The sequence below is a fragment of the Lampris incognitus genome, chromosome 20 (genome assembly GCF_029633865.1).
Source record: "Lampris incognitus isolate fLamInc1 chromosome 20, fLamInc1.hap2, whole genome shotgun sequence".
NCBI lineage: Eukaryota > Metazoa > Chordata > Actinopteri > Lampriformes > Lampridae > Lampris > Lampris incognitus.
Window position 1 is genome coordinate 23063043 of NC_079230.1, and position 68999 is coordinate 23132041.

Sequence of the window (68999 nt, forward strand, 5' to 3'; positions counted from 1 at the left end):
CTCAATCTCCTCAAAGGAAGGTCAGTTTTGTAGCTTCTGTAACGAGCTAAACTGTTTTCGGATGTGTGAACATGATTGCACAAGGGTTTTCTAATCATCAATTAGCCTTCTGAGCCAATGAGCAAACACATTGTACCATTAGAACACTGGAGTGATAGTTGCTTGAAATGGGCCTCTATACACCTATGTAGATATTGCACCAAAAACCAGACATTTGCAGCTAGAATAGTCATTTACCACATTAGCAATGTATAGTGTATTTCTTTAAAGTTAAGACTAGTTTAAAGTTATCTTCATTGAAAAGTACAGTGCTTTTCCTTCAAAAATATGGACATTTCAATGTGATCCCAAACTTTTGAACAGTAGTGTATATATATAAAAAAAAAGAAAATGTGATGAGGGGGATGCCAAGGTGGCAACCACCATCACCATGGAAACTTGGGAGGAGGACAGACTGCACGTGCACACAAGGGAGACACATTACACCATTCACATACACAGAAGAGAAAGAAGAAGACATAACTCAGAGAGAGAGAAAAGACATGTGAGAGGAGAGAACAGTTTGCAATAGTCAATCATCTATACTCCGTAATCTCATCGGCAGAACAATGCTTGGCAAATTCATTGGGACCGAAAGTGACCCGCCATGCAGCACAGGTTGTGAAGCACTCAACTTAAAGGGAACGAATTGTAGACTAAGGCAAAAAGTTGAGTTTAAAGGTTGGATTTAAAGGACTCAACAGACTCAACGTGTGGTGAGTATGAACTGGGAACATGTGGCAGAGGCCACTGTCTGTGAGGTCTTCAACTCCCACCTCCGGAAGAATTTCTCTTGTATACCAAGGGAGGCTGAGGACATGAAGTCTGAGTGGGCCATGTTCAAAGCCTCTATTGCAGATGCGGCAGGTATGAGCTGTGGTCATAAGGTCATTGGTGCCTGTCAAGGTGGCAACCTAAGAACCCGCTGGTGGACACTGGTGGTGAGGGAAACTGTTAGGCTGAAGAAGGAGGTCTTTCAGGCTTGGTTGGCCCAGGGGTCCCTTGAAGCAGCAGACAGGTACCGGGGGCCAGAAGGGCTGTGGCTTCAGCGGTCTCGGAAGCAAAAACTCAACAATAATAATTATATACATAGATGTAAACTTATACAGTATATATGTACTTAATATTAACATATACACATACCCTGTAAACACACACATACACACACACACACACACACACACACAGACTTATAAAACTAGTTAATACTGAATGCAGGCTCGCATCTGGTCTGTGTGGTGTTTCCAGTGTAGCGCTGAGCCCATATCAACCGTATAAGACACAAAGCCAGCATCTACCTCCATGTGATCGGTGGGTTCATTTTAAAAAAAGGGAAAAAAACTGATTTAAAAAAAAAATCAACAAACAATTATCTCTCCACTTCTAATTCCTGTTTCCATGATCTATGCATCTTTAAAGAATAACTGAACACGAGGCCATATTTTAGTCAGTTTGTAGACATCTACAGGTTAAAAACCATGTAAAGGTTGGATGTAGATGTCACAGCACATTTATTGGCATTGACAGACAGAATGACAAAGCCAGCACTAACATTTGTCAGTAGTACTTTCAACGCTGGTTCTTTGGTACACCTACATCCAAAAGAAGCATTATTAACGTTATTATCTGCAGTTGTGTTTATCCTGCTATGCTTACATCACAGAGTATCAAGACAATCCTGCCATGTTTTTAACCATTAAATGGTTTTTAACCTATAGATATCAGCAAACTCGCTGAAATGGTCTAGGGTTTACTCTTTAAATATCTCTCTTATCACTGTTCTTTCTTTGGCAGAGATTGGCAGCTATCCTCTGCTGTCCGTCGAGTTGACGGGAGATAATTCTGTCAACGTCAGCTGTGAGTCTGATGGTTGGTATCCAAGGCCCCAGCTGCAGTGGTCAGACCAGAAACAGACTCTGGCGCCCAAAAACCTTTCCTACAACCAAAATGCCAATGGTAAGATGAGTGTAAAAGGCTGGCTGCTCCTCTCCAGCACCTCTTGGGTCGCTTGATCTGTAGGCTTATTTGAAGAGGAAGACAGGACGGGAAGGTTGAGCCTGGAAAACCTTACATTACCAGGTAAACCGAGAGACGTCAAAGTTGTATTTTCTGTGTATGTGTCTTTGAAATAGTGCTGGGCAATTTGGAAAATATTATTATCACCATAATCTGAAGAAATAATACATATTAGATATATATTACACGACATCCATGTTTAAGAAACCAGCCGAGGTTCATCGCAATGACCTGTTTGGTATGTAGTATAATACCAAATCAAAGCTAGTTTACAAATAGCACTCCCTCAAATATTTCAGACCTAATTTTGTGAGAAATTTTGAATAGATTCTCATTATCATTAATTTAAAAAAATTAATGATACACAAAATTGTGTATCACAATATGACAACATCCCAATTTCATCCCGATACAAGACCACTGAAAGACGTTAGTTGATAACATTGAATTATTGCCTGGCCCTACTGTGAATGTATGCAGCTCTGCAATTAAACAAGGTTCCGATGTGTCATGGAAAACATGGAAATTTATAGACTTGTTATCCAGTCGTGGAAAACACCAGGAAAAGCAGAATCATGTTTATTGGCCATGTAGATTTACACTACATGGAATTTGACTCCGGTTTTGTGACTCTCTCTGTGTACTTAACATAGAATAACAACACTACAACACAACAATCTGCAGATATATACACAAGGATTGACTCATACAGATGAAATAAGAGTTGATAAGGTGCAATGGTGCAGAGAATATATCAGAGATGCTGAAATAGATGTTAGTAGGTGTTGTGTTGCTAAGGGACCACTCGAAGACACACATCTGTTAGTATACGCTTCTTTACTTCAACAACCCACGTAACACTCCTTCTCCCCTCTTACAGTCACTTACATCCTATCTTGTCCTCTAGCTCCCCTTACTGTCCTCCAACTGCATCAACTCAAGACATCACATATCCCCTTTGCAAAAGATAACATTTCCATCACCAACTATACAATCACTGCGGTGCTTATGCTGAACTGTATAAGCTATGAACAGTCTTACAATAACAACAGAATACCTTGACCATAAAACAAATAACAGTTTCAACATAACTGTTTCATACAGACAATACTAGGTCTATAAGAAATAACAGTCTCGAAATAAAAGTTTCATACCAACAATAGGCTACTCTTGTTTTAGTTTACCGTCCTCACATAACATAGTCCTGTGCCCAAGCGGGCGGCCTCCTAACCCTGACCTCTCGCATAGGGGGCTGAGCATGTAGTGGGTCCGGCTGGACTCGGCTACAGTCTATGTCAGGCCCCTCGGGAGGAAGGGCCCGCCCAGGGTCTGCGTGACCTTGAAGGAGTAGGGCTGACGTGAGATAGGATGCATTCCAGGTGCGCCCATCAGACAGTAGTAAGTGTACTGGCCTCTTTGCTCATGTACCTGAAGAGGGCGAGAGTACTTTGACTGTCTCTTGCGTAGTATACCTGGTCTCCTAACTCTGACCCAGGACCCAGGAGGAAAGTGCACTGCTTTTGCCCTTCTCTTCTTGTCTGCATACTCCATCTTCCTCTGCTTTTCTTTCGCTGTTTGTGCTGTGTTTTGTGCTTGTAGGGATGTGACAGGCTGTGGTTTGTGGAGGCCTGTCACATGGAGTTTGGTGTGCATGTGATGTCCGTGCAACAGCTCTGCAGGGGAGCATTGAGTGGTGGCATGCCTGGTTGCCCTGTAGACCTGGAGAAAGTCTCTGGTTGATGCTGTCCACTCGTTTCCTTCTATTTTCGCAGTCAGTAGACTATCCTTCAGACATCGATTAAATCTCTCAATTTCCCCATTGGCCTGGGGGTAGTAGAGTGAGGAGCGTTTGTGTGCAATTCCCCTGACCTTGAGAAAATATTCCATTTCCTGTGAAATCAGTTGACTACCATTGTCTGAGATTAACTCTTTTGGGTTTCCTTCCCTGCTGAACACTGCAGACAGGAAGTGGATCACTGATGCAGAAGTAACTTGGGACATGAATGCAACCTCAGGCCACTTGCTTAAGTAATCTATGAGGGTAATAGCAAAACGGCAACCAGGGGCTGTGGACTCAAAAGGGCCTACAATGTCTATTGCCACTTTTTCCCATGCAGCATCTGGGAATGGAACAGGTTGCATAGGCATAGTATGTGCAACAGCTGACTTGTCATGCTGCTGACATGTGAGGCAAGATTTGATTGTGGCTTCGACTTGTGCATCCATCCCAGGCCACCAGTAGAGGTCCCTGAGACGTTGTTTCGTTCTGACGATGCCCTGATGTGTCTCATGAACCAGTCGTATCAGTTGTGGCTGCAGTTGCTATGGCACCAGTAGACGGTGGTCTCCCCGCAGGACACATCCATTCACTACGGACAGTTCTGCTCTCAGTCTGTAGTAGTCTGTAGTAGTGTCAGTGTTGGATCCAGACCTGAGAGTGGCCATCTTCTGGCGATGAACTAGCGCAGCTGTGACTGAACAGGGCATGCTTAACAGGCCTCCTTGAATTCATATGCAGACACAGCTGAGAAGCTGCCGATGAGTGCCACCACCTCCAGCTCGTCCTCCTGTCCCTGATCAGCAGTTACCAATGGGAGCCTGGACAGACAGTCAGCTGTGACATTTTCTGTGCCAGGTCTGTACTGCATGTCATAATTAAACGATAGCAACCTAGCCGACCACCTAGCTATACGCATACCAGCTCTGGGGCTGTGGTCTGTACGTAACATGAAGCGTCTGCCCCACAGGTAGGTCCTCAATTTCTCTGTAGCCCAGACACACCCCAAAGCTTCTTTCTCCACCGTGGAGTACTTCCGCTCTGCTGATGAAAGCGTGCGTGACATGAACGCCACTGTTCTCTCGGGGTTGTCTGGGTGTATTTGAGTCAGCACAGCCCCAACCCCATAATCTGAAGCGTCAGTAGTTACGATGGTGGGCAGATCAGGGTCAAACAAGGTCAGCGCGGGACTGTGAACAATCAACTGTTTCACTGTTTCAAAGCTCTGCTGTGCACTTGCGGTCCAGACATATGCAGCATCTCCTTGCAACAGGCTGCGCATAGGCTCCACCACTGGGGAGTAGTTGGGAATGAACTTTGCATACCATGAAGTGAGCCCCAAAAAGGAGCGGAGGCCAGAGGCATCCTTGGGGGCAGGTGCCTGCAACACTGCTTCCACATGACAGGGGTCTGGCTGTATCCCCTGGGCTGACACCCTGTGGCCCAGGAAGCCAAGCTCTTCCTGCCTGAATTTGCACTTTGCCATGTCCAGTTTTCAGTCCAGATGCATTGATGGCCTGGAGTACTGCTCGGAGATGGGCATCATGTTGTTCCCTGGTTTTCCCATGGATGATCACATCATCCAAGTAGCATTGGCACCCGGGTAAGTCTTTCAGTATGGTCGTCATCATCTGCTGGAAGCAGCTAGGCCCTGAAGCCAGTCCATATGGGACACATTTAAACCTGAAGAGACCCTTGTGTGTGATGAAAGCTGTGAGATTTCTGCTGTCCTCATGGAGCAGTACCTGATGATATGCACTCACAGGTCCAGTGTGGAGAGAACAGTTCGCCCTCTGAGCTCTGAAAACATTTCCTCCATGTGTGGGAGAGGGTAACTGTCCACCACTATAGGCTTATTAGGCTCCCTTAAGTCCACACATAACCTAATAGCTCCCTCTTTCTTTGCGGTCACTACAATAGGAGAAACCCACTCTGATGACTCGATAGGCTCTATAATGTCCTGTCTTTGAAGCTTCTCAGGCTCGTGCGTAACTGCACCTCTCACTGCAAAAGGTAGGCGGCGCAGTCTTTGCTGAATTGGGGTCACATCTGTGCGCACTTTGATTTTGTGAACAAATCCTTTTGCATAGCTCAGTGTCTCCCCATTGCCCTGTTCTGAAATGGATGAAACAGCATCTGGGTGACGTGTGACTGGGGAGCAGGTCGGACTTGCCACCTGACCATTCACTAACTGCATATCAAGTCCAGCAATCAAGTCTCTGCCTAGAATGGCCGTGCCCAAGCGTGTAACATATATCTCACTCCTCATACTTTTACTGGCGTATGACACAGTGGCATGTAGAGTTCCACTCACAGGAATAGGATTGCCTCCGTAACGCACAAGTTTCAGTGTCGGTGTACTCAGTGGGGCGTTTGGGAAAAGTTGCATTAACTTTACATTGGGAAGGATTGAAACGGCAGAGCCCGTGTACAGCATAAGTTCCACATTTTGTGTTGTCTGCCCCTCAACAGCCATCTGTACTGTGCACATTATTTTATTCCCAGTACGAGCTACAGTATCTACATTTAATATAGTCACTTCAGGCACAGTGCTCTCTACTTGTTCCACATCATCTATAATTTCACTTACTCTCTTTGGCCCCCTACAGACCTTTGCAAAATGTCCCTGTTTCCTGCAGTTATTACAGCGGGCCGTCCTGGCGGGGCAAGATGGGTAGGAAGCTTTATGGTCGCGCACTCCACATCTGAAGCATGTTAGGCCTTGTCTCGTGGTGTTGTCTCTCGTGGACGCTGGCGGTACCCTGGTTGTGTCCACCGGCTGCACACCCACAGCTGCCGCGGGCGGCGCTGCAGCCACAGTTCCCCGGTCCATGATTTTAGCATTAGATGTGACTGATTCAATTAGTCCAGCAATAGTCACAGCCTTTTCCAGAGTTAGGGGCACCTCCAGCAGCAAACGCTCTCTTATCCGATTGGAGTTAGTCTTTTCCACCAACTGGTCCCGTAGCACGTCATCCTCAAACCTTTTAAAGTCGCACGTAGCTGCGAGTTCTCTCAGCGCGGACACGTACTGTGCCACTGATTCTCCATGATACTGACTCCGTTGTCTAAACTTGTATCTTTCAGCCACCACGTTAACAGCAGGAACGAAAAACCTCATCAGTGCAGCTACCGTTGCATCATAAGATTCATCTTCGCAAGTCAGTGTGTAAAATAGTCTCTGCCCCTCAGCACCGAGGCTATGGATGAGAAGCGCGCGCATTCTAGCTTCCGACATTTTCTCTGCCGAAGCTAGCAGATAATTTTCAAAAGCACGTAGCCAGCTTATCGAAGGCTCACTGGGAGACATGAGGAAAGGTGGCACTGGGTTCACATTCACAGCCATCATCGCCAATATGTTGTGTTGCTAAGCGACCACTCGAAGACACACGTCTGTTAGCAGCGGCTTCTTTACTTCAACAACCCACGTCACCCTCCTTCTCCCCTCTTACAGTCACTTACATCCTATCTTGTCCTCTAGCTCCCCCTACTGTCCTCCAACTGCATCAACTCAAGACATCACAGTAGGTTACTTACATACATGCTTGAGGTAGATGGACATGACAGAGTGTACCAATATGCGTACAATGTACAGTACAGTATATACAAAAGGGCTGGATTACTTGACAGTGTTTAGCATTCATTTGAATGACAGCCCATGGAAAGAAACTGTTTTTATGGGTGTCCGGGTAATGTGGCGGTCTATTCAGTTGCCTACCAACACGGGGATCGCCGGTTTGAATCGTCGTGTTACCTCCGGCTTGGTCAGGCGTCCGTACAGACACAAATGGCCGTGTCTGCAGGTGGGAAGCTGGATGTGGGTATGTGTCCTAGTTGCTGCACTAGCGCCTCCTCTGGTTGGTCGGGGCACCTGTTCGGGGGGAGGGGACTGGGGGGAATAGCATGATCCACCCACGTGCTACGTCCCCCTGGTGAAACTCCTCACTGTCAGGTGAAAAGAAGTGGCTGGCGACTCCACATGTATCGGAAGAGGCATGTGGTAGTCTGTAGCCCTTCCCGGATCGGCAGAGGGGGTGAAGCAGTGACCAAGACGACTCGGAAGAGTGGGGTAATTGGCCGGATACAATTAGGGAGAAAAAGTCCCCCCCCCACTCCTAAAATTAACTTTTTATATCTAGTTGTTTTGGTGTACAGTGTTCTGTAGTGCCACCCAGAGTGGAGGAGTTGGAGCAGGTTGTGACCAGGGTGTGGTGGGTCCACAGTAATGTTGCCTGCCCATTTCCTGACTCTAGACATCCATCCATTCCATCCATTATCCAAGCCACTTATCCCAATCGGGGTCACGGGGATGCTGGAGCCTATCCCAGCAGTCACTGGGCGGCAGGCGGGTAGACACTCTGGACAGACTGCCATCACAGGGCCGACACATTCACACCTAGGGACAATTTAGTACGGCCGAGTCACCTGACCTACATGTGGGAGGAAACCAGAGCACCCACAGAAAACCCACGCAGACACGGGGAGGACATGCAAACTCCAGACAGAGGACGACCTGGGATGACCCCAAAAGTAGGACAACTCTGGGGTTCAAACCCAGGACTTTCTTGCTGAGGCGACCGTGCTAACCACTGCGCCACCGTGCCACCACTCATTGAAGTCATGTGATCAAATCTACCGAGGCCAATTCCTTCCTAATTCTTCAAGTAGCAGTCTGATTCTGAATTTAATCCTGACAAAGGGGTGGATGGGGGGTATTTAGCACAAACTGTTCCTTCTGGTTGAGATGTCTTGATGATGAAACATCAACTTGCTGTAGGGCACATGGACCAGTCAAAGCAGCTCTCTGGAACGAGCCCATCTTGACTGTGGGCTAAACTCTTGACTTTGGACAATTGATCAAATTTCCCGGAAATACTTATGAGGTCATGAAAATGTAAAGTTGGTTTGCAGAATTATGCTAAAAAATTGTATTTTAGGTGTAATTTTTGGCTCACTCAGTCCATCCATCTACAGGGGTCATAGTGAGGCTTACACTGATAGCCAATATTGAATAACATGACCTTCCATGAGCAACAGCTGTTTTTGTAAAAACGAGCTGTTTATGTAAAAAGCAAAAGTCATGAAAAACGTCTTTGAAAAGTCCTGGAAAATGATTTCCTAAAAAGAGTGGGGAATCCTGTTAAACCTTCATTTGATTTCTATACATTTTAGACAAACTAATTCTTCTTATTTCAGACTCTCCGGTGGCTGGATGGGTGGCCTTCGCTGTCACTCTTATAGCTCTGGCTACTGTGGTCCTTCTCGTTGAGCTTCACCTCAGAAAATCAGGTAATTGTCCCTCGAGTTTTGATGGCAATGCTGAACTGTCTGAAGCCATGGAAATACTAATGTGATTTGATGCCACGTGTTTGTTTTAATATTTCAGGGGACAAATCAGAATCAAATCCTAAAGACGGTAAGGAGCTTTTTCGTTTTTTAATGTGTTTCTCTCCCAACTCAATAGTCCAAAACTACACTGAGAGTTCAGTAAACTGGAGTTTTCACTGAATTCACCAGGTAGACATTTGAACAACAGATAGAAAAACATTCACAGACAGCCATTTTAAAGCGTCTCCAGGAAACATTTTGGCTTTCGGCAACATCTTTTACGTCGATTGTCGCAAAGACAACCGAGGCGCCTTTTTTTTCCTTCCTCCTTTATAGCGTAGGGCAGTGGTTTTCTGACTTTTTCTGCCCGAGGCACACCAAGCCACAATCTCAAGGCACACCTGTATTCATATCCATGCTAAATAGCTGTTATCACTCTTATCACTCTGTAAACGTTTAGTTTTATTTACTAATGCCAGAAAAAATTTGACAAGCAACTACATTACCCATGAAATATTTATTAACAAAATAATTCAAATATTCATTTTAAACTTTGTAAAATTTCATCAAAAAGAGCAGCAACACAACCATTTAAACCAGACAGGTCACACTATTAAAACTGAAGAGGGAGAAAGAAAAGTGTGTGAGAGAGAGCGAGAGAGACGGGGGGGGGGGGGGGGGGGGGCTGGCCTAAGACAGCGGCATCCCTGGTCCTGGTCGAGCAAGATGCGATCACTTTACAGACCAAGCTAAGCGAGATGCACTCAGAACGGAAACTAATTTGCATATAAAGAGTAAATTCATATCAACAGTGGATGCAGTGATCTGAAAACAGAACTTTAGTCTAAAATTGTAAAGAAAAGAGACGCACTGAGAATGAAAAGTAATTGGCATGCAAAATGTGAATTCAACCATAGGGTCAATGCACTTGACATTGAGTTGAAAAGAAAACTTTTAATTGGAAATTGTAAATGTAACATAAATTTGCAGCATTTTTGCCTACTCCCAAACTAGTGAGGCACACGTGCCTGTCGGTGTTCGTAGATCTTTTTAATCCTTGGTGGTACTGAACAGAGAGCCGTGAGCTTCTGTGTTCTTCATGTGAACCAGAGCAGAGAATGCCAAATCACACAGGTTGGTAGTGGGGAAGAGAACACGTTGCTCAATAGCGTGGGTGGAGGTGGTTGGGTACTCTTGATGCAGAAGCCAACCAAAACTGATCCAGTGGGAGCTCAATACATTTGAGCTTCAATGTGCGGTCCATACGGAGCTTTGCGCATTCCTCTCTCTCTCTCTCTCTCTCTCTCTCTCTCTCTCTCTCTCTCTCTCTCTCTCTCTCTCTCTCTCTCTCTCTCTCTCCAAAAAAGGAGCTTTTCTGTTGAGGATTCCTGATTGAATGGGTCTCGAATCCGGTCACAGTCATCGATGTCAGCCACACGTGGAAAATAGCGCTCAAACCTCTCTTTTAATATCTGGAGGTGTTTGGCAAATACAGCGCATGCTCCCTGGCTGCCTGTGGCACAGCAGATGCCAGTGGGTACATGCCCATGGACCCGACCGACCAGAGGAGGCGCTAGTGCAGCAACCAGGACACATAGCCACATCAGGCATCCCACCCGCAGGCATGGGCAATTGTGTCTGTAGGGATGCCCGACCAAGCCGGAGGTAACACGGGGATTCGAACCGGCAATCCCCATGTTGGTAGGCAACAGAATAGACCGCCACGCCACACGGATGCCCCACCAATATCTAATTTTGATGGCTACCACTGGATACGTGTGAATATCCCCATGTACACACCAAATTTCCACCCATGACATCTATACCAATGCCCCCGTTCAAACCAGGGTTTGATGGATCAGCACCTGCGTGCAGCCTGTGTCCACCAAAGCCTAATATACTTAGCACAAAAAGTAAGGAAATTTGTGTTTGGTAGATTATTTCTTTGTTGTAACAATGCTTCTTGGCAATAAATCTTATACCGTTGGAAAGCCTGTTTATTTCCCTTTTAAATGGGGCCACATTTGCAAGGAACATGCATTTGTGGGATGAGCAGCAGAGCTGAGTATGTGGGTTGCGCCCATGAAAAGTTTGCCAAATCTTCTCTGCCAATGCCAAACAGCTTGTTTTGCTGTTGCTATTGACTCTTGTTTTGAGCTTCTGGTACCCCAGGTGCTGACAATCAGCTGCCTGATACAAGATTTATTGCCAAGAAGCATTGTTACAACAGAGAAACAATCTACCAAACACAAATTTCCTTACTTTTTGTGCTAAGTTTATATACCTCATTGAATATGTACTGATATGCTGTACCTCCCATCTGGACCGGGCGAGGGGGCTGACAAGCCAAGAACCCGCACCACCTGGCCCAAGTCCATTAGCGGACACTCCTTTCGCCCGCCCAGGAGAGGCCTGTGATGGTGATAGTCATTGGGACAGGTAACCACGGTTTTTTTTGGAAATGGGCATGATGGTGCTGGATTTGAGGCGTGCGGGGACTGTGCATAAGGATGAGGTTGAGAATGTATGTGAATACCTCTGCTAGTTGGTCAACACAGGCCTGGAGTACACGCCCTTCTACACCATCAGGCCCCACTGCTTTCCATGTGTTGATGCTACGGAGGGTCTGCCACACCTCAGGAGTGTGTATGTAGCGCCTCTCTAGCGGGTTTGGCTATGGTGAGAGGTGGCTATCCTGAGTTCTTTAAAACATCTATCCAATCAATCAAATAAGTGGGGTTTCACTAATAAACATATCAGTGTTTAACTTGTATGTGTGTAATTACTACTTATTAGGCTATATGCAATACTCTTTCATTCAAAATCACAATTTAAGCATTAATTCGTAGACTTTAGAATTAACTTAAAATGTCTAGAATTACTTGTAACCCTTAAACACTCTTCCACTTTTAAACAGAAAATACTTTTTTTCTTAATTAACTTAAAATATCAAAAGTAGTCATTCACCACAACTGTGTTATAAAAAAGTATAAAATATTTACTTAGAAAATATTGTTCAGTATTTAAATGCTTCGTTTTCAAATATCTTTTGAAATCTCCCTGTCAAATGCATTCACATATACATTGAAAACATAAGGGCCCAAGAAAAGAAATAGCCGGCAATAACCCTAGCCTAATTTCAAATACGCAGTTCAAATGATGCAGGCCTGAGTGTAGCTTGTGAACGTTGTAGCCTTAAACAAAATGGCTGCTTCACCACGCAGGCAAAAAACAAAAGAACGGTACCTTTATTCAGTGGAATGTAGCCTCAAATACACCAGGTCCAAGGCGGCGGCAGCAGGAGGAGATATGACAAGAAGATTCACGATGAAGAGAAGACTCACGCAGCTGACGATCTCGGCAAAGTCCACCACTCGGCAACGCTATCCGGCTCCGTCGGGGTCTTTGTTGGTCGTCCGTTTCGCTGTTCCACACAGGCTTTACTAGTTGAGGTCACTGGTCGCTAGCTTGTTAGCAAAGTCCATGCAAAAGCACTAGCCACTAAGTCAGCAGCTAACTTAAACTTCTTTCTGTCTTCTTGTGCTGAGTAGTTCACTCAAAACGGACAGCACTATAATCATTAAAGTTTAGTATAAGAGTCCTGGTTGAACACTTTCACTAAAAATGGTGTACACATTAACATAACATTTCGTGTTTTCATTTTCAGCAGACAACACGCTTCCCACGTCTTACTCGTTCGTCGCTCTCTCAACCAGTAAATATGAACATTACCTGTTTCGTGTTCTCGTGGATGACGCAGGGTTAGTATTCATAACCTGGTTTATTAACCAACACGACGAGGATGCAAGAAGACGACATACGTGTAGCTGGCATCCAGCACTATCGCTTCGCGGGCCCTCACCCGGTAACCTGTATAACTGAGTGTACCTCAGTACGGTCTCTGCAGTGGCTCAATAAACATCATCAGTGACAGTCACTGATCTACATTACCCAATATGCATTTCTCTCATTGAGCAAAATCATAACTTCATTGCTGGTCAATGAATCTTAACATTTTAACCGTAAATTCTGTTTATTAAACTATGAAATTATTTATTCAAAATTATATCTTATAATAATGAATACATTTCAACAGGGTTACATGTAGAACAAGGGTCTGTGGGTCTCCAACAGTTTGAAACTGAGTGGAGGTTGGTTATTGTCTTTGTCAAACCAAGCAATGAAGTTTAATGTCATTGCTAGATTGGCAGTGTTGTTGGCTGGTGTATGCTGTGTGTTATTTTCCCATTTGTAATCTGTGATGGCCTGGATGGCTTGCCACATCTTCCATGGGTTTGACTTACTGCTGAAGTCCTCTTCTATTCGTAGTTATCACAGAAAGTTGAATCAGTTCATCTATTCCCCAACCCTCTGTAGATTGGGGAATAAATCAAACGTTTCTCTCAATAAACGTTGTGTCCAGTTGAACTGATTAAACTTTCTGTGATTTCCTTACCTGGATTATTGAGCATGCATTAAGATTGTTTGTAGTTGTGTTTTACAGATCTAAATCTCTTAAGGTTTGCTCTGGCGACGCCAAAACAAAGAGAGGTGGTCTGACTGTCCAAGGTGGGGGCAGGATATGGTCCTGTAAGTGTCCTTTATGTTAGTATAGACATGATCTAAGGTGTTTTTCCCCCTGGCTGTGCATTTGACATGTTGGTAGAATCTGGGAAGAACATTTCTGAGGTTTGTTTGGTTGAAGTCCTCACTTTCATTGGGAGTGACAAAGAAGGATAGGATTAGGAATGATTATATTAGAGGGACAGCTCAGGTTGGACGGTTTGGAGACAAAGCAACAGAGGCAAGCTTGAGATGGTTTGGACATGAGTGGAGGAGAGATGCTGGGTATATTGCGAGAAGGATGCTGAATATAGAGCTGCCAGGGGAGAGGAAAAGAGGAAGGCCTAAGAGGAGGGTTATGGATGTGGTGAGGGAGGACATGCAGGTGGCTGGTGTGACAGAGGAAGATGCAGAAGACAGGAAGAAATGGAAACGGATGATCCGCTGTGGCGACCCCTAACGGGAGCAGTCAAAAGTAGTAGTAGTAATAGTAGTAGTAGTAGTAATAGTAGTAGTTTGGTTGAAGTCTTCAGCAATGATGAAAACTCCACCAGAGCGTGTGTGCCATTTACTGATGGAATCATACATGTGGCCAAGCGCTAGCTTAGCATTAGCCTTCGGTGGTATGTATACTGCCATGACAACAACTGTATATTCCCTGGGCAAGTGAAAGGATGGAGGATGGTGAAACACACAGGTTCTTTTATTTGCACATCCGCTTACAACATTAAATGTCTTTTCCAGCTTCACTTGCTGGTGCTCAGTGGCTTCGGAGACTCCTTTCTCTCCATCTTGGTCCTTCTCTGAGACTTGTCTCTCTCCATCCCTCTCCGTCCTGCGCTTGCCTGCGTGCATACGTGTGTCAGTTAGTTGGACCCAGCTTCACTGCAGAATACAGAGAGACGCTGTTAGTTGACTCAACTCGCTATCGCGTCTGCTCCCCCGCAACCCACGCGCCCTCTCCCTCCGCTTGCAGCCGAGGGTAAACCACACCGCATTACCACAGTCTTTTTTTTTAATATGATATTTTTTGTCATTTTCTGCCTTTATTTGACAGCAATGGTCAAGAGAGAGAGACAGGAAAGGCAGGGGATGACATGCGGCAAAGGGCCCAGGTCGGATTCGAACCCTGGCAGCTGCAGTAAGGACTCAGCCTTAAGTGGCAAGCGCTCTAACAGGTGAGCCATCAGGGTGCCCCACCACAGACAGTCTTACTCATATTAAACATTTCAATGAAATTCCCACTGGGTTCAGTGGTCGTTAAAAGTGACTGTTGCTAGGCTCGAGTGTTGAACCCCCGTGGACTAAACGTGCTCTCATTAGCCATTTTAGTTTATCTAATGAGAACTTATCAATGAGACTTTTAAGTTTCCTGAGAATTTTTTGTCTATTTTTCCCCCCAGGGTGTGATGGACTTTTATTAACAGGTAAGGGTTAACTCGTCATTTTTCACATATAACATCAGTGCTAAAGCACAGTCCTTTTCAGTTTTCAGTGCAAATTCCAAGCTGTTGGCCGGCTTGGCATACAACACAGGGAATTTGCATGCCAGTGTGTCCTAGACAGAGTCAATCTGCAAATGGAGTTAAGGTTCTCCACCTGCAAAGGCAATCTTTCGTACTGCTTACAATAACTCCGTTCTTTGGATGATCTGTTGGATGACAAGAGCACAGGGTTTTAGCTACACATTTATAGCCGCCACTGGTCCCCCTCTTCAGCATGTTCGATCAGCTAAACAACCAATCGGCATCGCTTCTGCCAGAAGGAGACAATCACCACCAGTGAAACAAGGAAACTCAGAAGCGAAAAAGGACAGCATGTATCTGACAAGACATAGAAACAGATGCTGACATGCGGTCGAGAAAACATAATTAAATTGAGCTTATCAATATCAGTTTAGGATTTCAGTTATAGCAATAAAAGAGAAGACTAAACCAAAAAAGGAAAAAAGGGAACAAAGGACTAAGAAGGAGGATGTAATCCAGAAAGTGTTCCAGGAAGTGTGTGAGGTAGATGCTAGCAGTGTGTATGTGAAGTCTCCACCTGTGAGTGCATGGGTTTAATCCCAATAAATTCTGGTGTCCAAGATCTGCACTTTATCGTAGTGCCTCTGGGCAGCAGACAGGGTTTGCAGCCACCCACAAGCCCCAAGCACTGCAGAGGCACACCGAGCCCACAGGGAGGTCAGGAGCCCGCAGAGCAACAACTCCGCATGCCCCTGAGGACCACAAACCAGTCCCCAAAGACACAAGCCAGGCCTTTACCCCTAAGGTACACCCCCAGAGACAACCCCCAGGCGCAGGCACAGGGCACACCTACAGGCGCGGGACCAGAGCTACGGACGGCAAGCACAGACTGCCGGCCCAGAGCTGGGCCCCGCGACCAGCTGACTGACGCACTGCCGGACAGGCAGGTGGGGTGGGGGGGACCCTGTGCCCAACTACTCCCGAGGCCTGCCACACCGCCACAAGGTAAATGCCCCTCCGACCGCACACACCTACGTAGCCGAATACACCCTGCCAATGTCACCCGATGGCAACCCTCCCCCCCAGCCAGACATGCGCTCCCTCACCGTCCCCCCGCAGCTGCGGCGTCCATCACAGAAAAGACAAACAGCAGGAGCAAGTCCGACAGTCGTCCCCCACCCCACCACCCACACCCGGAATGACAAGCCGCCAACTAAGGGCCCCAGAAAGCACCCGGCGACACTCACTGCAGCCCTGCAGAAACGCAGCGGGAAGGACACCACCCAGCACTGAGGACAGAGTGACCTGCCCGGGCGTGGGGGCTTTTGCATCTTACATGGTCTTTGTTTTGATTTCAGGACCTAAACGTGGAGATGGTAAGAAAAACAAACAGATTCACATCAGACAGTCTTATTCACATGAAACATTTCAGTGAAATTTCCATCAGGTTTAGTTTGTGTCGTTAAAAGTGACTGTCATCAGGGCATCTGGGTAGCGTAGCAGTCTATTCTGTTGCCTACCAACACAGGCGTCGCCGGTTCGAATCCCCGTGTTATCTCCGGCTTGGTCGGGAGTCCCTACAGACACAATTGGCCATATCTGCAGGTGGAAAGCCGGATGTAGGTATGTGTGCTGGTAACTGCACTAGCGCATCCTCTAGTTAATCGGGAAGCCTGTTTAGGGGGGAGGGAGAACTGGGGGAATAGCATGATCCTCCCACGCGCTACGTCCCCCTGGTGAAACTCCTCACTGTCAGGTGAAAAGTAGTGGCTGGTGACTCCACATGTATGGGAGGAGGCATGTGGTAGTCTGCAGCCCTCCCCGGATCGGCAGAGGGGGTGGAGCAGCGACCGGGACGGCTCAGAGGAGTGGGGTAATTGGCCAGATACAATTGGGGAGAAAAAGGGGGAAAATGAAAAAAAAGTGACTGTCACTGGGCTCGAGTTTCAAAACCCTGTGCACTAAATGTGCTCTCATGAGGCATTTTATTTCACTTAACTAGAATTTATCAACGAGACTGTATGTTTCCTGAGCATTTTGTGTCTTCTTTTTCCCCAGAGTGTGAAGGAGTTTTAACTCGCCACTTTTCACATTATAACATCAGTGCTAAAGCACAACCCTTTTCAGTTCAACATGCAAAGTATTGGCCCTGCCGGACTGTTTCATAAAATGATATAATCCTTGCCTTCAAATCTGGGAGATTTAAATTTCCTCTCACTATTTCAGATGCGTCCCAACAAGCCGAAGCCCTCATGCGTGCTGGAGAACATCGCGGTGAGCTGCTAAAATGTTTCCTGATAGATTTGCAATTACGAAACGTCACAGTATTCGGTCCTGATCACCATTTCCTTATGTTTTGTTCGTCACACACCCGTTTCTGAAAACCATAGCTGGTAAAATTGTCCGAGACGCGGCAGACAATTCACCTGATGGAGACAAGGTCACTCGAGGCCTGTCGATCCGAGGAACGCAGGCCTTCTCCTCTGGGAAACACTACTGGGAGGCTTCTTTGTCCACGGAACGGGCAGACGTCAAGAAGTCCTGGTGGGTTGGGGTTGCAAATGCAAACGCCTCAAGATGAAAAATGAACAGCCTTCTATGGCCAAGGGCTTCTGGTTTCTGTCCTCAGTCAACGAGGAAACATTAAACACTCAACAACCTATTTTACTGCCCATCCCACGCAGGCCGCAGACCCTTGGTGTGCATTCAGGCTACGACCAGGGAGAAATTTCCTTTTACAATGTCGAAGACCAAAAATGCATCGTCGTTGTTACGACAGAGTTTTCCCAAAAGGTGTATCCTTATTTTAATCCTGAGAGAGGTGACCAGAGTCCAATGAGGATGATAGACAGGTCCAATGGTCCAGGATCAGCTTCTTAAACCAAACTGAAATGTGTGTTTTCCAGGTTTAGTTTTGTTCGTGTCAGTGTGAGTGAGGTCCGAAATAATCCTTTGAAAACTAGATTTAATTTGATGTTATACTTTACCTTACCTAACTATTCAGTGTGATGAACCATAGTTGGACTCTTAAATGTGGCATTTTTGCCTATGTAAGCAGATATCGTTGTATAGATTGTGTAAAAATCCTCCGTTATTGTCATGCAATATTTTCCATATCTTCCAACACCAGGGGAAAATCACCTCGGGTGTCATCCTGACTGAAGGAGCATCATTATAGTGGATTAACACAGTAGCCTCTGTAAAACAGCTCAAGAGTAGATTGGTATCTCAAACTCGTTTATAATTTCTGAACAAGTTTAAAAAAAAAATCAGCATGCACCATAATAGAAGATTGTCAAAATGTTTTTGATAAATATGTCTGCTTTGATTCCTGACTGGCTCTGAGGTGATAATGAAAACGTTTTTGTTTTGGGACGGTGGTTAGCACAGTTGCCTCACAGCAAGAAGGTCCTGGGTTCGAACCCCGGGGTAGTCCAACCTTGGGGGTCGAGTTTGCATGTTCTCCTCGTATCGGCGTGGGTTTCGTCCCACAGTCCAGACTCCAAAGACAGTAGGTCAGGTGAATCGGCCATACTAAATTGTCCCTAGGTGTAAATGTATGTGTGTGTGTGTCAGCCCTGTGATGGTCTGGTGGCCTGTCCAGTCATTGGACCTACTGTCCAGTGGTAGCTGGGATAGGCTCCAGCATCCCGCGACCCCAGTTGAGATAAGCGGCTGGATGGATGGATGTTTCTTTTTTGCTGTAGTGTATTCTTTGCTTTTCAGAAAATGAAAACGCTTCCTATATTCATATATTGTTATTGTTCCCCACAACTCAAAACCTGACAAGACATCCATTAAGCTTTGCGAGTTTCCAACACTAACACAATTCAGCTACTATCATGTTATATATTCACACTTGTACCAGGCATCACTTAATACTACACACCACCTGCTCAGAGAAACTATGAATTACAGGTCCTGCCTAGTGACATCGTAATCTTATTGTGTTTATCCACTCATTTTTATGAGGTACTTCTTTGTTTGTTTTTTTACCATTTTTAAGTAATAAAATCAACTGTTGCAAATTGTCGTTTGTATTTTTTGGACATAGTACTTGATCAGTGCAATTCATCTGGAGTTTGTGTAATTCTGTGCCAGTGATGTAAAACCTCACTTTAAGATCCTGTTTGAGAAAACACAGCAAAATGTCATCCACTTTAATAAGTACAGGTAGTATTTACAGTATGTACAGCATAGCACAATACCAATTTTGTAACCACTACCGCCGGTTAGTATTTACATCGGGAATAACACAATATGTTGATTTTGAAGTAAAAGACTTTAAAAAAAAAGACATGATATGCAATAAACAAATTCAAGTAGGCGTGCCTCGATACATACTAGTTTTACTACGATTGTGGTACAGAGGTATTCGAGAACCACTTCACAGGTGCATCATGGTCCAATACGTTGAAGAATACACTTGACTACATGCGTCAGCTATGACAGCCACAGGCTGCAGGGGCAAGACGCCAGTGAATTATATATATAGATCTATATATCAAACACAAACTGTACAGTTGACGTGTGTCTCAGTCTATAAGACGTGGGATAATTCTACAGGGTTTTTTTTTTCTTTTTCCCCCGGGTTAGAACAACTGGTTTCATCTTCCACCTCTTTTCCACATTCACGTTTGGTCATCAGCCTTAAGCAGAAGAAGTGGGCACTAGAATGTTCACCCTGCCTTCACGCACACCTTCAGTTTAACCACTTAAAGAAAGACATCTCAAAAACAGGCATGGGCGCCCCCAAGCTGAGGACTGGAGTTTTCCCTCAACACCACCATCCTCCAGCCGTAGCCTCAGCTTCATTACACTAATCCCTCATGAACTGGGGCAATGGGACTAGGACTGGTAGTGTGCCTAGCGCCACATACTGCATGGGGGGGCCAACAAAACAAAGTCAACTTTAGAAAAAGAGGAATATAAGCTGCGCCACTCCACCATAACCAGGACTGCAGTCTCTTCACTGTGCTTGCTGGTGGTGTCGATGATACGATTTGTGTGTGTGTGTGTGTGCGCGCATGTACAAGTGTCCTCCTTTGACTCCTTCTAGATCTAGCAAACTGAGCTGGCGCTCTCTCTCCTCCCCTGCTTCTTCAGCAGCTGGATGCGGTTGTGGACGTAGAATTTGATGGCCCGCCAGTCTCGCTGGTTGCTGACCAGCAGGGGGCAGAGCTCTAGACAGCGCTCGCAGTCAGCCTTGGCAGGGACCCGCAGCTCCACGATGTTCCGCTTCAGGTGTGTCTCCACGGCAACACGCTCCGCCTCCGACCAGGGCCGCTTGAGCACGCCCCGCTTCCCTGAGTGTTGAGAGAGAGAAGAGTTAGCGACAACGGAGGGAGTCAGACTCATTAAACATTCATGTTGTTATAAACTCAATTCAATTCAATTCAATTTATTGTCATTAAAAACAATGTGCAAAAGGATCTAATGCTTACTTTGAAATTAGTGTTGCAACTAACAGGTATGTTAACTGATTAATCTGTCAATTATTACTTTAACTGAATAAATAGATTAAAGTAACAATTTTTAGGATTTGAGAAATTAACTAAATAGAAGCAGTGATACATGGATAATAAAAGGAAAATGCAACTAGAGCAAGTGTTTGTGCAGAGAATTTTTTGTGCCAATTTTGTCAATATAAAAAATTATGCATTAGCAGGAATTGCTAGCTAGCAAGCTAGCTAGTGATCTCAAACTACTCAACTGTAAAACTTACACTGATTTGGTGTTGCATTTGGTTTGGTTAGTCACCAAACCAGATGTTTCATTTGTATTTAACGTAGCTATTTGTCTGTTTGCTTGTTTGGGATTAGGATTTTGTGCAAACTTTACTGTGTTGAGCCCAAGCTTGACCATGCTTAACATTTTACCAATGTAGCCACATTTTGCACCACTGTTCCAATGTCTTTACAAACACTATGTACCTTCAACACTGATTTGTAGAAAACGGCACAATAGCCAATGAATAGCTGTGCAAAATGGTCCTTGCAGTGGATGCATTTCAGGCCAATTCAATAGTCAAATTTAAAAGATGATACTTGATACTTTAATTCCAAAATGAAATCTTATGGCAACACATTTTTACGATTGATTTTATTAAGACAAAATTCAAATTCAAATGAACCCAGGTCTATTAACTCAGGTGCAATTTTTCATTCCAAACCAACACTACACTGACTGATTTCTCTGAATAGTCCTCCTAATAAAACAGATTGGTTACCTGATTTGGGCTGAGTACTCCTCCTTTTATGGATGCCTGGGGGCGATGGAGAAATGGATGCAGCAAGAGTTCCCCTCTTCTTCCGTGGTGGTCGGCCCGGTCCTTTCTTCTTCATCACAGCCTCCACTTTCTCCTTAACTTCCTCCTTATCGCCCTCTACCGCCGAATCATCTGAAAAGGAGTCTGCCGAATTGCCAGACATCACTGTAGGATGGACAAAGAAAAAAACAAAAAAAAACCCAAAATAATGTAACTCAGTTTAAAAGTACAATTTGCAGTTAATTAGTTCTGTTCAGTCACTTAGTCATGCTTCACACCAAGTTTTATTGTTAGAATACAGAGAGAGCTTGTATCAAGTTTGACTTGGTTATTGGTCAAGTATAGTGAAAAACAAAACCATGAAGCCCAACACATATATGTAAATGAAATAAGTATTTTTCCATAGAACTGGAACAAAATGCATCTTGATTTGTCTTGTGTTCAAACTACAGACAGACATGCTGCCTTACACTCATTTATCTCATTTGCAACAGAGCTTACTTTAACTTGTAGTTGAAGCTATAATCCTCAAGATTTACATGCAAATACATTTCCTTTTTGATACCTTCTGCTGCTGCAGTATGTAAGACATTAGCTAATCCACAAATATCCAAATCATGAATGCTTTTGTACTTCCCTCATTTTATTGGTTAATATCGGGTAAGAGTTTCCCCGGAATAATAATACGGCATATGGTGATTACTTTGAAGAGGAAATTGTTGTGGTTAAACATTTGGCAGACCAAGCTGGGACAAGAACTTAATAAACAGACAGTACCACGTCAATGGCTAAAACTCATGTTTAACAATATTTATTTGTTCAGCAGTGGGAAAGGTGCTTATATGACAGCACTGGTGACTTCTGTTTGATTTCCAATGGATCTCTGCCACCAATGCCATTACCAAATATCACTGCGAGTGTCACTAAGTTCAACAAAAATGACAGCATTTAGGATTGCACCTTTAAATGTATTTAAAGGCTTTGGAGAACATACAGGTGGGATCAAAATGCTTCAAGACAAACTTTTCTCTAATGGAAATATAAAAAAGAAAGATATGATATCTTACCATCCAATTCCAGACAGATGTGCTGCAGGCTCATCCCTCGGAAAAGCACACCCTCCTTTTCCCCGTAGAGCACCACACGGCCCACACGGCCCATCAGTGCTGGGTCCCTGACAATTGTGGAGCAGTTCTGGGTCACGTGGTATTCATGCTCTAGGAAATCTTCCACGCGTTTGACAGCACCACCTTCTGGTGGCCCCTGGCCCTCTCCCTCCTCCAACAGCAGGAGCTGGGTCAGGATGGCCACCTGCCGTCGCACCCGTGTCGCCGTCAGCGCGGTGGGGTTCTTGGCCCCACTGGCCCGTGCCAGGTTCCGCAGCAGGTCAGTGCCCCTGAGCGGGGTTGCGGGCGAGTGGTAGGGCCTCGAGAAGACGTAGGGGCTTTCTGGGTCCACTCCCACATTGGGGCTGGTTTGGAGGAGCAGCTCCAGGCAGGACTCACAGTGTGGAGGGAGGATGAGTGGCTGGATGCGGCCACGCTTGCCAAGGACGCCTGCCCGCGGGAGGTGGCAGAGCACCTGGCGTTCAAACGGAGAGAGGAGGGACTCCATGCCAGAGGGGGAGCTGATGGGATTGGCCTGCGGGGTGATGCGGTTGCGGTAGTCCTGGATGGTGAGTTTGGCAACCTCACACTCACGGTGGCGGTTATAGAGGATGAGCAGGGAGAGGCTGGAGTGGCAGAGCAGGCGCCAGGCCTCGGCAGAATGGGAGGAGCGAGTCAGAGACAGGAAGGAAGAGTGCTGCTGTCGGCGGAGGTAGAGGACCAAACAGGAGAGGGAGGAGAGGAGCGGAGACATGGGTTGTCTGTGGGAGCTAAAAAGAGAGAATAAAGCATTTGAAAACAGCACTATAGAACAGTGATTCTCAACTCTAGTTTACAAGACCCAGATTACTGCTGGTTCTGCCTGCTAGTTAATTAGTTCACCTGTTGTACTAAGTCTAAACCCCCATGACTTGACAGGTGGATACTGGGCAGAATAGAAATCTCACATTACTTGGGGTCCTGAGAACCAGAGTTGAGAACCACTGTTGTAGAGAACACTACCTTGCAAAACAAAATCACTTTTGATCCCCAATTGTTTAAATTAATGTCTAAGTAACAATGTATGCATGCACTCCCAAGATTTTAATTTTAGCCTGATAAAGATAATATTCTGAACAAGACATGACACCATTAACAGTTGGTTCATTTTTCCGCTGGGTTATTTAAAAGGCTGTTTGGACACGTGAATAGATTTATCGCATTATTACTCCCAATTGGAGCTTCTGCAACAATTGCTGCCATCTGAAAAGGGAAAACAACTGAAAGGAAATCACTCATCTGGTGTTGGCAAAGTTATTGCTTACATAGAAAAACGAGCAAATCAAAGGGGAATTCTCAGCATTTTTGGGGCAAGCATGAAACAGTCCTCATACTTAATACTTTGACTGAAATTGCTATGGCTGCAACGGATATCCTGCACCTTCGCTTTAAAAACAAGAGTGAAACTCACATGTTAATCGCCTGTTGCAGAAGGGGTGTTCAATATGAATCATCTTTATTTGGACGATGCTGCATTACATGCAAATTGGCATGAGAGGAACATTTTTTTTCATGATGGTTCAATCAGACTATTGTTTTATTTATAATAAAGATTTTTAATAACAAATAAAACTAGGGGTGGGGAGAAAAAAATTGATTCAGTGTAAAATTGCGAACTTAACGTGACGGTTTTAATATCCCAGCATTTCCCCTGAATTGCAAGGTTGAAGCAGAGTGAATAGATGCTGAGAGGAGATTTGATGTAGTGATTTCTACATCTTTGTGTTTGAATATGAATTGTTTCAATGTTTACGCAAAGAATTATTCTCATATTTTAAGCATTTTCAACACATGGGGTTTAAAATTAAATGCATTTTGTTGTCTATTTCCCTTGTAGCTTTCACATTTTACTGTAGATAAGTGATGGAGCCTTAAAAACAAACTGGTGATAATCTTAACATTGAATAAGATATTCATGTGATTATGAAAAATCATAAAATGTATCGAATTGGCACTAAAAAATTGTAATATTGAATCAGAGGGTACCTGCCAATTCCCAGCCCTAAAGTAAACATAGTCATTATTTCTCAGCTTTAGTAATCATCAGCAGTTACTTGAGATTAAATCTCAAATTTGTCTTTCATTGTGTCTGCTGAAAAACAACATTTAACCAAACACACCTCAAGATCTCTCCATTCTTCTCCTCAGGAGCTTCATCCTCCCCTTCTCCACTCAGCTCCAGCTCTTCATCTGGGTCTACATCTGGTTCAGGAGTTGGGGGAGGAATGAGCTCCTCTTTACTCCTGGAGCACTCCTCCTCCTCCTCCTCCTCTTCCTTCTGCTTCTGCAGCTGTTGCTGCTGTTGCTGCTGTTGCTGCTGTTGCTGCTGCTGCTGCTGCTGCTGTTGCTGCTGCTGTTGCTGCTCTTCTTGCTTCTCTCGCTTCAACCTCCGACCCCTCCTCGGTGTGGCTGGGGCAGGTGGCGATGGACTCTTCACCCGTGGTACCACAGGGGGCGGGGCTCTTTTAGAGGTGGGTAGCGATAGGTTAGGCCCCTTCTTGGAGGCAGCCGGCTGAGCTGGGGTAGGCGGGGACAGGGAGAGTGAAAAGGAGACGGCGCCTGCGCCTGAGCGCGTCGCTAGCGGCTCCCTCTCCCTTTCCCGGGAGAAGAGAGGGGGCGGCGCAGGGTTGGAGGAGGAGGGCTGAGGAACAGCAAAGGAATGACTATGAGCGGCGGTGGAGGAGTTGGAGGAAGATGAGGGATGGGTGTGTGAAGCGCTGCCATTGGAGGAGTTGTGTGAGTGCAGGTGCGCAAGCTCCATGGCAGTGCGGACCTCTGGCTGGTTGGCGTGGTGCTTCTCCAGGTGGCGTGCCAGCGAGCGGTAGTGGCGACCACAGTATGGGCAGTGCTGCCGCCGGCTCACTGTGGCACCACTGGAGCTGCCAATGTTTATGTTAATATTATTGTTGATGTTTGTGGTAGGGGGCGCTAGGGCACTGGCTGGGGGCTGGGACTGGGATCTGGAAGGGGGTGCTACGGCTGCTGGTCGGGAGAAAGACGAACATGGACGTCCGGGTCCTCTGGCAGAGGCCGCTGTGCTCTTCTTCTTTGAGTTGACAGCAGCGGCCAACTTGCGCTTTTTGCGACGGCGTAGCATCCGACCCCTCATCTCCTCCATTTCCTCTTCTTCATCATCATCGTCATCATCATCATCTTCCTCCTCCTCGTCCTCCTCGCGGTCCGAGTCGCTGGGTTCAGAATGGGTGAGTGGGGATGAGGAAGGGGATAGCGACCAGGAGGGGGTGAGGTAATCAGAGACAGAGAGGGAAAGAGGGTGGGGCCCAGCTTCTTCCTCCTGGTTGGAGGTAAATTGGAAGAAATCAAATCCTGATAGCATGAAATTTAGAAATATAAAACAGGTTATACAAATACACAAGAACTGTTTTTTCAGTCCCATAAAGGGGCTTGTTTAACACTCACCATTGCATTCTCTCCCCAATCTGTCAGGCTGTAATCTACTGTGATCTCTTCCCCTTTTGCGATGTCTCGGATTGCTATGACGACCAACCGCACCTGACTCCCGCAGTGCACCTCACGGATCCGACAGTTTGGTGGTGGGTGGAAGAGCACACCACTGGCACCCTCCTCACCCAGCTCTGGGACACTGGGATTAGACACAGAAACCAAGATTTTCAAATTATATCCCTTATCTGGATAAAACTAGCTGGTGACAAGGCAGATAATGAAGCCATTCCAGTTACTGTATCAGGACTGTTCCTCACCAGAGTTGAGAAGGATCAGCCAGGTAGTAAGGACTGCCGGGTGGAGGAAGACGGTCCTCTGCACCCTCTGGGTACTGGCCATCACCTAAACATGATCGTATAGGTTTAATTTGGCATGTTTGTAACTCTTACTCTACTGCTTCTCCAGGGGAATTCTTTTTGTGTCCAACCCTCTATATAGAGGTGCCAACCCGCTAAGTAGTGTATTAGTACAGCTGACATTTAGTGGCAGTCCTTGCTGAGAGCTGATTAAAAAACAGTGTTGCATAGATAGAAGAGACTTCATGAAATAATAGAGTGGGAGAATATCCATCATATTCGCAAGGTCTCAAAGGGGTGCTCTAGTCATGTGTGTGTGCACACGCATACCAGGGCTGTAGCTGTGTTCTGACATGCTTTCCTCCTCCTCATCCTCCGTTACGTATGCTCGATCACACACCTTCACAGGTGTCCCCTTCCTTTTCCTCCCACACACTCGCCTGCAAGAAACATACCAGGGCTTCAGTTAACACAACAATCCGTGGCATTCTGTCAAAGCAAGGCCATAGACTTACTGCACAGCTTGTCTGGACAGACTGAATTGTGACATGAACACTCCGCCTCCACCTTATACAAGTAATTGCTGCTGCTGCAGAGAAAAGTTCCCTAATGGGATCATTTAGATTAAAGTTATTACTTCTCTCCATGGCAGCTTTCTATCGGAGACACAGGTCCCAAAGGCTCTTAATTGTAGCAACTACTATTTGTCTCAATGACAATGTTCTTTTGGCATAGGCCATTAAATGATCTAGCAGTAGTTGCATTTAAGGATAATATAGTGATCACAGGCAATCCTAAAACATTGGTCTTGGCGTCAACTGCGTAAGAGAGGCAAGCAGGGTTGCAACAAATACAAAAATGAACACATAGCCTGTAGTCTTTAATTTGCAGTAGAATAAAGATTCTGCAAGTGCAATTTAGTGCACGTGTGCAATCTTTGGGAGTTATTCATGCTTCACTTGACATGGGCCTCTTTGGTATTATTTCTACCATACCCAGACCAACAACTTTGTCCGTACTATATCACGCGAAGACATGCGGATGAAACTTTAACATCAGTTATCACAAATGATATTAATATCACCAAAGCAGTGGACGTGACCCCACCCCTTCATTCTAGCATGTGTGATTTACAAGCCAGTTGCGGGTGTTGCGCACATCGACGCGTCCCTCCGGTTCAATTACCTTGTGACACGCCGCGCACCACCGTCGCAGGCGGTGTTTTGTTCTCGGTCAGCAACTTTGTTTAACGAGCCGTCCGTAGAAATAACGACTGGACGGTCAGCTAACGCAAACGCTCCGTGCCACATTGTGCCGTACGGGTTCCACTCCTACTATAAAGGATCTGCAATCTAAGCAAACTTTGACCATACGTGCATGACTCCAAAACGGAGCGGATCGCTAAAAAAAAAAAAAAAAAAAAAAGCCGCGCCGCTAACGTTAAATAGCAGGCTGGTGATTCCTGCCGGGGGCATGCTAAGCTTGCCTGCCAGCTAGCTAGCTAGCTAGCATCCATTTGCTAAGCCTGTAGGTTGACTTCTCCCCCTCACCCCCACCCCCAACAAAACACCAACAACCGAAAATCCCGTTGGTTTTTTTTTTTTTTTTGTGGGTCGTTTACCACCTCGTTGAGGTTGAAGGTACGAGGCTCCGGGGCGCCGAACCTGCGGGCCGGATCAAAAATCACTTCCCCGCCCCCGGTTCCATTTTATCGCCACAAAATCATGCGTGCGGATAAAAGGCTTTTTTTTAACAACTTAACAACCCGTGCGTTATTCATTCTCGCATTTCTGCACACACAACACAAAGCGAAAAAACACACACACACACACACACACAACACACTGTTGGGAGAAACGGTGCGGTATTGTTTTTCTCACCCCCGTGGCGGCGGCGGTTTACTCCCATCTCCGTCGCTGTCGAGAGTCGGCGGCTCCCGGTAGTCAAAAGGCGACCGTACGTTTTCCGCCATTAGGACTCCCTTCCCTACCTCTGGCGCTCCGGTACACTGCGCACTGCGCATGTGCACAACATCCGTGGGGGTTCCAATGGTAAAATGGGGGTACACTTAAAAACAGAAAATGACATTAATAAAACAACTCTAGCCACATTAATTGGGTTGATGAGAATTAATCTCGTTTATCGCATTTCGTCTCTGTTCTTTCGTGGATTCATCTGCAACTGCGACTCATTTCAGCCAGCAGGATCTGTGTATGGGTTTAAGTGAACTCAACATAGGCAGAATGGATATGAGTCAGTTTAATCTTCACTGTACATCCAAGTAATCATCTACAGAGAAACGACAGTGAGAAACCTATGAAAGTAAAAGGCATAAAAATATCACACCAGCAGGTCTGGAAACATCAGGTCACAGCACATTCAGTCATTATCATAGCTTTCAGTCGGTGTATGCTGTATCAAGACCTGAATCAGTAAAATGAGAGTTTGGTGAAGAGGACGTGACACTTTTTGGCTACAGACATTGCAATGTTACTGTGCAACATTAACCTATCAGTTCAAATTTGTTAAAACGACATAGCAGCATGTTCAAGTATGAGAATATAGTAGAACCTCAGGAGAACGGTCAAGGATACAGCAGCAAACACGACACTCCATAGTCACAGATAGAGCCAGTCCAAACACCAACTTTACAGTCACACTGTACATGGAAAGGTTTAGCATCCGGCGTTTGTTTTGGAATTACTTTGTTCGGTTATGCTGGGAAATATAGTGAGTTAAAAGCTGCGTAACCAATCAACTCCATCTGGCAATGTGGCTGCAGAATCAGCTGCATTTTAATCACAGTTTATCAGTCATGTCCTTTTGGTTACATTCTGCAAGTTAGTTTGATCCTGTAGAGTTAGTAATAGCATTTCAAACCATGGTGCATATTTTTTTCCAACCAAGCCCCTTCATATTTCCCTCTATCAAACGTAGAGGATTATCCATCACTGAGTACTAAATCAACAATTTAAATAAAAATAAATAATACATCGTTCACCTATCTGCAAGAGCACAAAGCAGACCAAACTCAAACCTAACCGTCTGCTTTGTCAAAAGAAAAAGGCCTCGTGTAGAAAAACTACGAGTCATTTTCACACTTGCTAGCCAAATACCAAAGGCTGGGACAAGGTGGAGTTTGTTAGAAAGGAGCTTAGTTGGTGTTTTAGTTAAACAGTTAAGTTTTGCATTTGTAACTTCAAGCACTCACAGTGTATTCATATCACATCACTTCATTTCTCTTTCGGGATACATTAAAAGTCAAAGCTGGCTGTGTTGGGATTCGGAGTCAGTTCATAGTTGCTGATCGAAGGGAACCTATTAGATTTCTTCAGTGCCTTCCCTTTCTGCGTGCAACACATGGAGAGTCTTCGATGCGTAGTCTGCCCAATGGATCAGCTCCAGAAGAACTCGATAGGTCCACAGTTTGGCCGCGAAAGACCCAACGCCATCGACCTCCTACATAGGAAGAAAGCAACAAAAGGTTTTTGGTACATTATTCAACATGTCTCTTGTGAGCACTGAATATCACTAAGAACAAGAAAAGGGCAGCTAAGTAGAGAAGTTGACTAGTGCTACCCTGACAAACGGTCACAACACACCGGTTAAAATCTGTTCATGTTATGTTAGTTCTGGTATGCCATGTCTTTGTTTTATTCATTTCCTCTGCGCTTGCCCTCTGTGCTGTTTACTGAAAAAACTCAAGACTGAGGAAGGATGGACTGTCTAGTCTGAGACAAAAAAAACACAAAAGAAAAAACGCATTGAAAGGAAACCCTGTGAGGACAAGTTAAGAAAGAGGAACGGGAGGAAAACTGAGCATAGTTTCAGGTCCCTCGGTCAGATAGACTTGAATACAACAAGAGATGCCTACTGACATAAGGACAGAAACAACATTTCATCGACACTGGTCACGGCCCACTGAGGCGAATTTGTGATTGTGGGCTATGCAAATAAAACTGACTTGACTTGGCAGTCATGCATGTGGATGTGCTGTTGGCCAACCCCCTGATTCTCTGACCTAGTCTAACACATTTAACAATTATATTAGTCAAATTAACTTATTAGGCAGACAGCTAATACCCCCCCCACAAACACACACACCCCAGTCCCTAATTTGGAAGTCATCTGAGTGCAAATGTCAAATATGACAGTTGACTTTGGGCACGGCACACTTATGAAGAGGAGCAATATGGCACTAGCAATACCTGTGTGTCTCACTGCTTATTATGAGTGTTTTTACCAGTACTATACCTCGTTGCATTGGTCATCTGGGGTGACTTCCACAATAGTGTCCTCTGTCTCTACCAAAACCTTGGTGCTGTGAAGCAGGTGCTCCAGCCTGGTTCGCACATTCTTCCTCATGCTCTCATACTCGCCTTCCAGCTCACCCAAATCCTCCTCCTCCTTCAGGATGAGGCAGTGGAGCAGCCCCAGACACTGGCGCAGAGCTGAATGCAGCAGCTGCACCTGCTCCTCGGTGCTGGGCTCCTCCGAGTCTGGGGAAAGGGACACGATGCGGCCCCCTGCCGGGGTGTGGTCCGAAAGGAAACTCTCCCTCTCCCTCTGGAAGGGCAAGTGGAGGATGAGGATGGGGAGGAGAGACAATAGGCTTTGCGGGCAGGGAAGACCAAGAGATACTAATGCTGATCAAGGACATTTCAACTACTTGACATTGAGTAGAAAGCAAGTGAAGTGACACCAGACGCCATTGGTCTTACACCTCTATTTTTGATTTTGACTACTATCAACGATAAATGGAGGACTAAGCAGCACAGAATTCATTACATCGACCAATTAAAAGGTGTACTTCATGTTATAGAAGGTACACCTTTTCCAGCCTGACAACTGGAAAATTCAATATACACTATCCTTTACGACCAGAGCCAAGGGGAAATGGAAATGGAGGTCTTCTAGGATGATTAAATTAAGCACTGCAGTGTCGCCCCATCTTCCTCCTCCTTAAGGAATTAAAGAGGAGGAAGATGGAGATGAAGATGGAGGAAGACAGCGCACACACGCAATGATAAAGTACTAACATACTGGCACGGCTGTACAGATGTCAAATTCGACAGGTGTCTCCCCCGCAAACCGTGCATTACATTACACGAAAGGCTTTTATTTTTTAACAGTGGTCACCGTTTTTTATCTTTGCGAGGCCAACGCAGACCTGCGCGGTCAGGGTTTCCCCATAAACAATACCGGTACTGCTGCGAAAAGTAACGGGACGAGGGGGAGGACACACTCATCACACACACTCGGGCGACAATAAATAAATAAATAAATAAAATAACAATAATAGTAACGCGAACTCGCAAAAAACCGACACTCACGTATAGCTGGAGGAGATCGGCACACTCCTTGCGGAGTAACCGGGCCAGGGCCACAGCCCGGGCCGTCCGTGACCGCTCCGGCGCCGGCGAGTCTGTGGGTAGTATCCGCTGCTCCTGCGCTGCCATTTGCACGCCAGCCTAGTTGAGGTGGTGGTGGTGGTTTGCGGTGAGTTGGATGAAAACGGGACCGTGCGAAATAATTTCCCAACCCCCCCACCGCCGTTGCCGATTTGATTTCTTAAAAATAAAAAAGAGAGATTTGCAGTTTTGCGATACTTGATATACGAAGCCCTTCACGCTTCTCACGTTGTCATTGAAACATGTTGATTTCGAGGTCCATGTTGACAGGGACGCAATGCACGCAGGGCAACGGGATTTAATTGGTTCCGCAAAGCCGCCGGGGCGTTTTTAGGGGGGGGCGCAAGAGAGGCTTTACCCCCCCTCCTCCGCAAAACATCACCGTGTGGCCCACCACCAGAAAAGAAGATAAATCGAATAAAAATGCTTGATTAAAAATGTCAAATGATCCATTCGACGTGTTGTTGCCTATGAATGTAATGAGTTTTTGAATTATTGGTTTAAAACACAGGATTTTAACAATTTGGTCAAACTGTAGAACGTTTCCTACACAAGCTATAGAACAAATACACTTTAAACGCATTCGGTGATTCAAAAACTTAAAACAAAATCAAATTAATTCATATTGTCTAAACAGATTAAAAAATAACCTGTGGGTACTTGATCTACTCGCCCTACCGGATGTGCTCCGGGTCCTGCGACTACAGATGACATCACTACTTCACGCATGATGATTGGGTAGGGGTTAGTTCAGTTTAGGAACAGCGGGAAACAGTAGATTGACGTTGGACGCAGCTCGCCTCGCGCGCGTTCCCTCGGGGTGGGGTCCCGAGCTGCGGCCTCGCCTCTTAGACGCAGCTCGGCCCTTCGGCCCCCGCACCTTTACTAACCAACTCAATGTCAAAGTGGATTGTAAAAAACACACAGCTAAATAACTATTAAGCTAGCAACGGGGGCGCCGGGCTAGCGTAGCGGTCTATTCCGCTGCCTACCGACACGGGATCGCCAGGTCGAATCCCCGTGTTACCTCCGGCTTGGTCGGGCGTCGCCACAGACACAGTTGGCCGTGTCTGCGGGTGGGAAGTCGGATGTGGGTATTTGTCCTGGTCGCTGCACTAGCGCCTCCTCTGGTCGGTCGAGGCGCCCCCCGGATCGGCAGAGAGGGGGTGGAGCAGCAACTGGGACAGCTCAAAAGAACGGGGTAATAGGCCAGATACAATTGGGGAGAAAAAGGGGGAAAATTGGGAAAAAAAAGAAAAAAAGCTAGCAACGCTAGCTAGCAAGCAATATAATCCGTGACGTCAGATGTAGTCGAAGGACCCCGAGTCGATATCGTACCCGAGCAGAAATGGAACCCACACCGGGCATAAGTTCAGCAAACGCGGAATTTGTGAGGAGGCAGGCGTTGTCCCCCCGTGGCTGAAACAAGTCACTACATTGAATCTAAAACGGGTCATTAAAGTATTCATATGATCCGCACATTATATATATATATATATATATACACATCTCATGTGACATGGTACGTTGTGACGTGCGACGTTAGATGCGAGTTTGTGCATTCAGCTAGCTACCCTTCTATTACACAATGAGCAGTTATGGATGTGAAAAAGGCATTTACTTCTCCATTAGGTAGGACACTGGTTACTTAATACACACATATTTTACAAGCCTACTGTAACAACAGGCGACACTGTTGCTGAGCATTTACTAATTGCGTGCACGCTTATAAGTTGGATGAGTGAGTATGCATATTATATAGTTTTCAATTCAACACGAAATCAGTTCATGTGTACACTTAACGTTTTAACAGGGTACATGGAAAATGAATGTCTACCAGTACAATATAAACAAATGATATTTCACTTTTAACAGACCTAAACTTTGCGGTTGCCAGTGCACTTCAGTTGTGTGTATAGTACAAAGTGGTCAGAAACTGAATTGTTGCGCTGTGTTGTTTGACTTTATGGCAAGTTTGGCACTATTGTCTTCTGTGATATGTGTAATATGCCACGCAATAGTTTGACTGTATACTGACGTCATTAAAAAAATGTTTGCCCCCCCAGAGCAAATGTCAAACTCTGCCTGTGCTGTTCAGTACTAGTGGTAGTGAACAGGGGTGTGGTATTTTTTTATTCCTCATAATCAAAACTTTAAGTAGAGGAAATTGCTTCCAAAAACAAACTTTATCTCTTATAATGTCACAAATATAAGCTTACATACACCTGTGTTGATATAATCAAACCATACTTGTGTTGCTGAAACTGCATAACTACAAAATTTAACAAAAAAATCTAGTTTCTTTAGGTTAGATTTATGCATATGCAAAGCACAGAAAATAAATTAGTCAACTTGAGTGTGACTGACCTTAGCCTATAAAGAAATGCAAATTTAAAAGATTGGAATACTTTGGGGATATTAGTGATTTTTTTTCTTGCATTATAATCAATCAACTCTCAAGACTACATATCTCTAACAAATGTCGACAAACCAATATAAAAAAAATACAGCATCTTTAAGCTGCCTGTCTTACACACATTTTCCTTCCATCATCTTACACCATTTCCTTTTCTTCATCTGGCTCGTCCTCTCTTTCACATAAGCACACATGGACACACAGGCAGACAGAATCAACACAGGCTAAATGAATAGCAAAATAGTCAATTATCAAAAAGCTACTGACAGAAATTAAACTCCCTGATAACAAGTAGTGCTGCATAAGTATGCAAGTTGTTATTACACTCCATAAAGATAAAACTATAGTTTACTCATTTATATTTTAATTGTTCTTTAAACGTAAGCTTAACAAATGTCGTCATTTCCTTCTGATATTTCTGTCACCAAGTCCTACAAATAGGCAAAACATGCCACTTCTTTGTCTTTATGCATGCTCAATAAACCAGGTAAGAAAATCAAAGAAAGTTGAATCAGTTCATCTGGATACATTTATTGGCCCTGGGTAAGTGGTTATCCTAACTGGACGTTTGTCAAAGCCAGGAAGATGCCCAAACAAAGCACCAGCCAATCGAAGAGAGGAGAAGGACAACAGCTGCCTAAGTGTAAACCAGTGGTGTGATTCTGTATGTGGCGGGAGTGTCGGAAAAGTTGAGACGCGTATTTTCCAAACATCACATCTCAGCTGCTTTCGAACCCCAAAACACACTGCGCCAGAAATTGGTCCACCCCAAGGATCGCGTCCCCAGCACAAACAGAGCAATATAGTGTATGCTAATAAGTGCTGGGAGGACTGCTGTGACTTGTACATCTGGGAAACTAAACGGACGCTGGTCAAGAGGATGGCACAACTCAGAAGAGCTAACACGTCAGGCCAGGACTCCACAGTCTACACCCATCTACAGGCCAGTGGCCACTCTTTCAAGGATGGGGATGTGCACATCCTTGATGGGGAGGAACGTTGGTTTGAATGGGGCGACAAAGAGGCCATCTATGTGAAGAAGGAACGACTATCCCTGAACCGAGGGGGGGCTAAAAGTACATCTGTTGCCATCTTACAATGCTGGTTGCAAACATTCCCAAATCCTCTGTGAAAAGCACACACGGCCATTGAAACTTTAGTTAATGGTTATGACAATTTGCATATGAAACTGATTACTGGTTTTGGTCGTTATGCAACTGTGTTGTTAAAAGGTTAAAAAGAACCCAGGGTACCCCTAAAAGAGAGTTTAGTTAATTTAAGGTTTCATGCCCATCACCGCGGCATGGGGGCGCTACATATCCTTCTCTCACTCAGACATGTGACTAATTTTTTTCCCTCCCTGCTAAAAGGTTTTTTTTTGAGAGTTGTTCCTTATCCGATGTGAGGGTAAGGACAGGATGTTGTGTTGCTGTAAAGCCTCCCTGAGGCAGCTTTGTAATTTGTGATATTGGGCTATACAAATAAAATTGACTTGAATTGACTATTGTTTATAAGGGTGGGGATACCTGCAGTCAGTTTAGACTGAAGAGGTCACTAAGATGAGAGATGAAACGTATCTGTCAATAAACGTATCCAGATGAACTGATTCAACTTTCTTTGAATGCCACTTTTTTGTGTTCAAATGACTTTACATCAGATCACTCCCCGCCCAATTGTCCCCCCTTTCTTTCTCCATCTAGATCAAGCTATCCCCATGTACGTCAACACTCCCCAACAGCATCTGCCTCTCCACCTCGCTGCCCCAAACCATTCCCCCATCTTTCTTACCCCTCTCCACATCTCCCTGCCACACCATCTCCCCCGTATTCTGCTGCTCCCCCACCACCACCCTCTCCCACAGCACCCCCTCTCCATCTGGCTGCGGGACCATTCCATCCTCCCTGGCCCAGTCCATTGTCTGGTGGGGAATCAAGGTGGCTGTGGGGGTGAACGTTGCAACAGAGCTCAAGGTCAGCAGGGTGGTCTGGAAGTCTGCGGTGGAGGTAGGTGCAGTGGTCACTGTTGTCAGCGGCAGGTTGGTCAGCTGAATGAGCTGGGGCTGGCTGGGGCTCGAGAGCTGAGCAGCAGAGGTGGTGGCATTGGTCAGACACAGCAGGGTGGTGGTTTCCTGCTCTTGCTTCACCTGCACCATGTGAGGTGGGGACAGCTGTTGGAGCTGGCTCGGGGACGCGGGTAGCTGAGTCTGTGGGGCAAGGGGCGGCACTGCCTGCTGAAGGGGGATGTGGGCTCCCGTGATGGCTCCCTGGTTGTCCTCGCTAACAGGGGGTTGGGCAGGCGCAGCGACCCCAGAGACTGCCTCCAGAACCGGGGTGGGGCTGGTTGGGAGAGTGCTGGTGTTGACTGCCTGGGCTTCAGCTATGACCACTTCAGGGTGGCTCTTGGCCTTGTGGGCGACCACGCAGTCCTTTTTTTCAAATTTCTTGCCACAGATGGAGCAAGAGAACTGATAGAAAGTTTCAGCATCATGTTTCTTCATGTGCCAGTTCAGGGAAGCCTTCTGGCGGCAGGTAAAACCACAGATCTCACACCTGCCACAAGAGGGAGACAGAGAATATGTTAAAATCAGTTGGTAATTTCAGATGGACAGTAAACTATTGGTGGCCATATAATTACTTTTAATAAATCTCATATTTTGGGCATCAAATAGCTTAAACTTAACTGCATTCAAGGAAATGAGAGATTCTTACTGATGAAAAAGTTTTTCTTGTGATACAGCAGCTTGAAATGATGGGTAATTCTTTTGCTTCAATACATTGATAGTTTGATACTGAAACATATATTATAAATTGTTATCAACTTGTGTTTTTAATTAATCTTTGAAAAAACAAACAATTTTTGATTTTTTTACACGATCTTTTTTTTTTTTTGTGATAGCGATAGTAGAGAGAAGACAGGAAAGGCAGGGGAGAGAGAGGGGATGACAACGGGCCCAGGCTGGATTCAAACCCAGGCCGCTGCGATAAAGACTCAGCCTTGTACGTGATACGCGCTCTACCAGGTGAGCCACTGGGGCACCCCCTAAAAATTTGTTGATTTTCAATGTAATCAGAACTTGGACTCTTGGAAAACACTTAAGGGATACACAAGATACACAACTCCCACTTCCTGTTAAGTTAACACCTCTGAATGGCTGCAGTGTGTGAACCTAATAACCAAAAATAATGTTAATCTGCTGAAAATACTTTTTACAAATCTCTCGGCCAAAAATGCAAGATACTTTCGTTTCCTTCCCCTCTTTGAAAAGCGAACTGACGTAAAACAAATGCAGCCAGCCAGCAAGCACCAGCAAAGATGACATGACTTATACTGGCGATGAGTTTTGTTTCATACTCACTGTATTGGCTTCTCTCCTGTGTGGATCATCCTGTGCACTGCCAGGTTATAGGAGCTTTTGAAAGCGCGGGCACAGTACTCACAAATATAGTCCCTCTGATCTAAAATTCAGACGACAAACAGAAATGAACAAGAATTAAATGACAGGATGGAGGAGAGGGATACACATGTTTTCTCAAGCTAAAGGCAATCTCCAAAATTAGGTCATTTATATCAATTGCCAATCTGCAAAAATTTGTACATGCTTTTATCTATTCTCAGCTTGACTATTGCAACGCACTTTACTCAGGTGTCAGCAAGGGCTCCCTCCACTGTCTGCAGTTGGTACACAATGCAGCTCCTCGGCTCGTTACCGGGACAAAGAGGCATGACCATATCACTCCTCTGCTAGCTTCCCTACACTGGCTCCCTGTTACATTTCGAATTGATCTTAAAATTTTATTGCTCACTTTTAAGGCCTTAAACAGTCTTCCTCCTACATACATTTGTGATTTATTGACCTGGTATACGCCCTCTCAGCCATTAAGATCCGCAGATGGGCTTCTTTTAAATCTCGTTTATGAAAGCTTTTACAAATGTTTGATATGCGTTTTTATTTATTTATACTGTTTATTTTTACTCTTACTTATTGGGTCTTAATCTTATTTTTCCCTTGTCTTGTTTTATTTCTTTGCAGTATTTTGTAACATTGTTTAAGAAAAAGTGCTATATAAAATAAAGTTATTATTATGGGATGAGACTCAAAATACATATTGAAAAATTGTTGCAGACTGCTTGATTCGGGGATACGGACAAAATAAAATTGAAAAAGCACAGCCCTATGGTACCAGTCTAAATATTCTGTACAAAGAAACATGTCATGACATCACCTGTATGGTGCTTGGCATGGCGGAGCAGTTGTTTCTGCAGACGAAACAGGCGACCACACGAGGGGTGATTACACGCATACTTCTTCTTTAGTAAATGCTGGTATTTGATGTGGTGCTAAATAAGAGAGATGGGGGAGAGAGAGAGAGTAGTTCTTAATTGGTTAAGTTGTCTGCCTACTTTACTGGTGGAGCTCTCACAGTCAGTTTATGGTGCATTGCAATAACATTCATTCATTTATTCTTTTTCCATATCAACTTAAGGTTGTAGAGGGGGTTGAACCCTATACCAGGAAGCATTTGGCAAATCACCAGTCTGTCATAGAGAACCCACACTAAACCACTCACACACCGCATTAATATCGAAGTAGTCTTTGGACTGTGGCAGGAAACTGAAGTACCAAGTGCAAACGCTCACTTGCATGGGGAGAATACCCAAACTCCACACAGAGCGGTTGGTACACACCCAGAACCCTCTTGCTGTAGGACTACAGTGCTAACCACTAAGTCACTGTGCTTTCTCACTTCCATAAAACTGTTTACCTTGTCAGAATGACAGGTAATATGGTGTTGATAAAAGTGCTCAACAAATGAAGGCTGGAATATTAAGATAGATGTCGGAAAAAAGAACTTTTAATCCATAGCAGTACAAGCCACACAAACAGGCTTGTACTGCTATGACAAAGTTTTTTCCTACATATATCTTAACTTTATATACACTGCTCAAAAAAATAAAGGGAACACCTAAAAACACAATATAGACCTCGATGAATGAAATATTTCAGCTGAAAATCTTTATTTATTAGACAGAGGAATGTGTTTAGAGCAAAATAACCTAAGAATGATCAATGGAAATCAAAATCATTAGCCCATTAAGTTCTGGATTCAGAATCATACTCAAAATCAAAGTGGAAAATGAGAACATAGGCTGATCCAACTTCTGTGGAAATTCTTCAAGACGATTCAAAATGAGGCTCAGTAGTGTGTGTGGCCTCCACGTGCCTGTATGCACTCCCTACAACGTCTGGGCATGCTCCTGATGAGACGACGGATGGTCTCCTGAGGGATCTCCTCCCAGACCTGGATCAGGGCATCGGTCAACTCCTGGACAGTCTGTGGTGCGACATCGCGTTGGCGGATGGTACGAGACATGATGTCCCAGAGGTGCTCGATTGGATTCAGGTCTGGGGAACGTGCAGGCCAGTCCATAGCATCAATGCCCTCGACATACAGGAACTGCTGACACACTCTGGCCACATGAGGACGAGCATTGTCATGCATGAGCAGGAACCCAGGGCCCACTGCACCAGCATATGGTCTGACAAGGGGTCTGAGGCTCTCATCCCAGTACCTAATGGCAGTCATGGTACCTCTGGCTAGCACGTAGAGGTCTGTGCGGCCCTCCAAGGATATGCCTCCCCAGACCATCACTGACCCACCGCCAAACCGGTCATGCTGGAGGATGTTGCAGGCAGCAGAACGTTCTCCACAGCATCTCCAGACTCTCTCACGTCTGTCACATGTGTTCAGTGTGAACCTGCTCTCATCTGTGAAGAGCACAGGGCGCCAATGGCGAATCTGCCAACCAAGATGTTCTCTGGCAAAGGTCAATCGGGCTGCACGGTGTTGGGCTGTGAGCACAGGCCCCAATTGTGGACGTCGGGCCCTCATACCATCCTCATGCATTCTGTTTCTCACTGTTTGAGCAGAAACCTGCACATTAGTGGCCTGTTGAAGGTCGTTTTGTAGGGCTCCGGCAGTGCTTCTCCTGTTCCTCCTTGCACAAAGGACCAGATAGCGGTCCTGCTGCGGGGTTGTTGTCCCCCTGCGGCCCCCTCCACGTCTCCTGGTGTACTGGCCTGTCTCCTGGTACCTCCTCCATGCTCTGGACACTGTGCTGGGAGACACATCAAATCTTCTTGCCACAGCACGCATTGATGTGCCATCCTGGATGAGCTGCACTACCTGAGCAACTTCTGTAGGTTGCAGATACCGCCTCATGCCACCTCTAGTGGTGAGGGCACTAGCAAAATGAAAAACTAACCAAAGATCGGCCAGAAAAGATGAGGACAGGCAAATGGTCTGTGGCCACCACCTGCAAATCCATTCCTTTTATAGGGGTTGTCTTGCAAATTGTCTAATTTCCACCTGGTGGAAATTAGACAATTTCCCAATAGGTGAAATTGATTCACAAATCAGTGTTGCTTCCTAACTGGACAGGTTGATATCTCAAAAGTGTGATTGACTTGGAGCTACATTGCATTGCTTATGTGTTCCCTTTATTTTTTTGAGCAGTGTATATATATATATATGTACACACACATATATATGCAAAATATATGTGTCAATGCTGATCTCATATCTATGACGTTGTCTAGTATTGTTAGTATTAATGTTAGGTTTAGTATTGTTCTGATCCCGAGGTGACTGACCGCTACTATCTATCTATCTATCTATCTATCTATCTATCTATCTATCTATCTATATAGCGCCCTCTTTTACTCTACCCTGTTGATGTCTTTTTTTACCCTCTTTGCTGCTATCTACATCTGAATTTCCATTCAGGCATGAATAAAGGTGGTCTTATCTTATCTTGATGGTGTACAACGCCAACATCTTGTGGTGTACAATGTCAAATTAAAAATTGGCTTTAAATATATTTGTTAAGGAGCTGATTTCCATGGTTACAGCTGATAGATTTCCAGACCTGTAAGTAGCGTGGGTGGGCTAGGACAGTGCCACAGCCTTCCATCTCACAGCGGACATACTGCACCGGGGGCTTCTTCCTGACAGCACAGGAAAGAGGAAGTTCATGTCACATGTACACCGTATTTAAATAAAATTTGTTTAAAGTAATATATACTATATCTAGAAAGAACTAAGAACTTTCCACGGGCTAACCTACACCCTTTGATGGTCTCTAAGCATGAGTATTAAACTGATTAATAGCATTGTTCAGCTAATATTACTTCTATTACTGTACATTACTACTAATACTGCCTGTACTACTATTGGTGTCCGCTATTAGTATTGTGCCATTCTATCTGCACTTGACATGATATGCACTGTTGGCTTCTATACTGTTATGTGGTATTGTCCAGCTCTGTAATTTGAATCTCTTATTACTTCCTGTCCATAATCAAAGGTGTACTTATACTAAGTGCACCTCTCATTAAGTGTACTCTCGGTTATGATATGATTACTGTTTAGTGCTCTATGATGCCTGGTGAAGAAACACAAATTCATCAGCTAATTACTGACCCTCTTGTAGGTTGCTTTGAATAAAAGTATCTGTTCAATAAGAAAATGTGAAATGTAAATAACTAATATGATGTATGTTGAATACTACAGATAGTGTGACCAAAAAAGGACTATACCTTTTCTTGGGCAGCCGAGGGGTTTTGTCATCCTTTCGTCTCCTACCCCTCCTGAGATGGCAAAGTTTTCAGTATCTTGTGTAGCTCACTCAAATTTTGTCCAAATACATATCAGTTAATAAACATATTTCCATCTCTCAGTTCATCCATTCATCACTCTTGCTGAATTTCCCTGTCTGTGCAATCAGCAAATTACTCAGTCCATTTGTTCACCAAAGTCTAAGAGGTTAACTTAGTATTTGGTACACTTTTAACTTACTTCCTAGGTGGCTCTGCCTCCTCTCCAACCTCATCTTCTAGTTTCAAGCTAATCTCTGGCACCTCTTCAGCCTTAATCTCATTCTCCTCATCCTCTTCTTCTGACTCTTCTTTGTTGCTGTCTGTCTGTTTTAATGTCAGATGGCGCCTTGGTCTCTCCCTGAAGAATTGAGAGAGAGATTGAGGGACATTATGTTAATTGTGGCAAGCCAATCAGCTCAGCCTACTTCCTATTTTCAAGTTTATAATTAAGGTCATTTGGATTATCCATGAGAAGAGTGTCTTCATAGTCATGAGGCACATCTTCATCCACAATGCTAATATGGACATAAACTATGTGTTAGTTAGTTAGTTAATAAATTAGTAAATCAACTGATCCATCAGTATATAGGTTATACTGGCTGTACAGTATACTAGCTAAAACGATTTTGATATTTACAGGAATCAATATAACAAATCCAAAATTACTTCTGCCTGTTATAGAAAATATTGAGTGTCACTTACTTTACCCCTTTTCCTTTCAGAGTACCCCTTTCCAATCCTGAAAACAGTGATATTAATTACATCATCTCAACCTGAGGTGATTGTTATTCTCAAACCATTTTGTTAACTTCAGGGCACATGCAACCTACAATGGGTAGATGGGTTGCTAATTAATATTAGTAATATATGCACAGAAAAGACAGCATGTGATTTCTCTTACCAAAAGATAGAGTCTCCGCCTCTGATTCAGTTTTGCATACTGATGGTGGCGTGGAGTAGGAGGCTCGGGTTGAGGGTCTCTGTTTGCCTGTACTTGATTTGGACAGCTTTGATCTGGGAGTGCGCAGGGATGCTGAGGTAAACATGTGGCAATGTGTTCATTCAAAGACCCCACAGAGCAATTTTTCCATGAAGTTAAGACACACAACTGACAGCATCACTGAAAAGCTTCTTACCCTTTTTAGCTGTGGGTATCTTTTCCACGGTTCTGTTTGTGAAAATAAAACAATTTATAATAAAAGTTGGAAAGGTGCAATCTATAATCAACTAATGCATTTCAATCATACAGTTAATTTTGACATGACAATGAACCAACTCAACCGTGTAACACACACTACTTCCAAAATCACTGCCATTCCAACCCCCAACCTCTCAGGTCTCAAGAGCAGTCTTCATCGTCAGAGTAAATTTTAAACAAAAACCCCAGCTGAGAGCCTCTGAATGTCTGTATATGTGTATTTATGTCCCCACTGTATGCCGTGTGCACACGTCATGTCCCAATGTATGTCATGGACATACCACATGCAACAGTTCTTGTACATACATAGTGGGAAGTAGTACCTGTGTACCATATGTGACTGTATGTATGTACAGCCTATATATTATGTTTGGAGGTATACTTGTTTTTTACTTATGGGCCATGGTAACACATTTCTTTAAGCAGGACCATAAAGAATCTATTATATGAACATCAAGCACATGAAAGCTATGCTTTTTAACTCACTCACTAGATATGAAAAATTAGGTCAAACTATAGCTTTAAGACCGCTCAGTCAAGACAGTTTAAAAGATTTTGAGCACCCTCACCGAAGGGCAAGGACGTTAAATGCGTGTTACAGTCATGTTAAGAACGCATTATATGTAGATGTGATGTTTATGAACCTTTTGGGAGACGATACGGTGGCAGGTGTTGAGTGATTTGCACTCACCCCGTGGCATCTTTGCTTTTGCAAAGTGTGTCAGCAGGTCTCCCACGACGCTGACGGGGGGGATTTTTAGGCGTCATTGTCCGGACATCCTCCTTCGGCTCATTCGCCCTGTTTGCCTGTTTAGGCGCCACGGAACCACGAACAGTCCGCTTTCTCAAAACAGGTCCGAAACCCGCGGTGCCATCCGGAACCGGGGCCCTTCCTTCAGCTTTCACCCGCCTCTGACTCACTCTCATTAAGGCGGAGGATAAACCCGAGCCCCGGGATGGCTTTGCGGCCTCCCCCGAACAATACCCAGTGTTTCTGGTGGTCCTTGTCATCCCGGGACCGGAGGCTAAAATCCCGCTCATTTCCGGCTCCATTCGCCACTTTACTTATGGCCGTCACAAGTTCATGTAATTTAACAAAGGAAAACAATGAAATTAGGAGCACCGTCAGAGCCCCCAGAGTGTCAGCCTGGCCAGTTTATAATCACACATCGCCACACGATTGGTATCTTTTTTCTTTCGTATTAAATAATGTTGTGTTTTTGTTTATTTTCCTTAAGGTTTAATAATATTCACGGGTCTTTATTAAAGGTATAGTAAACATTATATTACCCTCGGCCGAAGCAACGTTTGCGTGTCTGTCGCGTCTCCTTTAAGATCAAACGGCGCTCACGTATAGACGTGACCGTTACGTAACACGTACAGGCTTACGCCTAATGGTTCTGTGGGAAATGTAGTCGACCACCGGAACACTTCCGGGTACCTTGACAACAGGACGCCAGGAGAGGGGGATAGAAAACCCAAGCCGCAAAGCCGCACTGTATTAGATACGCAGCCTAGCCGTAGCTACGATGCCCAAAAATTGCTGTGTGGTGGACTGTGCTGTTAACAAGAAAAACAACCCAAATATTCGTTTGTTTGTATTGCCTAAAAGGCAGAAGGAGGGAGAAAAACGATTGAAATGGCTCCAGGCGATCAGAAGGAAAGACAAGGATGGACAACTTTGGGATCCTGACAGCAAACATGTTTACGTCTGCGGTCTGCACTTCATCACTGGTAATGTCAGGTTGAGCCGGTGGCTATATGGAATTCCACAGTTCGCTAAACCTGTCTGAATGGGATCACATTCTTCAAACCCATATGTATTTTTATCCATTAAAAATCATAAAATGGTCCCTCCCCCCTGAATATTTGGTCACATGCTCAATTTTGTTTATCTTTCCTAGAAACAAGGGGTAACTACCCCGGTCTCCCTTACCCAGTTAAAATGCAAACATTGTTATCACATTATTATTGTCATCCTTACTGAGTAGTATATCATGCATCATTGTATGCAGTCATGTGTAATCCAGTACAAAGTAATAATTGAATAAAATGCAAACATTTGTTGAAAATGTAACCTAGTTCCTATGTCTTTTCCCCATGGCTGCTCTAGGTCATGATGTGTGATTTAATTTTTGCCTTTTATCATTTCAGGGTGTAATGCATGAGTGGGGTTATTAACCCATTCCCCTGTTCGATTGAAAGGACACTGGCCACCGATACTGCGAATTTTTCGCAAATATCGGTTCTTGTCCGCAGCAGCCAACGTAGCGACATAGTAGTTAGCCATTTAAACCGTGTTCAAACTTGCCGGCTTCTATCCCCCTCTAGCGCCCCCCGCTCTAACGTCCGAACGCGGAAGTGCAGTGGTCTATGTGAGCAGAACGCCGTTTCACCTAGACGACGTCATGCCACCATAACCATTTTCGGTCCCTGTGCCCAAAACTGGGCCTAGCGATGGCGAAACCAGGCTTTCTTTCAACCTATTTGAACCATATTTTGTGTTGGAAATTGGTTCACTAACCCCCCCTCCCCTTTATCTGACGCGCCATGAGGCTCTTTTCCCCAACTTCAGTTTAGCTGTTGAAAACTCAAAAGAAAAGCGGCAAACGTAATTTGTCATTATTGTCAAATCCAAATAAGGAAATCCCATAAAGTTGAATCAGTTGATGTGGACACAACGTTTATAATAATTTGTCAGTAATTGTCATTCAGTTGTCATTATTGTCAGCATATATTGTCAGATTAGTATCTTGGCTCAGTATGGACAACATTTTGCCATATGCATTTCTAATTTCATATCGACTTTCAGACAAATGTGTTCTGGTTATAGTGGATGTATTGGTTTTACGTGCTGTCTTCTCTGCTCTTTGCCCTTGCATCAAACTCTCTTACGCAAATTGTTCATCTAGTAAAACACGGCACGTAAGAGTATTTCTGTTAAGTGCACGGTGTTTATATGAAACTTAGTTCGTGTTTTGGAAGCCCTCTTCCACTGAACTGGGGCTGTGGTGTTTAAAAAGAAAACTGAAAGTCTTGAGGAGTTTCATTTCTGACTGAATTTTCTAAGACAGCTACAGGAAATTACTGCCACATCATCATCAATCATTCAATCAATCAAGTTGCATTTTACATAACGCTTTTCTAGCTGCAACAGCCACTGAAAGCGCTTTACACTTAATTCATTCACACACACATCATACACCGATGGCATGTCAACTATGCAAGGTATGCAAGGTATGCAAGGTAACAACTATCAAGTATCCATCCATCCATCTATTAGCTGAACCGCTTATCCTGTTCTCAGGGTTGCGGGAATGCTGAAACCTATTCCAGCAGACACTGGGGGGCAGGTGGGGAGACACCCTGGGCAGGCCGCCAGGCCACCACAGGGCCCACACACACACACACACACACACACACACACACACACACAAACATTCATACCTAGGGACAATTTAGTATGGCCAATTAACCTGACTCACATGTCTTTGGACTGTGGAAGGAAACCAGAGCACCCGGAGGAAACCCACGCAGACACGGGGAGAACATGCAAACTCCACACAGAGGACGACCCGGGATGACCCACCAAGGTTGGACTACCCGGGGCTCGAACCCAGGACCTTCTTGCTGTGAGGTGACCACGCTAACCACTGCGTCACTGTGCCCCCTGCTCAAGTATTAAAGGTACAATTCAGTTTTTCTTTTTTCCTGTTTAAGAGTCTCTTAGCTCAGCTTCTGTCAGAAGAAGGCAGCTGGTGGCAGCCTTTTCCTATCAAGCCCCATTCTTGTGGAAGAACCTGCCTGCTGCTATCAGACAATCAGAGTCTGTTGAGCCCTTTAAATCCAAACTTAAAACTAATCTTTTTGCCTTAGCCTACAATTAGTTGCCTGTAAGTTGAGTGCTTCACAACATGTACTGCATGGTGGGTCGGTTTTCTGTCTCAATGAATTTACCAATCACTGTTCTGCCGACGAGATTATAGTGAAGCGTTTCGATCCATAATGAGGCCCGGAGACATGATGTCAGGTCAAACAGTGAGTTTTACTACCTTTTTTTTTATTACACCCACGACTCGCACTAGCTGCTCGCCGCGCAGACCAAAACATGAAGACGCCCACTTCCTCTTGACTCCTGCTCAAAGACCACCCCCAAAAAGCCCACCTCCATTTGTTAGTAGGTTACCAAATCCTGATATGCTACAATAGCATATGGATTATGACTAATTGACCCTTTGTTGGCCTTCTGTTTGGTCTGCTATACCCACCAACCAGAGGGCTCCTACCCATGGTTACTGTTGCTAACGTACTTGGGGTTAGACAAACAAATCAAATGGATAAACTCTGATGCGTTCCGATGGTAAGTGAATTTGAGAGCGAAAACAGGAGGAATTGAGATTGAATGGGAAAATGGTTAAAAGGTGTGCGTGGGGTACCTGTAACAGTAACTCACGATATCCAGAACGCAATCCTGGAGTTGTTTTATTCCTTTCATCAAACCCAAATATTGAGCGATGTCGCCAATGGATTCGGCCAGGTGGACGACCACACGGGCAGTTCAACTCTGCCACTGTCAGCAAAAATACCTACATATGTTCAAAGGTAAGAGAAAACAATATTGTTTTCAGTATATTGACAATATTCTAAATGTTCCAGTAATGTTCGCTACCTATACTGAACAACGTTAAAAGCATGCTGGTAACGTTGCCATTTCTGTCGTTAAGCTAACTAACATAAACAACTAAGTGCTAGCCTACCAAGCCAGAGAGATATCAGTAGCACATGTTGTTTGTTCCCTTCAAAATAAGCATTTTGTTGATGGCGCCCCAAGCGAACAATATCCTGATCCTTTGGATGCAGCAGGAACAGCTGCCAGACCTAGTCGAAAAAGGTAAAGTAGGAAATGTTGTTTGCTAACGTCAGCTAAGCAACTTGCTGTCTGATGTAACTTAGGCTAACACAACCAGCAGTGAGCTAATGTTGATTAGTGTGTGTGTGTGTTTTGGTGAAAGAATGATACTTTAACATTTCCTTATTATATTTCTGACATACAGTATTTCAAATAATTCTTTAGGGTCCCAGCTCAGTCCCCCTAGGGCTTGGACATATTTCATGCTTCTTGCGGACGGCCCACACTGTGCATCTGCAAGAAGCATGAAACCCATCTTAGAAGGTTGGCAATCAAGTTTTTGTTTAAATTATTACAAGGAACAGGTCCACACAATATTATTTTTAGAATTTCCAATATAATTCTAATGTGATGATAACAAACAGTACACCGATAAAACAGTAAACAGTATTATTATATGACAAAAATTGCAGTTGATGCTCTATGTGAATTGCAATGTAAGCTCGTAGACAAATCTGAATGATGTCAAGGCAGTTTTATGAATGTCTGTCATTTAAAAATGATAAACTCTTTCTCCTCTTTTAAGTTATTTAGACGAAGGTTAGATCAACAAAGAGAGAACAGCACAGGACAGGCAACATTTTTTAAGAATCAAAATTATGAGTTTTAATGTTAACTACATGTACAAGTTTTCAATGTTTTTCTATGGGAATGGACCCCCTCAGAGCTTTGTTTGTCTAACCTAGCAACAGTAACATAGGAAAGCGGGACATCGGCAGCTCAGGTCGTCCACCTGCTGCTTGGATCCTCTACCTACCAATTTTTTTAAAAATGTTTTTAATTACTTAGCACATGACGTTTTAGAAATTATTAACTACTCTCTCCAGGCAGGTATATTTCCTGCAGCACTTAAGACAGCTATTGTTAAACCACTTCTGAAGAAGAGTAATCTTGATGTGACAGTTATAGCCAACTACAGGCCCATCTCCAACTTACCATTCCTCAGCAAAATCCTTGAAAAAACAGTTTATTCTCAAGTTAATAACTATTTAATATCTAACAACCTTCTAGGCATTTGTCAATTGGGTTTTCGATCTCACCATAGCACAGAAACAGCACTTATCAAACGATCTGTGTATGAACACAGATTCTAATAAATTGTCTGTTCTTGTGCTCCTGGATCTCAGTGCTGCTTTCGACACTGTTGATCATGATATTTTGCTAGAGAGATTAGAAAAATGGGTCGGCCTTTCTGGCCCGCTTCTCAACTGGTTTAGAATATACCTTCAGGACAGGCAGTTCTTTGTGTCTATTGGAGACTTTTCCTCGGACAAAGTGGGTATAATGTGTGGGCTACCCCAAGGTTCGATTCTTGGACCACTACTATTCAATCTCTATATGCTCCCACTTGCACATGTTATACAGAAACACAAAATAAATTACTATAATTATGCAGATGATTCACAACTGTACATATCCCTATCTTCTGATGACCTAGCTCCCACACATTCCCTAATTCAGTGTATTGACGATATTACTTTATGGATGTCAGATAACTTTTTACAACTGAAAAAAGACAAGACAGAAATACTTATTTTTGGTGCAAAGACTCAGAGACAGAGAATTGCAGCTCATCTCAGCTCTCTGTCTCTGGAGTGCAAAGGCAAAGCTAGAAATCTTGGTGTAATCATGGATAGTGATCTAAATTTTAAGAGCCACAGCAATCATCTCACAAGATCAGCCTTCTACCATCTTAAAAACATTTCAAATCTAAGGGGTCTTTCTATCAATATCAGACTGTGAGAAATTAATCCATGCATTTATAACAAGTAGACTAGACTACTGCAATGGACTATTCACCGGCCTCCCAGAATCAGTTGTGCAACAACTACAATTAATTCAAAATGCAGCAGAACGTGTTCTCACCAGAACTAAAAAGTATGAGCACATTACACCTGTTCTTAGATCTCTGCGTTGGCTCCCCATTAAAACTAGAATTGATTTTAAAATTCTTTTAATTGTATACAAAGCGCTAAATGGCCTTGCACCACGCTATATAAAAGACATGTTAATTCCCTATAAACCAGCAAGAACTCTCAGGTCCAATGGCAGTGGTCTTTTAACCATCCCTCGTGCTAAACAGCCTATGTAGCAAGTACCGGGCTTGGTACGGTGCAGACATTTATAGTTTGACATATCTGAAAACAGTCATGGAATAAAGACGTCAGTCAACCGTGACTCGCTTTCTCGAAGTCTCTCAGTTATCTTTATTTACAATCATCACCCTGTTTACATAGTCCTCTAAATCACTTGTACTATTGTACATATATTTATTGTCTGTCTAGACATTTACATTGGCTGCCTTACTTTACATATTCAATTTCTATATAAACACTCCAAATAAACTAGTCAATATCAAAAACATATCTCCATATCCCCATCTCTAATCCATATCATCTACTGTCATCTTATTGTCAGGAACACAGAAACTGGCGGACAAAAATGCAGGCAGGCAGACAGTATCCAGTTCTCAGGGTCTTTAATTCAGTCCAAGGATCAAAATCCAGAAAGGCAATCAGATAGGCAGAGGTACAAAATCGGCAGGCAGAAGACTTCAAGAACCAAGCGGACTAACAAACAGGCAACGGTACCAAAACAGGAGACGGAGACTCGGAAACCAGGAACAAAACAGTCAGACACGGGGATACTCTAACATGAAACGCTGGAATGCTGCTCTAGGAGACAAGACAATCTGGCACTGACGCACAGGTTAAATACACACAGGAGGGAAGGGATAATTCAATTCAATTGTCATTAAAAACAACGTGCAGGCACATGTTAAAAATGAAATGAGGGCTGTGGCTTCACCAAACAGTGCAAGACAGACAAACACAGCAAACACAACATAAGATATACACACATGAAGACCAAAAGCTAAAAATAAGTTAAAAAAAAAAGAGCTGGAGTACAAAATATTTAAAAATATCTACAGACATTCAGTGGGTAGCCAGGTTCAGGTGGGCAACAGCTTGTGGAAAGAAGCTGTTTTTGAGCCTGGTAGTGCGGGCTCTGAGGCTCCCCTAGCGCCTCCCAGTGCGCAGGGGGGGAGAACAGTCCATGGTTGGGGTGGGTGGGATCTCTGCTGATGCTCAGACCCCTTCGAAGGCAGCGTTTGTGATAAATGTCTTTTATGGCTGGGAGCTGGGTACCGGTGATATGCTGAGCTGCCTTGACGATCCGCTGCAGAGCTTTCTGGTCTACTGAGGTGCAGTTGCCGTACCACACTGAGATGCAGATGGTCAGGATGCTCTCTATGGTGCAGTGGTAGAAGTTGGTGAGAATTTTGGGGGGTAGACAGGCGCTCCTCAGCCTCCTCAGGAAATGCAGGCGTTGTTGGGCCTTTTTCACAAGGGCCTGGGTGTTTAATGTCCACGAAAGGTCCTCGCTGATGTGGACTCCAAGGAATTTAAAGCTGGAAACACGCTCCACTTCCACCCCATTGATGTGTATGGGGGAGTGGCTGAAGCTTCTAGACCTCCTGAAGTCCACAATAAGCTCCTTTGTCTTCTGCACATTAAGGACAAGATTGTTGGTAGTACACCAAGATGTGAAGTGCTCAATCCCGTCTCTGTAGGCCATCTCGTCATTGTTGGTGATACGGCCAATGACTGTGGTGTCATCTGCAAACTTAACTATAACATTTGAGGGGTGAGTTGGCAGGCAGTCGTGGGTGAAGAGGGAGAAAAGGAGGGGGCTCAGAACACAGCCTTGAGGGGCACCTGTGCTGAGGGTCAGGGTGGAGGAGGAGTGGTCACCTAACCTAACAAACTGAGGTCTGTTGGTCAGGAAGTCCAGGATCCAGTTACAGAGGGAGGGGTTGAGGCCAAGGGAGAGGAGTTTGGTGGTTAGTTTGGCGGGGATGATAGTGTTGAAGGCAGAGCTGTAATCTATAAACAGCATCCGGATGTATGTGTTGTTAGGTTCAAGGTGGGTCAGAGCAATGTCTAGGGCAGTGGCAACCTCAGTAGACCTTTTGGGACGGTAGGCGAACTGATGTGGGGGGGGGGGGGGATAATGTTTTTGAAGTGAGCCAGAACCAGTCTTTCAAAGCACTTCATGGCAATGGGGGGTGAGTGCTATGGGTCGGTAGTCATTCAGACATGTGGATGTTGGTTTCTTGGAGACAGGAATGATAGAGGTGGTCTTAAAGCATGTCGGGACTTGAGAGGTTAAATACAGGTGTGAAGACCTCAGCCAGCTGGTCGGCACATTCCCGGTAGACCCAACCCGGTATGCCGTCTGGTCCGGCAGCCTTCCGTGTGTTCACTCTGCGCAGTGGTTCTCCGACCTCTGCGATTGATAGAGTGAGCACCTGGTTTTCTGGGTGGCTGGGGATTTTTGTGGCTGGGTCAGTATTGTCCTTGTCGAAGCGGGCATAGAAATGATTTAGCTTGTCTGGCAGGGAGGCATCATGGACAGCGGGACCGCGATTAGAGCTTTTGTAGTCTGTGATAGACTGAATGCCTTGCCACATTCGCCGAGGATCAGAGTTATTGTGAAAGTGGTCCTCTATTCGTAGGGAATGTTTATGTTTGGCTGTTCTGATGCCCTTTTTGAGGTTTGATCTGGCTGCGCTGTAGGCCTCACGGTTACCTGACTTGAATGCTGCATCCTGGACTTTCAGCAGCTGCCGGACCTCACTGGTCATCCAGGGTTTCTGATTTGGAAAGGTGTGGACTGATTTTTTTGTTGTGACACTCAGTGCAAAAGTTAATCTAGGCTAGTATGGCAGATGTCTGTATGGGAGCCATGGGTAGCTGAATGTGCAAAAATACTCCAGTCTGTGTTTTCAAAACAGTCCTGGAATTCAGAGACTGCTCCTTCTGGCCGGACAGTGATTGTCTTTACTGCTGGCTTGATCCGTTTTATTAGGGGTTTGTAGGCTGGGACCAGGAACAGGCCGAGGTGGTCAGAATGCCCCAGATGAGGGCAGGGGGTAGCTTTGTATGAGTCCTTGATGTTTGTATAGGGATGGTCCAGGGTGTTTTGTCCCCTAGTGGGGCAGGAGACATGCTGATGGAATTTGGGCAATACAGCCCTGAGGTTAGCCTGGTTAAAGTCACCACCTATGATAAAGGCATTGTCCGGGTGTTTGGTCTGTTGTCTGCTGATGGCACATTGTAGCTGCTTAAGTGCTACCTTAGCATTAGCATGTGGGGGGGGATGTATACAGCCGCAATGGTAATAGCCGTTAGCTCCCTGGGCAGGTAAAAAGGCCTGCACTGAATCATAAGGAGCTCAAGATCAGCAGAGCAATGCCTTTCGACGATCTTTATATTGTTGCACCACGAGGGACAGGTAATCACATGGGGAACAGGGCGTGAACACAGAGACAAGACTATCAAAATAAAATTGACACGTGACAGACCCTGACAGTATCCCCCCCCTAACGGCCGACTCCTTGCGGCCCAGGACCCTGAGGATTGTGGCGGTGGAACTCGGCAATGAGGCGAGGGTCCATGATGTCCCGGGAGGGGGCCCATGAGCGTTCCTCTGGCCCGTAGCCCTCCCAGTCCACCAGGTACTGCAGGCCCTGGCCCCGCCGCTGAACATCCAGCAGTTTCCTGACAGTGTAGACAGTCTCCCCATCAATGAGACGGGGGGGGGGGGCGGTGGGGGTGAGTGGGCTCTCCTTGACTGGTTTGAACCGGCTGACGTGGAAGGTGGAGTGTATGCGGGTGGTCCTGGGAAGCTTCAATTTGACAGCAGAGTCATTTATGATTTTTGAGATTGGATATGGGCCAACATACCTAGGTGCTAACTTGCGGGATGGATAGATCTTTGGTGGAGAGCCACGCTCTTTGTCCGGGGCGGTATGCTGGGGCTGGGCGGCGACGGCGGTCAGCCACTTTCTTGTAGGCGGCGACGGTCTGGAGAAGAGTCCGGCGGGCGCGAGACCACATGCCTCGATACCGGCGGACCATAACAGCAGCAGCGGGGACTTTGACCTCTTTTTCCAGGGCTGCGAAGAGGGGAGGCTGATAGCCCAACACCACCTGGAAGGGGGTGAGACCGGTCGAGGCAGAGGGAAGGGTGTTGTGGGCGTATTCGACCCACAGCAGCATCCTGGACCACGATGAGGGGTTATTTGAGGAGACAGCGAAGACCGGTCTCCAAATCTTGGTTCAGCCTCTCCGTCTGGCCATTGGTCTGGGGATGGTATCCAGAGGAGAGGCTTCTAGTGGCCCCCCACCCCCCATCAGCTAGCAGAAGGCCTCCCAGAACTGAGCCACGAACTGCGGCCCCCGGTCAGACAGAATGTTCCTGGGAAATCCAAAGGTTCTGAAAATGTTCTGGAGCAAGAGTTCGGCGGTTTGTTTGGCAGATGGTAGTTTGGGTGTGGGGATGAATTTAACCATTTTGGAAAATCTGTCAACGACAGTGAGGATGACTGTGTTACCTTCGGATGGAGAGAGGCCAGTGACAAAGTCCACTGAGAGGTCTGACCAGGGGCGGCAGTCATCAGATTCCCCAGAGAATCTTTCTGAACTGGAGAGCCGGACGGGTCTGACTTCTGAGGGAGGAGCAGGAGCCAGAGGCGGTTCTGGTGCCGGAGCTGACGATGAGGGAGGCGCAGGGGTTTCAGCTGACTGAGAGAGGTGAGTGACTGAGCCCATGGCTTAAAGCTGCCCGATGACGTAGTGGAGTTGAGCAGTAACTGTGCCGCACACCTCTTCACTGAGCTGGGAAGCTTCTGCCACAGCCCGATGCACCTGTTCAATCTTCTCCTCCTATTGTCGAAGCCGGCGCTCCCGCACTTCAAGGGTAGTGAGCACGGAGTCCTGCTCTGCTGTGTCCATCGGGGCCAGATTGTTCTGTCAGGAACACAGAGACTGGCAGACACAAATGCAGGCAGGCAGACAGTAACCAGTTCTCAGGGTCTTTAATTTGGTCCAAGGGTCAAAATCCAGAAAGGCAATCAGATAGGCAGAGGTACAAAATCGGCAGGCAGAAGACTTCAAGAACCAGGCGGACTAACAAACAGGCGACGGTACCAAAACAGGAGACGGAGACTCGGAAACCAGGAACGAAACAGTCAGACACGGGGATACTCTAACATGAAACGCTGGAATGCTGCTCTAGGAGACAAGACAATCTGGCACTGACGCACAGGGGAGCACAGGTTAAATACACACAGGAGGGAAGGGATAACGAGGCACAGGTGAAACACACAAGGGCGAGGACAGGTAATCACATGGGGAACAGGGCGTGAACACAGAGACAAGACTATCAAAATAAAACGGGAAACTGACACGTGACAGACCCTGACACTTATCTATAAACATGTGTTTACATTCTGCATCTTAAATGCACTTTCATATACTTTTCAGTATTATAGGAGGACCTGTTCACAGTAATGAATGAATACAATCAATAATAATCTATATAAATTTATAATCTACACTTCAAACATGGAAACCGTTTTATAACACTTGAAACCGTTGAGCCAATCAAAACTTACACTTAAGGGATGCGTGGAGCCAGGTACAACTAACGTTACAAGCTAGAGCAAAAATATGAAGTTACACAGCGCGGAGAGAATCACGTGACGTTGCCTAGGCGACAACAGAGCTAACGCTCGCGGCTAGCCAGGTTGCATTAGCTAGCTACTAGCCAACGGTAAAAACAAGATAAACCCTATATTCGCCAATCTAATAAAACGAAAAAACACTGTATAAAGATCGTATGAAACAATATTAAACAATATATAGTGCTTGTGACACGGTACCCACCTGAAAACAGTCATGGAATAAAGACGTCAGTCAACCGTGACTTGCTTTCTTGAAGTCTCTCAATGTTATGAAGAAACTCCGCTCAACACAATATCATCACTCAACCCTCTGCTGTAATGGAGTCGCCACCACAGGCAACTGGGATTAAACCATTATGGATAAATAAACATACAGACAGACTCCACATATAAAATAAAATGATTATAAACAATATATTCTCTCAAACCCCAAGATACCATCATAAATGTGATAACACTTCCAGTGGGCATTACACCTACAGCTAAATTCATAGTGTATGTGTGTGTGTGTGTTTGTGTGTTTGTGTGTTTTATATATTTTGCTATTTTTAGACATTCTGCTTTGTTGTTACTTTTAATCAATCAGTGTTTATGGCACTTTTATTTATTTATTCCACTTACTCAGTTTTAAACTTTGTACTTTTCTAGAATTTGCCTGTACTTTTATTTATTTATTTTTTTCATTTTATTGTTTTATTGTGTGAAGCACTTTGTGTTACATTTGTTTGTACGAAAAAAAGTGCTATACAAATAAAATCTGATTGATTGATTGATTGATTGATGGGACTTGAGAAAGGGTCAATTGATGACTTAATTGATTATGACTAATGACTTGTAAACTGTTCTCTTCTCTCACACGTCTTTTCTCTCTCTGAATGATGTCTTCTCCTTTCTCTTTTGTTGTGTGTGAATGGTGTCATGTGAGTCTCCCTTGTGTGCACGTGCAGTCGGTTCTCCTCCCAGGTCTCCGTGGTGATGGTGGTCGCCAGTTGGACACTGTCACTGCCTGGTATTCCCCTCATCACATTTTCTTTTTATATATCTTATAAATCCATATATATATGTTTTGTTGTATATATGTTTTTTTTAACATGATGATGCTGGTCGCATGGCTTGGGTCCTGGACTGTTCCGGTGCCGTCTGGACACTGCTTGGCAACCTGCGCATCATACATTTTATAAGTCCATTATAATTCTGTTTATCCTCTTTCAATGTTGTATTGTGTAAATTGTGTAAACACAACATCTATTGCACGTTGTCTGTCTTGGGAAAGAGATCCCTCCTCTGTTGCTCTCCCTGAGGTTTCTTCCCATTTTTTCTCCCTGTTAAAGGGTTGTTTTTTGGGGGGGGGGGTTGTTCCTTATCCAACGAGAGGGTCTAAGGACAGGATGTTGTGTTGCTGTTGAGCCCACTGAGGCACATTTGTAATTTGTGATATTGGGCTATACAAATAAAATTGACTTGACTTGACTTGACTTCTATCAGCCCATCTTTTTTCCCCCTGACCGTCATGATGTCATCAGACACTTATTTACATACAGCCAATCAGCTCAAACCATAAAAATATGAAACCCCGCCCACCCTTGCTTTTACTCTATCTTTTACTCATGAGATCTTGATATGCGACAGGTTTGTGTGGTTCGTCACGACAAATATTTGCACAGCATTTATCATTTCTTCTAAGTTGCTAAACGAAAAAAATTCCCAGACCAGTTCTTATCTTACAGAAGAGAATGCTATTGTTCACCTTTACAACTGGCGATTGTGGTTGAGTTTTACATATTAAGAATAAAAAAAAGACAACAAAAGAAAGTGTCTATTATTTGTTCATATCAGGGTGGAAGAGATTCAATGGTGGAGTTATACATGATTAATTATCGCTGTCTTTATGTATGCTGTGGAGTTAGAAAACAACGAGACAGGAGACGTGAGAGTAGACGTAGTCGAGGTAGTTTACTAGCTCCAACTTTGCATGTCATACATTCGACAACGACAATGAACTGTGTACCGGAAGCGGAAGTGCCTTATCTGACCCCTCGCCTCTTCCCTTAAAGGTACACCGTCCTCTTAGGTGAATGTCTCTAGTTATATAGATGTGGGTCACCACAATTCTGACTGAGAAAGGTATAAGATAAAGTAAGCTAAGCAACATGCAAGATCTGAAATCCAACAGAAAAGATAGATAAAAAATGCAGCATAACTTGATCTTGCCAAATAGTGAGCCCACATCGAGGCATGAAAACTGTTAGAACTGGTTTATTAATTATAAATGTTTACAACATAATTAATAACATAGTTATGAACCATTTATGAATCCTTTATAAGGGTAGTCTTATTGTAAAGTGGTACCATATTTTGCAATTGCTACAACCCATAGCACACATTTATGCATCGTTCTGTCCTTTCAAGAGACGGGGCAAAGATCTTGGTAAGAGGCAAATGTTTCTCTTTTTGTTCATATGATGATTTGTATTTGTATCACCGTATTGACAGAACCTTTCCCTCATTCTCAGTTCACTGAATCATTTTGAGGACAGTCCAAATCATGTGAACAATTAGCCTGGTGTGATCTGCCATGCCCATAACTGTACACAGAGTTCAGGTAATTCTATAATGTTTTAGCACTCTCCCTGACCTCATGCTTTAGTAACATTGTGGCGATACAAAATTGACGATAGATTCACCAGGGGCTGCTGCTCCTTTAAGGCAGACGCTCAGAGTGCTGACGTAGGCACTGCTTAGCGTTTTCCCAGGAAGTGGAGCCATGTTTGCAGCAGCCTAGCGGTTAGCTGGTTGCCACGAGAGATTGTGCTGTATCGGTGTCGTTTTGTGTGGCGAGTAAACGGAATTGACTCGACTCGATCTCTCCGTCTCCTCATTCCTGCGCTCCCACATTGGTGACCCCGCACGAAGACAACGAACAGACCCAAAGCGATGACGACACCGCTCCGGCTCCGAGTGATGCTAACGGCATGGCTCATGTTAGCGCTAGCATCTCAGCAGCGACGGTGAAGTTGCCCGAGTTTTGGCAGCACAGTCCCCGGCCATGGTTTCAGCACACTGAAGCCCAGTTCGAGCTGGGAGGAATAACGCGGGACGTTACGAGGTATTTCCATGTGGTGGCGGCATTGGATGCCCAGACGACGGCCCGAGCTATGGGGCTACTGGAAGCCCCCCCGGCTGTGGGAAGATACGGTGCACTCAAGGCATAGGAGATGGAGAAGGCGGATCGCTTGTTGTCACTCAACGGACTCGGCGATAGCAAACCTTCTGAGCTGCTGGAGAAGATGTTGGCCGCTTTGGGCTCGGCGGATCCCTCCTTCATTTTCACCCATATTTTTCTACGGCAGCTCCCAGCGCCTGTGCGCACAGCGCTAGCCAGCTCCCCCCTCTCCTCCACCAAAGACTACCGCGCTCTGGGTGCGGAAGCGGACAGGATTTTCATCGCCAACCGGCAACAGTTCGTTCATGCGATGCCCCCCCCCCCCAGACCTCGTCCCCGCCGCTGGAGGACGCAGCGGGCACCGCGGCTGCGGTGGCTGCCCGCCGCCAGGGTGACAGCGGGCTGTGTTATTACCACAACAGGTTTGGTGCCAGGGCCAAGCAGTGTCGCCCGCCATGCAGCTTCAGGGAAACGCCAGGGCCGACGCTCAATAGCAGCTATGAGCGCAGCTGTGAGCGCCGGGGAGAACAGCAGGCTGTTGTTTATCAACGACGCCTTATCTGGCCGGCGGCTGTTGGTCGATTCGGGCGCTCAGCGTAGCATCCTGCCTGCATCGGCCGCGGACACCATGGCCGGCGGACAAGCCCCCCCGATGCATGCCGAGAACGGCACGCCCATACGTACCAACTGCCCCAGGTATGTGGAGGTGTGTTTCGGCGGGCGGCGTTTCGGCTGGGACTTCGTTATGGCCGCAGTGTCGGTTTCCCTTCTGGGCGCGGACTTCCTGTGCGCCCTCAGGCTGCTGGTGGATGTTACGAACTGTCGCTTGATCGATGCTGTCTCTTTTCCTACATACCCGTACACACTGGGAGGTGCAGGGACGCTCAGCCTGTCAAACATGCTCGCTGCCGGAGATACGTATTAACGACTGACTGCTCGCAGAGTTCCCTTACCTCACCACACCCACGTTCTCGTCAGCGGTGGCCAAGCATGGTATGGAGCACCAAATTCCCACCGACGGCCCCCGGTCTACGCACGTGCTCGGCGCCTAGACTCTGCTAAGCTCGCGATCGCCAGGGAGGAGTTTGCCCCCATGGAACGCCTCGGCATCGTGCGCAGCTCGGACAGCCCGTGGGCCTCCCCCCTGCGCATGGTTTCTAAGGCTGTTGGCGGTTGGCGCCCCTGCGGCGATTTTCGTCGCATGAACAACGCCACAACCCCTGACCGGTACCCCGTCCCGCACATACAGGACTTCTCCGCCCACCTGGCGGGGACCACCATCTTTTCCAAAGTAGATTTGGTGTGGGGCTACCACCAGGTACCGGTCCACCCTCGGGACGTGCCCAAGACAGCGGTCATAACGCCATTTGGACTCTTCGAGTTCCCGCGGATGCCCTTCGGTCTCAAGGGGGTAGCGCAGACGTTCTTGTTTGTTTACTTGGATGACGTTCTCATGGCCAGCGCACCTGCGGAGGAGCACCTGACGCAGCTCCGGCAGTTGTTCGAGCGGCTCAGTGCGCATGGACTTATAGTCAACCCAGCCAAGTGGCAGTTTGGCCTGTCGTCCATCGACTTCCTCGGCCACCGCGTCTCCCCGCAGGGAGCCGTTCCGCTTCCTGCCAGAGTGGACGTCGTCGCCAGTTTTCCACGCCCCCGCACTGTGAAGTCCCTGCAGGAGTTCCTGGGCATGGTGAACTTTTATAACAGGTTCATTCCCCGCGTAGCTCACCGCATGCAGCCCTTGTACGAGGCCCTGCGGGTCAAGGAAGCCAAGGGCGAGGTAGAATGGTCCCCGGGGATGGACGAAGCTTTGGACGACGCCAAGGCTGCGCTGGCCAATGCCGTTTTGCTGGTGCACCCATCCCCCACTGCCCTGATTGCCCTCACGACCGACGCCTCTGACTATGCGGTCGGGGCGGTGTGCGAGCAGTGGGTGGGTGGCGCCTGGCAGCCCCTTGCCTTCTTTAGCAGACAGCTTAAACGAGCGGAAGTACAGCACTTTCGACTGGGAGATCCTAGGTCTCTTCCTCGCCACCCGACACTTCAGGTTCCTTTTGGAAGGTCGCCGTTTCACTGCCTTTGTCGACCACAAGCTGCTGACATTTGCCATGGCCAAGACCTTCGAGCTATGGTCCGGGCGCCAACAGCGTCAGCTCTCTGCCATCTTGGAGTTTACCACGGACATCCAGCACATGGCTGGCAAGGACAACTTGGTCGCTGACTATCTCTCCCAGGCGGTGGCAGGGTCCGTTCACTTGGGTTTCGATTACGCTGCCATGGCTGCAGACCAAGTCGCTGACGTGGACATCCAGGCCTATCGGGACGGCCGCTACGGGGCTGCGGTTGGAGGATGTGGTGTTTGACACTCTCCAACACCACGCTCCTCTGCGACGTTTCCACAGGCCAGCCCCTCCCCATGGTTCCCACCGGCTGGCGGTGCCGTGTTTTTGACGATATCCATGGCCTTTCCCACCCAGGTGTGAAGGCGTTCACTAAGCTGGTGGGGACCAAGTTCGTCTGGCCCGGTCTCAGGAAGGACGTCAAGGCCTGGGCTGACTCCTGCGTGGCGTGCCAGCGTTCCAAAGTACACTGTCATACCAAAGCCCCCTTGGCGCCATTCCTGGTGCCCGAGAGGTGTTTTGACCATGTGAATGTGGACCTGGTGGGCCCCCTGCCCCCCTCCCACGGGTTCACTCACCTTCTCACCATGGTGGACAGGACCACCAGGTGGCTGGAAGCTGTTCCCCTGTCTTCGACCACGTCTACTGAGGTGGCTCGGGCGTTCATCGGGTCCTGGGTGGCCCGTTTTGGCACGCCGGCTGACCTCACCTCCGACAGGGGCCTGCAGTTCACGTCCGACCTCTGGACTGCAGTCACGGATGGGCTGGGGGTGAAGCTCCACCGCACCACAACGTACAACCCGCAGGGCAACGGACTTTGTGAGCGGTTTCATCGGTCTATGAAGACTGCTCTTCATGCCAGCCTCACGGACAGCAACTGGGTCGATCGCCTCCTGTGGGTCATGCTCGGCCTTCGCTCCGCCCCCAAGGAAGACCTCCAACCCTCGTCTGCCGAGCTGGTTTACGGCCAGCTGCTGTGTGTCCCGGGTGAGTTTCTCCCGGACGCCGTGACCCCTGGTCTGCAGCTTCTTATCGGGCTGTGGCCCGGGACGGTGCCAACGCTTTCGCTCCGATCCCTACATCTCACCACTGCCTCCCTCAGTCCTACATCCCCAAGAATCTGCTGTCGGCCAGGTACGTCTTCATCCGCCACGACAGCCACCGTACCCCCCTTCAGCCCCCCTACGACAGGCCCTTTCGTGTCCTGGAAGCGGGGCCTAAGAACTTTGTGGTGGACATGGTGGGGCAAGCCAGAGCGGGTCTCGGTGGACTGTCTCAAGCCTGCCCATTTGGACCTGGGTGGGCCGGTCGAACTGGCCCTGCCGTCGCGGCGTGGACGCCCCCCTTCTCGGGCCCCCAGCCCAGCCTCAGCTCCTGCCCAGGCTCCGACTCTGTCCCTTGCCCCCGCCCCTATACCCATTCAGCGCAGCCGTTTTGGCCGCCTGGTCCGCCCCCCGAGACGTTGACTGTTTCACTGGGGACTGTTCACCTGTTGGCTGTTTGGGTTTCACTGAGTACTGATGTGTTACATTACTGTTATGTATTTTGTTGTGATGGTGAATTTTGGGGGGGCCTGTGTGGTGATACACAATTGTCGATAGATTCACCAGGGGCTGCTGCTCCTTTATGGCAGACGTTCAGAGTGCTGACGTAGGCACTGCTTAGAGTTTTCCAGGAAGTGGAGCCATGTTTTCAGCTTGCCACAAGAGATTGTGCTGTATCGGTGTTGTTTTGTGTGGCGAGTAAACGGAATTGACTCGACTCGATCTCTCCGTCTCCTCATTCCTGCACTCCCACGCCATAATGATTGTACATTCACCCACAAACAAGCCATTTACAAGTTCATCAGATTTCGAACATAGAGTCTACTTGCATCTTAACATTTGTCAATTTTAAAATCTTAGTTCTTCTGTCTGTTACTGGTCCTTCCCTTCAAAGAGGCAGCCTGACTGCAATGAATATGAACAAACAACACATGGATTTAGCAGGACATCAGTCTACTTTGAATAGGATGGCAAAGTACAGAATTAGCAAGACTCCCTGTATTGATTGTTGAGTTGTTATACTGTATGTGATGTTGTCGATGGGGTACTTTCATGCACGCAAGCTCAGGCTGGAGGCAGACGTCAAGGAAAGTTTAAACGTAGGATAAACAGACAAAGCAGGGTGGCAATGACAGAGGTGATTAAAGTGGGCAGGACTTATTCTATTTCTGTCTCCCTATCAGTCCTTTCTACATTTGAGGTACTGGTTCACTGGAGTAGAAAGGTGAGTGTTCTCTAGTTTCTGTCATCATTTACAATCCTCAGATTCCTCATACTGTCTTCCTGGTCTGCTTTTTTGGGAAGCAACATGTAAGTTATGCTGGTTGAGTTCTGAATGCACGTGTCGTTGTTCATAATAATAATAATAATTAATAATAATTACATTTATATAGCTGTTTTCTAGACACCCAAAACGCTTCACATTGAAGGGGGAAACTCACCTGAACCACCACCAATGTGTAACACCCACCTGGGTGATGCACGGCAGCCATTTTGCACCAGAACGCTCACCACACGTCAGCTTGCGGTGGAGAGGGAGGAATCATTGAGCCAATTACATGGGGGGATGATTAGGTGGCCAGATGAGAGACAGCCAGATTGGGAATTTTGCCAGGTCACTGGGGAACCCACTACTCTTTGTGATAAGTGCCATGGGATCTTTAATGACCACAGTGAGTCAGGACCTCAGTTTAACATCTCATCTAAAGGACGGCATCTCCTACAGCACAGTGTCCCCGTCACTGCACTGGGGCATTGGGATTTGATATTTGTTGTTTTTTATTGAGTGTAAAAGCTACCAACTTGTGTACAAGAAATGCTATTCTCAGGCAAACTGTTAGACCTGCTACTCCCCCTGCTATCTTTTTCTGGAACAACATGTTTGACAATATTCAGTGGAAATGGTCATGGTTATTGCCAAAGAAATATTTATTAACTAACAAAGTTAAGGAAGGGCCTTTTAAGATAATGCCCCGTTGTTACCCTGTTAAAATTTACTTTTCCAGATATAAGACTGACATTGATCCAAGCTGCAGTTTTTGTAGTAATGTTGAAGAATCTTTAATTCATCTTTTTTGGGAATGCACTTAAAGCAATATTTTCTGGACTGATGTAAACAATTGGGTATACAGGAAAATTACTACCATTGATATTAAAAAAGAGCATGGTCTATTTGGAGTAACTAAGAATGATGTTAAGGATACCAATCATCTATTCATGATAAACTTGATTCTTCTTCTTTGCAAACACCGTATTCACACCAGCAAATTTTTAGCCCAAAAACCTAACTTTTTTGTTTTCAGAGCCACATTCCTTCAATATATAGAAACAATTAAATTCAGTAAACATTGTAAAGCCATTAAGACCTACACAATTTATGAAAATGTATTTTTGCCTCCACAACTGTTGAGATGAGACCCCAAGCCATTGTATATTTCTTTTCTTTTTTTTTCTTTTTCTTTCCCTTTATGTGTATGCTTTGTCCTATATATCCTGCTGTTCATCCAATAACTATATTGTATAATTGAATAATAAAAAAAAATGTTGTTTTTATTAGGACCAGAGGGAATACTGCCCCCTACTGGCCCACCAACGCTACTTCTGGCAGCAACTCATTTTCCCAGGATGTCTTCCATCCAAGTACTAGCCAAGCACACACCTGCTTAGCTTCCGTCATTTGGCAGAGCCAGGTACATGATGGTGTGGCTGCCGGCAATGGCATGCGCAACGGTCATGATGGGAGTTTAACTAGGCGAGTCCACACAGCATGTGTTAATACATGATGCTCATTTCCAGTGCTGACTTCTTACTTCAATGTGCAAATTTCTTTGGTATGCCAAAGCAAAACTTCTTTACTGTAACCAAGCGCAAAGCGGAATCTCGCTTCGCTTTCCTTGTGTGGGTTTGATCGCTTGTCTAAAAAATGAACAAGCGAATTTCGTGCCATGTCACAGCAAGCATTTTTGATTACGCCAACGCTGCTAGCAAATTTGTTAGACCTAACAGAAGACAGCTAAGTTACAGTGATAGGTTTTATATATATATATATATATAGAGAGAGAGAGAGAGAGGGAGGGAGGGGTTATAGTTATAGTGATAGGTTTTATATATATATAGAGAGAGAGAGAGAGAGAGGGAGGGGTTATAGTTATAGTGATAGGTTTTATATATATATATATATAGAGAGAGAGAGAGAGAGAGAGAGAGGGAGGGGTTATAGTTATAGTGATAGGTTTTTTATATATATATATAGAGAGAGAGAGAGGGGGGGGGTTATAGTTATAGTGATAGGTGTGGCTGTGTGGAGGAGAGATGCTGGGTATATTGGGAGAAGGATGCTGAATATGGAGCTGCCAGGGAAGAGGGAAAGAGGAAGGCCAAAGCGGAGGTTTATGGATGGGGTGAGAGAGGACATGCGGGTGGCTGGTGTTACAGAGGAAGATGCAGAGGACAGGAAGAGATGGAAACGGTGGCTCCGCTGTGACGACCCCTAATGGGAGCAGCCAATAGTAGTAGTAGTTATAGGGATAGGTGTGTGTGTGTGTGTGTGTGTCTGTGTCTGTGTCTGTGTCTGTGTGTGTGCCCTATGATGGCCTGGCAGCCAGTCCAGGGTGTCTCCCCACCTGCTGCCCAATGACTGCTGGGATAGGCTCCAGCATCCCGCGACCCAAATTCGAACAAGTGGCTTGGATAATGGGTAATGGGTAATGGGTAATGGATGGATAAGTTGTAGTGATGGGTATTCCAGCTCTTCAGTGAGCCAGATCGTTTGGCTCAGCTCAGCAATAAGAGCCAAACGATGTGTGATAAATAATGTAAATACATCAAACACCATTACACATGTGTACTGAACGTTTTATCGTGTCCAGTGAGGGCATTTGGCAGTTCATATTGCTGTTTTCAAATGTAGTTTTAACATGAATCCGGGTATAAATCCAACAGACCTGTCTACTAATCTGCTGTACGACATAAGATTTCAACAAGAGAAGCTGTCACCTGTTTCCGGGTTCGTGACAGCAGGAGCCAGAATGATACTTTAATTGCCTTCTGGGTTGATCCTGACGTATGTTCTTTATCGCCCTTCAACATTGTGTGTGTGTGTGTGTGTGTGTGCGTGTGTGTGTGTGTGTGTGTGTGTATATATGTGTGGGTGTGCGCTAAATGCATCTGACATTCCAGTACCCTGAACAAGAGCCATTGTATTTCTAAACCGAAAGGAGGAAACATCATGAAATTTTCATTAATCTGTATGATGTAGCTTCTAAACACACATCTCCCATCCTTTTAATCCACTAAACTGGGGATTTCAAAAGAGGACTCTTTTTTTTGTTTTGTTCACACATCGAACCAACCCTAAAGCACATGTACACCAGACAGGCATTTGCCCCCGTAGTAGATTTGTCTGGAGATAATTCAAAAATTTTACTTCCACTGTATGGCACTTGACTACAATATGACATGGGGCGCATTGCTTGAATACGTCACTCACTATGTGTGTGCTTTACGATCAGATATACACATCACTCACCATGTGTGTGCTTTACGATCAGATATACACATCACTCACTGTGTGTGTGCTTTACGATCAGATATGCCCGCCGTTCATACAAACGGCGACATGAACAGTGGAACTGTAATCAGCTTCCTGGGCAGTGAGTCAAACAGCATCCACTTTTCTATGAATAGACACAACAGCCACACCTTGAACAGAGATCCAAACCGCCAACTGACGTCAGACACTTTTCAAAGATTACAATCTATAACCTTTAAGAGACAAAATATAATAGCATAATGTTACTGAAAAAGACATTTGTGGAAATTTTGTGATACAGTAATAATATGCCCAAAATGTACAATAACAACATGCAACAGAATATGTTGTATGTAATATAGTCGTCTTTAGGACCGCTGATGCCCTCATGCCTTAGGGGTAACAAACAAGAAATTGTGGGCATGATTCACTGATATGAACCCCTCCATGTTTCCCTCCCAGTCAGTCTTCACTCAGACTCAAATCAGGACTACATCTTGTACTGGGGGTCCACAACATAGTGCAATGGATATGGTGCCCCCGACAAGTGTAACGGATGTGGGTAGGGCATGAAAAGTGACTGAGCAAGGGGTTGTTTTCGCATTTATTTCCTCCTGCAGAAGACAAACACAACACACATGAGTTGCCCTCTGCACATCCACTGGCTCAGCAATGCAAAAACAGCAATGTGAGGAGGAGGTGGGCTACAGAAACTCAGGAGGTACAGAAAGGTGATGTGCAGTAAGGTGATTTCCACAGGAATCATCATTGAAAATAACAGTAACTAACAATTACTCAATAAGATGAAATTCACAAATACTAATGGGAAATAAGAATGATTAAAGTGCATTTTTAACTCTGTTACACAAGCACTAATGCCCCAGAGAACAACACGCTTACAACACAAATATCTCAAGCAAATGGTAACCAACATTTATCTAGATCGGGGGCACAGACAACTAAAATACCTCCCAACACAGACTTTTTTAAGCGCTGCAACCCCAAAATCAACATGTATCTCCAACAGACAGACAGAAACAAGCACTCCACTCACAACTCATTTAACTGAGCATCAAGGAATAATGTCAGCCCAGAAGCTGAAAATAAATACAAATTTAAAAGTGGGTGGAATGAGTCAAAACATAGCCTTTAGCCTGGATGGAAATACTGGAATTGATATCACTGAGGCCTCTGGCTCAACCGGTTTTTCAGACTATCAGATGACATGCACGTTGCCTTCAGAATCATCTGCGATCACACTTAGGGATCTGAATGTGCCTTATCTGGAAGACTGAATACCCCACAGACACCAGCGAAAGCATTTGTTGGATCTGGTACATCACCAGAGGAAAATACCAAATCAGCATCGACAAATTCTTCCACTACACTATTCGATTTCACTTCTCTCCCACAACACTCAACAAGGGAAAGCACCTCAACGACAAGTAATATCCCTCCAGCGTCAGCAATTACAGCCCAGACGCGCCCATCTATGACAGCGGTGAATAACCGTGTGCCGTGGAGAGCCATGTATATGCAGGTTTTCATTCTCCCTCTTTTGTTGAAGGGTTGCTAATCAGTGAAATCACCTGGTGTGGAGTCCGGCTGGAATGAAAACCTGCATACACATGGCTCTCCATGGCACATGGTTATCCACCCCTGATCTATGAACGTAATGCAAACTACACACAGAAATTCTGTACCTAATAAGACTATGAACGTTGTGTCAGCTGCACCCAAGGATTTAAATGAAATATTTAAAAACTTTAGTAGATCAATTATAGCAGGGACTTCAGGTGCAGACAAGCTGTTTTACCAGCAGCATAAATAACCGGTTCATCTACTAACAGGACAGGGTGAACTGCAAAAATAAATGTAATTGCTGCATCCATTACAGGTTCAACTATTTCCCAAACCTCTGCAACAACATAATCATCAGACTCAACTTCTGGTGATTCTTCCATCACACGTTCTGTACTCACGACAGCTCCTATTCAATCAACTACGTACATGTAATAAAAATATACTGAACTTGGTGCAAACTGAACTACTACTACTACTTTCAGCTGCTCCCATTAGGGGTCGCCACAGCGGATCATCCGTTTCCATTTCTTCCTGTTTTCTGCATCTTCCTCTGTCACACCAGCCACCTGCATGTCCTCCCTCACCACATCCAGAAACCTCCTCTTTGGCCTTCCTCTTTTCCTCTTTCCTGGCAGCTCCATAATCAGCATCCTCACCTGACAGTGAGGGGACGTAGCGTGTGGGAGGTTCACACTATTCCCCTCAGTCCAACCAGAGGAGGCGCTAGTGCGGCGACAAGGACACGTATATCCACATCCGGCTTCCCACCCGCAGACATGGCCAATTTTGTCTGTAGAGACGCCCGACCAAGCCGGAGCTAACATGGGGATTCGAGCCGGCGATCCCTGTGTTGGTAGGCAACGGAATAGACCGCTACACTACCCGGACGCCCCACCTTTTACGAATATTTTTGAAAATTTGATCAGTCCGAGTTTTCACAGTTAAAGTGCCGAGTCATACCTTATCCATTCATCAGGAAGCTCAAGTGCAAAGATCACCAGGATACCTTCTGCCTCAACACAATTACAGCTTTAGGCCTCAACACAGCACCACAGATTAACCTCCCTCAACAA

General features: G+C 45.5%; 2 protein-coding genes across 3 annotated transcripts; both read right to left on the reverse strand.

Moving 5' to 3' along the window:
• Nucleotides 1-19348: 19348 nt before the first annotated feature.
• On the reverse strand, nucleotides 19349-28335 carry LOC130130479 (uncharacterized). The gene is made up of 9 exons (XM_056300188.1): nucleotides 28244-28335; nucleotides 26694-26803; nucleotides 26325-26409; nucleotides 26023-26206; nucleotides 25049-25897; nucleotides 24723-24916; nucleotides 22525-23333; nucleotides 21419-21622; nucleotides 19349-20495 (listed from the first exon to the last, which is right to left on the reverse strand). Exons 1-9 carry the CDS (start codon nucleotides 28333-28335, stop codon nucleotides 20251-20253), a joined length of 2772 nt encoding a protein of 923 aa, XP_056156163.1. The 3' UTR covers nucleotides 19349-20250.
• A 5049-nt stretch (nucleotides 28336-33384) lies between these two features.
• Nucleotides 33385-44430, reverse strand: LOC130130655 (E3 ubiquitin-protein ligase ZFP91-like). Of its 2 annotated transcripts, none has more exons than XM_056300415.1 (11): nucleotides 44336-44430; nucleotides 43737-44104; nucleotides 42984-43015; nucleotides 42749-42880; nucleotides 42550-42586; nucleotides 42047-42205; nucleotides 41788-41838; nucleotides 41118-41196; nucleotides 38414-38528; nucleotides 37546-37645; nucleotides 33385-36739 (listed from the first exon to the last, which is right to left on the reverse strand). In XM_056300415.1, exons 2-11 carry the CDS (start codon nucleotides 44096-44098, stop codon nucleotides 35887-35889), a joined length of 1920 nt encoding a protein of 639 aa, XP_056156390.1. In that variant the 5' UTR covers nucleotides 44099-44104; nucleotides 44336-44430; the 3' UTR covers nucleotides 33385-35886. The 2 variants fall into 2 exon arrangements, with proteins under 2 accessions (XP_056156390.1, XP_056156389.1); XM_056300414.1 differs by having other exon boundaries at nucleotides 43737-44109; nucleotides 44336-44352.
• Nucleotides 44431-68999: the final 24569 nt, after the last annotated feature.

Bases quoted from the DNA above. Each gene is read 5' to 3' on its own strand.
- LOC130130479 (XM_056300188.1), bottom strand. From the start codon at position 28,335: ATGGCGGAAAACGTACGGTCGCCTTTTGACTACCGGGAGCCGCCGACT. The intron at 26,410-26,693 runs GTATGCGTGTGC...GATCATGTTTAG, and splicing joins AGAACACAGCTACAGCCCTG to GTGATGGCCAGTACCCAGAG. The intron at 24,917-25,048 runs GTACCACGGGTG...CAGCAACAGCAG, and splicing joins AAAGAGCCCCGCCCCCTGTG to CAACAGCAGCAACAGCAGCA.
- LOC130130655 (XM_056300415.1), bottom strand. From the start codon at position 44,098: ATGGAGCCGGAAATGAGCGGGATTTTAGCCTCCGGTCCCGGGATGACA. The intron at 42,881-42,983 runs GTAAGAAGCTTT...TGTTTACCTCAG, and splicing joins GATACCCACAGCTAAAAAGG to CATCCCTGCGCACTCCCAGA. The intron at 41,839-42,046 runs GTAAGTTAAAAG...TTGCCATCTCAG, and splicing joins GAGGCAGAGCCACCTAGGAA to GAGGGGTAGGAGACGAAAGG.